The sequence below is a fragment of the Capra hircus genome, chromosome 15 (genome assembly GCF_001704415.2).
Source record: "Capra hircus breed San Clemente chromosome 15, ASM170441v1, whole genome shotgun sequence".
Taxonomy (NCBI): Eukaryota; Metazoa; Chordata; class Mammalia; order Artiodactyla; family Bovidae; genus Capra; species Capra hircus.
The window spans coordinates 57,141,911-57,213,999 of record NC_030822.1 but is presented as its reverse complement, the minus strand read 5'-3'; the positions used below and the strand labels follow the sequence as shown (position 1 = coordinate 57,213,999).

The window sequence follows — 72,089 nt, the reverse complement described above, 5'->3', positions numbered from 1 at the left end:
CCTCTAGACTTCGGGAGGCACAGGAAGCTTAAAACATCCTAGGAATGTCGAGGCTTCTGAGGAGTCAAAATCATTAGAATAGAACTGGTTAAAGGTTTCATTTGTTGAGCCAATACTTGCTGCCAGATTTTCATATCTTTTATTTTTAGGTATAGTTTGTACATAGAAAAACAGGTAGTAGAGCTGGTATTAGCAATATTAGATCTTTGAGTTAAGTACTTTCTTTGTTATAACCCACTGCACCTTTGTTCTATACGAATGTAACTTTTTTGTACTTTGAGGGATTGCAGAGTAAAGAAAAACCACTTCTAGGGAAAAGGAGTTTTCTGGACAATTATCCAGGAAGAGAGCCATAAAAATGTTAACAAGCCTCTTGGCCAGAAGATAATGTAAACCACCTGAGACCTTTTGTATACGGGAGGGTAGGCAAAAAGAAAGCCTTGTCTCAATGAGGGTCAGGACTGCTGCCCCTACATAACTCTATTTCTTTATGTACAACTTGGGGTATATAAGCTGATTTTGAAAAATAGTTTTTGGAGTCTTGCACCGATGCTGGGCTTCCCCATGTCGTTCTTTTCTTTTTCCGGCTGAATTCCCATCTGGAGCAGGGAGGCTCATCATGTCTATTTATTTGTCCCAGCTTCTAAGATCCGTAAGAGAGAGAGCCCAAGGTGGGGCACTCTCAGATATTCAAACAGATGCCGGTGGCCTAACGTAGATGGTGCAATTTCCTTGTCTGGAACTTTATTGGTCTTCCACATAATCCAAGTTATTCAGCCCTCTCTCTCTACTTAATTTTCCTACTATACTATTGTTTCTTAATCTAATCTTATATTAATAAACAAATAAGTTTTTCTCACACCAACGCTGTCCCCGCTTCGAATTCCCTGGATCCACTGGGGCTGGACCCCGGCAAACCTTAGAACTAGTATGCTCAATAAAAGACTCAGACACAAGAGACCACATATTTCATGATTCTATCTGCAATATGAAATTTGAAATGTTCAAAAAAGGCAAGGCTGTAGAGACAGAAACTAGACCCATAGTTGCTCGGGGTTGGGATGAAGATGAGGCAAAAGTAGGGAGTACATTGGCGTGAAGGATCATCTTGGGGTGATGTGTGAAAGGCGCTCAGTCATGTCCGACACTTTGTGACTCCCATGGACTATAGTCCGTGGAATTCTCCAGGTGAGAATACCGGAGTGGGTAGCCTTTCCCTTCTCCAGAGGATTTTCCCAATCCAGGGATCAAACCCAAGTGTCCCGCATTGCAGGCAGATTCTTTACCAGTTGAGCCACCAGGTAAGCCCAAGAATACTGGAGTGGGTAGCCTATCCCTTCTCCAGCAGATCTTCCCAACCCAGGAATTGAACCGGGGTCTCCTGCATTGCAGGCAGATTCTTTACCAGCTGAGCCACCAGGAAAGCCCGTCTTGGGCTGATGAACATGTTCTAAAACTGATTTATGATGATGGTTGTACACAGCTATGAAATGCAAAATAGGTTGACATAGAGGCAGGGAAGCAGCTAGGAGGAAACAATTAGAGGATCCCAAGGGAGAGACAAAGTAAAGCGAAGAAGAACTAAAGAGCCTCTTGATGAAGGTGAAAGAGGAGAGTGAAAAAGTTGGCTTAAAACTCAACATTCAGAAAACTAAGATCATGGCATCCAGTCCCATCACTTCCTGGCAAATAGATGGAGAAACAATGGAAACAGTGACAGACTTTATTTTTGGGAGGCTCCAAAATCACAGAAGATGGTGACTGCAGCCATGAAATTAAAAGATGCTTTCTCCTTGGAAGAAAAGCTATGACCAACCTACACAGTATATTAAAAAGAAGAGACATTACTTAGCCAACAAAGGTCCATCTAGTCAAGCTATGGTTTTTCCAGTAGTCATGTATGGATGTGAGATTTGGACTAAAAGGAAAGTTGAGCATCGAAGAACTGATGCTTTTGAACTATGGTGTTGGAGACGATTCTTGAGAGTCCCTTGGACTGCAAGGAGATCAAACCAGTCAATCCTAAAGGAGATCAGTCCTGAATTTTCACTGGAAGGACAGATGCTGAACCTGAAGCTCCAATACTTTGGTCACCTGATGCAAAGAACTGACTCATTGGAGAAGACCTTGATGCTGGGAAAAATTGAAGGCAGGAGGAGAAGGGGATGACTAAGGATGAGATGGTTGGATGGCATCACTGACTCGATGGATGTGAGTTTGAGCAAGCTCCGGGAGTTGGTGATGGACAGGGAAGCCTGGCATGCTGTAGTCCTTGGGGTCACAAAGAGTTGAACATGACTGAGTGACTGAACTGACTGAAGGGAGAGGTGAATCCAGGTGCACACAACACCTTTTGTCTCTGGCTAATATTTACCAAGTCATGTCTGTGTTCTCATACACTCCTACAGGTTATAACACTGTCTCAGTTATAGCAATTGAGGTGGGGCAGTGAGTGGGCATGTGCATTTGGAAAGAGGATTCAACTGTACACTCGAAATGAGTGAACTATATTATGTGTAATGTTTTTATGTCTCAGTAAAATACTATTTTTAAAAGTCAACAAAGACATCTGTTTCTACAGAAAATATTGCAAGCTGCAAAAAACACACTCTTCTCCTCACAATGGGAAAAGGTCATATAATCTACAAAAGTGTAATTTCCTTGAGTACATCAGAGAACTCAAGTAGCAAAACAACCAAATGATCCAACTTCCAAGGAGGGGCAATCTCCTTCAAGAAGAGATGAGATACACAAACCATTTCATATTCGGTTTCATACAGGAAAAAGAGAAGAGAGCATTAGTAAAAGGAAAGAAGAAACCAGCAAAAAAGTCAATGAAATGTTACAGGTCAAGTGTGAGTTTGGGCTTCCCAGGTGGCTCAGTGCTAAAGAATCCGCCTGCCAAAGCAGGAGATACAGGAGAGGTGGGTTCGACCCCTGAGTTGAGAAGATCGCCTGGACGAGGAATTGGCAACCTGCTCCAGTACTCTTGCCTGGAAAACTCCATGGACAGAGGAGACTGGGCAGGATAGTCCATAGGGTTGCCAAGAGTCAGTGACTAAGCAACTGACCACACACAAGTGGGGGCTTATGTACTGGTTTGAAATAGATGAGCATTCCAGAAAACAGTGGGGACAGTCACCTATAAACTATTCCTTGTGGCTCATCATTAGTGCTCACGAGGATGACTAGGGGCAAGACAGGAGATTGAGAGAGTACCCTTACTTGGTGCAGGCATGAAGGAAGGGATTGGCCATCACTAAGGGATTGGCATTAAGCCCTCCAGACTTTCCTAGGTGCTTCAGCAAAAATTTCAATCACTTGAGGAGAAGCTGCAAACAGGTTAGAAATGCAAACTGTTCTGCCTTGAGAGTAGAAAATGTAACGTTCACATTCCCAGAACACAAGCAAAGATCTGATCGTGCAAAGACGGGAGATAGGAGAATAAGACCCCTACATCTAGGGAAGATAAAGGAAACCATCACAGACTCAGGATTTATACTGACAGTAGGCAGAAGCCTGCTACCACCCGGAACAGGGAAGGAACCCCTGTGAGACCAATCATGGTTGCAAGGCAGAGAGTGGTTGCTACTGGAACTCTGAGAAAGGCTCTCTCAAAGACCCGGGCACAGAGGACCTGCCTAAGACAGAGGCCAGAGCAGGAAAACAGAGACTCTTTCCTGTGCTTAGTCCACCCCAGGCTTAGTCCCCAGGAGCAAGGGCACAGCAGCATCTACAGCCAGTGGAGGAGGAGCACGGTCACCTTGGTCTCAGAGATTGCTGATAGCAGAGAGGGTGGAAGGGACACTGAGGAAACACCCTCCTGCATCTCAGCCTAAGCATAGGGCAACAAAGAATCTGAAGCCTGTGGTACACTGCAGATTAATTACAACAGTAAGGAAAAGTTATTAGGGTGTTGTCAGGCAGCAATGGCACTCCATCTTTCTGTCGGCTGGAATGGAACTTGGAACTGGGTTGGGCCTCAGAATGTTTGTTACTCAGCTGAAAAGGCTGTTGACTCTTCCCAGCGCCTATACCAATATTTCGAATTGTCCTTTTGATTACCTTCTGGAGTGTTTTATACTCTGGGGCCATGCACCCTCATAAGATTGAGGATGGGTGAGGGATAGTCAGTGAGAGAAAGGTGAGGGTCAAGGGGAATGCTGAGAAATCACTTGAGTTACCAGGCAGACCCATTTTCAGTTCAGTTCAGCTCCAGTCACTCGGTTGTGTCTGACTCTTTGTGACCCCATGAATTGCAGCAGGCCAGGCTTCCCTGTGTTTCACCAAATCCTGGAGGTTGCTCAAATTCAGTGTCCACCAAGTCGGTGATGCCATGCAGCCATCTCATCCTCTGTCGTCCCCGTCTCCTGCTGCCTTCAATCTTTCCCAGCATCAGGGTTTTTTCAAATGAGTCAGTTCTTTGCATCAGGTGGCCAAAGTATTGGAGTTTCAGCTTCAGCATCAGTCCTTCTAATGAACATTTAGGACTGATTTCCTTTAGGATCGACTGGTTTGATCTTGCAGTCCAAAGGACTCTCAAGAGTCTTCTCCAACACCACAGTTCAAAAGCATCAATTCTTCGGTGCTCAGCTTTCTTTATAGTCCAACTCTCACGTCCATACAAGACTACTGGAAAAACCAAAACTTTGACTAGATGGACCTTTATTGGCAAAGTAATGTCTCTGCTTTTTAATATACTGTCTAGTTTGGTCATAGCTTTTATTCCAAGGAGACCTATTTTGGGAAAGAATATTTATGGCATTTGAGGATCTAGAATAGCAAATGATCCCTTTAAAGCATTCTGTTTCTTTCTACATCTTGGAAAGGCTTCAAGGTACCAGGATGTTTTGTACCCAAGCTTGAAGCTATTTTCATGGTTTACAGTATTTGTAAAGTCTTCTCAAGCACCACAATTTGAAGGCATCAATTCTTCCTACATGACTGCTAGAAAAGCCATAGATTTGACTATATGGACCTTTGTAGGCAAAGTAATATTTCTGCTTTTTAATATGCTGTCTAGGTTTGTTAGCTATTATTATTATAATTCTCATCAGGTGGGTAATAAAGTCCTTGATGTTAGAATGAAAAGGAAGACTGGAAGCAGAGGATATTGTAGAGACTGAATTTACTTGTTTCCTCATTAAATGTAGTGGATGAGAGAGAGGGCAATGTCAAGAATGGTGCTCCATTTTGAAACTCTCAAGGCTGGCAGTATGGTCGTGCCTGTGGTACACTGTAAACCATGAGCCTCGTCTGTAAAAGGTGGACCATTCAGCTCCAGCCTCTTCCATTTAGGACTGCAAGCCTAGCAGTGTCAATTCACCAATTTCTCAGCTGAAGCCAGAAATCCAGATGATTATGTGAAATCCTCTGAATTTTTATATTCTTAAAAATCTAGAGCAAATAAAGCATCACCATAAGGTACAAATTTGCAACTTCTGTGCAGGATCTCAGAGGTTCCTCTGTTGTAGAACTCATCAAGCCTGTCCCATGAGTGCCCTGCATATTTTTAGGTTCTCATTAAGTGCTGGTGAAATGAATGCATTTTTGATAAAATTCTAGAAAGCGTGTATACCAATACTTCCTGGTTTTATAAATTTTGAATTTATAAAACAGTTGAGAGAACTGGGTGCTAAAATACAACACTGCTGCTCAAGACTTAACATTTAAAGGTTAGAGATGCAAAAGGAATCTTAAGCAAACATTATAAACATGTTAGGTAGGGCTGACTCCAGGCAGGGTTGTGCAAAGAAATGGTTTTCTCTTCAGTCAGCATATGCTACTTTTACATCCCTGTAAGCTCAACAATCTTTTTACACAGGCAATAAACCATCTAATTTTCCTCTTGATTCTTCATCTGATGTCACATTTTTTTTTTTTCTGACCTAGAAAGTATCTTTAAACATGTTTTACCCTTTGCTGCTCATGACACCATATTGCATTCTCTTATCTGGTTCCCTTTCCAGCTGTCTCTAGAAAGCTTATGATTCTAGCTTTCTTAAAGTTCACATCTATGTGTACTAGAGAGGAAATCCCCATGAAGTCTTGAAAGATGAGTCCTAGTTATCCGGAGACAAAGGCAGAGCCGGAACGAGGGCACACCAGGCAGGGGGAAAGCACGGACAAAGCAAAAAGATGGGAAGGTTAATTACGTTCGGGCATGGTGGTGGGACAAGGGGACTAAGGTGCATGTGAAGAGGCAGAAGATGAGGCTTGAAAGAAGAGGTGACTCTTCAGCCCCACTGGCTTTGAGGGTACAGTCACTCTCCTTAGTTTGGCATTCAAGACTTTTTTACCCTGGAGAATTTGTGGACTGAAATATTTCCCTCTCACACAGATGAAGGCACATCCAAAGCCCCTCATGAGCTTTGAATAAAATAGATCTGGGTTTATATACATGCTTCGCAATATACAAGCTACTTGATCCTTAGAAAGTTGTTTAAAATCTCTGGACCCAAAGTTCCTCACCTCTAAAAGGAAAATTAAGTATGTTTATCTCCAAGAGATGTTTTGAGGACCTAATTACATGAAAAGTGTTTATAACATACCTAATACAGGATGTATTTGAAACCTAAAGAGCCTTCAGTAAGTGGTAACCAGGAATAGTAATAGGGTTGTGTCCCAAAATACTGACTTACTTTCAGTTCTCTGAATGTACTACATTCATCCTCATCTACATGTTTTTGAAGATACTGTGATCTCTACCTGGAGTTTCCCAAAAGCCTTCTCTGACTTTTCTCTCTCTATCTCTGATCGTTTTTGATGGGTTTCTGTTTCCAGCACAGATGTTTCTTAATCCAAGAGTCCCCTTGGGGGATCTATAAATGGAAATCAGAGGCATCTGTGAATTTAAATGGGAATCAGTTACATCTTTATTTTCACTAACATCTCACTGAAAGTCCGCATTTAAAGAATTTTGTATGGAGATAATAAAGCTCAATAGTATGAGTAATATCTGATATTGAAGCCATTAAAAGTCACAAATATTTCATATCATGTCCCAGTTGTTGCAGATTTCACAAAACAGCCATTTACTCACACTACTACTTTTAAATTATTATAAACTGTTGTTAATAGTGGTAACTTTGAAGGGCATAAATTTCTGTATCATATTTTAAAATGCTCTGAACACTAAAATTCAGTGTAATTAATTTCTTTTTAATCCTGTATATTTTAATTCATGCACTTAACATTATTTTGATAAAAGGTTCATAGATTATAAAAGCTTTCTATGGCATTAAAATAAATAAGCTTAAGAACACCTGTCCTTATACTTTCTATAGTATATTTTCCTACTAATTTAGATAAATATGGGCCTCCCTGGTGGCTCAAATGGTGAAGAATCTGCCTGCAATGCAGGAGACTAGCTTTAATCCCTGGGTTGGGAAGATCCCCTGGAGAAGAGAATGGCAATGCACTCTAGTATTCTTGCCTGGAAAATTCCATGGATTAAGAAGTCTGGCAGGCCACAGTCCATAGGGTCACAAACAGTTGGACACGACTGAGTGACTCACACTTAGATAAATATACTATTTTCAGTTAAAATACCATCTCAAATTTGCATTCTGGGCAAAACTTCTTAGTCTCTTTTAATATCATCTTTCTCAATCAAAAGGGAATATAGCACGATTACTTTTAGTTGTAGAAAGTTAATGTCCAATCACACACTGAACATGAGCTTTCATTAAATTAAGGTTTTCTTCTCTGGTCCAAGGATCTTTGTCTTCCTAAAGCCATTTTTTCCTTTGAAATAAATCCCAGAAGACTTACAACACCAGCTTACAGTGGAGTTGGCCACCAGGAACATCATCACTCCCACAACGATAGGAAATTCCAGATCATCTACAGAAAGGTGACTTTTGCATAACTCTCAGAAACCAGGGCCACAGGCCAGTTATCTCAACTTAAAAATCTAAGAAAAGCAAAGTAGTCCAAGAACAGAAGGGACACAAACAGTGATTCACATTTGGTGATTAGGTGGTGGGGAGAAGGATGGGTAAGAATTAAAAATTATTTTTAAACAAATTGTTGAAAGCTGAGTATGAGCTAGTGTAAGGGTAGAGAACTTCTGGGGCTGAAGACACATGAGAGTTTGTCCCTACCTGCCAGCTCTTCTCTGTGGGCCTCCACCAAGCACTAATGAGAAAGGTGAGAGTCAGGGCAGGAGGCTGGATGAAGTCTCTCTTGGTGGTGCAGGCCTGGAGGAGAAGGCAGCCCCTTGATAGGAAAGGCACCAAGTCTCCCCTGCATCCTCCTTTCCTACGACAAAAGCCTGTGCCCTTAGGGGAGGACAGTGAACCCTTCCCAGAGCATGTGTGAAGACTGACTCTGGCTGGGGAAGCGGAGAAGAAAGAAAACTGTAGACTCCTGTGGGGAGTGTGGAGAGGAGGACACAGGCCATTAGGGATTTCCTAATGCTGTGATCTTCCCAGGTGGCACTAGTGGTAAAGAACCTGCCTGCCAATGCAAGAGACATAAGAGACATGGGTTCGATCGTTGGGTTGGGAAGATCTCATGGAGAAGGGAATGGCAACCCGCTCCAGTATTCTTGCCTGGAGAGTCCCATGGACAGAGGAACCTGGCGGGCTAGAGTCCATAGGGTCACACAGAGTTGGACACAACTGAAGTGCCTTAGCACACATGCAAGGGATGCTGTGGGGAGGGGCCAGGATCACTGAGAATGGTGCCCTCCAACTCCTGGACCAATTCAGGAGCACAGGGCCTGCCTAAGATAGAGGCTGAGCCAGATCAACAGAAAGTGCCATTTCTTCTCCCCACCAGGGTGGGCAGGGCCAACTGAGAGGCAACAACAGTGGGCCACAGGAGAAGGGGCCAGGTGAAGAGTGTGGCTTGTGGTGCAAAGGGAAGGGCAAAGCTAAGAATGAAATAGGGACATCAAGAAAAGTCCTCTGTCTAAGCAACACCCAATTCATCCCACCATGAACTGGGAGATTGGGATTGACATATATACACTGTACTGTATATAAAATAGATAAATAATGAGAACCTACTGTATAGCTCAGGGGGTCTTCCCTGGTGGCTCAACAGTAAAGAATCAGCCAGCAATGCAGGAGCCATGGGTTGAACAGGTTCCTTCCCTGAGTCAAGAAGATACCTTAGAAGAGAAAATAGCAACCCCTTCCAGTATTCTTGCTCAGCTAATCTCATGAACAGAAGACCCTGGTGGGGCACAGTCCATGGAGTCTCAAAGAGCTGGACACAACTGAGTGACTGAGCATGCGCATATAGCTCAAGGAACACTAATCAGTGCTCTGTGGTGACCTAAACGGGAAGGAAATCCAAAATGAGTGGATATATGCATATGTACAGCTGATTTGCTTTGCTGTACAGCAGAAGATAACACAACATTGCAAAGCAATCATGTTCCAATAAAAATTAATTAAAGTCATAATGTTTAATTGAGTAAAAAAAATAAAATAAATGATATCCACCACCCTAACTTTCCAGGGAAATTTGAAGCTGATGGTGAACTCAAGGTCACCACAGCAACAAAAAGCCAAAACTCAGCTCAACTACTGACTAAACCTAACCCAATCCTGGCCTCCAACACACCCTAAGGGCCTAGAAGAGCTGTATCATTTCTATGCACAAATACTACTTGTCTCAGTCTATACTCTTCTAAATGTTGTTTATGACAATGAATAAAATATGAGGGAAATACAGAAAAAGTGAGAACAAATAATCCATGGTAAAGAGCAAAGCAATCCACAGAATCAGATGCAGAGATAACCCAGATATTGAAATTAAATGACAGGGGTAGTTACAGAGATGAAGTATGTCTTTGACGGCTGTGATGGTTAATTTTGTGTTAATTTGACTAAGCAAAGGAAACCAGTCCTGAATATTCATTGGAAGGACTGATGATGAAGCTGGAGCTCCAATACTTTGTCCATCTGATGCAAAGAACTGACTCATTTGAAGGGACCCTGATGCTAGGAAAGATTGAAAGTGGGAGGAGAAGGGGACGACAGAGGATGAGATGGTTGGATGGCATCACCAACTCAATGGACATGAGTTTGAGTAGGCTCCGGGAGTTGGTGATGGACAGGGAGGCCTGGCATGCTGTAATCCACGGGGTCACAAAGAGTCAGACATGACTGAGTGACTGAACTGAACTGAAAGGATGCCCAGATAACTGGTAAAACATTATTTCTGGATGTATTTTGTGAGGATTTTTCCAGAAGACATTACTGATTCAAGGCAGGCTGAGTAAAGAAGATTGCCCTCATCCCTAACCAATGTTGGTAGGCATCTAATCCACCGAGGGTGGGAAGAGAATAAAAAAATGAAGGGACGGTGAATTTAGTCTTTCTAATTTGGACAGGATACCTATATTTTCCTACCCCTGGACATCAGTGCTTCTTGTTCTCCAGCCTTTGGACTTGGACCAAAACTTTTATATATATATATATATATATATACACACACACACACACACATATATATACATACACACACACATATATATCTCCCAAAACTCAATGACAAGAAAATAAACAACTCAATTAAAAATTGGCAAAAGTTTAAACATTTCACCAAAAACATACACAGAAAATAAATGAACATATAAAAAGATGCTCAGCATCACCAAATATTAGGAAGTGAAAATTAAAATTTGGGTTGACCAAAAAGTTCACTCAGGTTTTTCTATACCCTCTTATGGGAAACCAAACAAACTTTTTGGCCAATCCCAGTATAATGGTATATGACTATACATCTATTAGAATGTCTAAAAAACACCCTGAGAGTACCAAGTGCTGACAAGAATGTGGAGCAGCTGAAACTTTCATACATTGCTAATAGGGTATGCAAAAATGGTGAAGACACTGTGAAAAGCAGTTTGGAAATGTCTTATAATGTTAAAATAGACCTCTCATATTACTCAGAATGACCACTGGCCAAGAGAAATGAAAACTGATGCCCACACAAAAACCTGTACGTGAATGTATATAGAAGGTTTATTTCAGTTCAGTCCGGTCACTCAGTCATGTCCAACTCTTTGCGACCCCATGAATTGTAGCACGCAAGGCCTCCCTGTCCATCACCAACTCCCGGAGTTCACTCAGACTCACATCCATCGAGTCAGTGATGCCATCCAGCCATCTCATCATCGTTCGTCCCCTTCTCCTCCTGCCCCCAATCCCTCCCAGCATCAGAGTCTTTTCCAGTGAGTCAACTCTTCACATGAGGTGGCCAAAGTACTGGAGTTTCAGCTTTAGCATCAGTCCTTCCAAAGATCTCCCAGGGTTGATCTCCTTCAGAATGGACTGGTTGGATCTCCTTGCAGTCCAAGGGACTCTCAAGAGTCTTCTCCAACACCACAGTTCAAAAGCATCAATTCTTCGGCGCTCAGCCTTCTTCACAGTCCAACTCTCACATCCATACATGACCACAGGAAAAACCATAGTCTTGACTAGACAGACCTTAGTTGGCAAAGTAACGTCTCTGCTTTTGAATATACTATCTAGTTTGGTCATAACTTTTCTTCCAAGGAGTAAGCGTCTTTTAAATTCATGGCTGCAATCACCATCTGCAATGACTTTGGAGCCCAAAAAAATAAAGTCTGACACTGTTTCCACTGTTTCCCCATCTATTTGCCATGAAGTGATGGGACCAGATGCCATGATCTTTGTTTTCTGAATGTTGAGCTTTAAGCCAACTTTTTCACTCTCCTCTTTCACTTTCATTAAGAGACTTTTTAGTTCCTCTTCACTTTCTGCCATAAGGGTGGTATCATCTGCATATCTGAGGTTATTGATATTTCTCCTGGCAATCTTGACTCCAGCTTGTGTTTCTTCCAGTCCAACGTTTCTCATGATGTACTCTGCATAGAAGTTAAATAAGCACGGTGACAATATACAGCCTTGACGTACTCCTTTTCCTATTTGAAACCAGTCTGTTGTTCCATGTCCAGTTCTAACTGTTGCTTCCTGACCTGAATACAGATTTCTCAAGAGGCAGGTCAGGTGGTCTGGTATTCCCATCTCTTGAAGAATTTTCCACAGTTTATTGTGATCCACACAGTCAAAGGCTTTGGCATAGTCAATAAAGCAGAAATAGATGTTTTTCTGGACCTCTCTTGCTTTTTCCATGATCCAGCAAATGTTGGCAACTTGATCTCTGGTTCCTCTGCCTTTTCTAAAACCAGCTTGAACATCAGGAAGTTTATGGTTCACATATTTTGAAGCCTGGCTTGGAGAATTTTGAGCATTACTTTGCTAGCGTGTGAGATGAGTGCAATTGTGTGGTAGTTTGAGCATTCTTTGGCATTGCCTTTCTTTGGAATTGGAATGAAAACGGACCTTTTCCAGTCCTGTGGCCACTGCTGAGTTTTCCAGATTTGCTGGCAGATTGAGTGCAGCACTTTCACAGCATACTACTCAACGGTAAAAAGGAACAAACTTCTGAGAGATACACAGTGTATGAATCTAAAATGTACTATGCTAGGAAAAAGAATCTAGACTAAAAAGGCTTATAGGATATTCTGGAAAAATGATAGGAATAGAAAATAGATTAGGGGTGTGCAATGCAGGAGACCGGAGTTCGATCCTTAAGCCAGGAATATCCCCTGCAGAAGGAAATGGCAACCCACTCCAGTATTCTTGCCTGGAAAATCCTATGGATAGAGGAGCCTGGTGGGCTATAGTCCATGGGGTTGCAAGAGTCAGACACTACTTAGTGACTAAACCACCACCACCACCACCACCAGGGATTGGAGCAAGGATTGGCCACAAAGGGACATGAGATAATGTTTTGGGTAATGGAATCGTTCCACATCTTGATTGTGGTCATGGCCATATTACTGTCAAAACTCACAGAACTGCATACTAAAATTGGTGAGTTTTACCGTGTATAAATTATATCTCAATAAATTGAATTGAAAAAATCTGGATGGGAGTGTCATTTTCCACATTTGATCCTGTCAGACTGTTCTGCATACCATGAAGAAAGGGGCTCCTTGAAGGTACATATTCTTTAAAGGGACAGGCATATAATTTTGTACACACTTAGATACATGATACCATATACTATTATATCTTATTTGTTAGCTTTTATTTTCCAATGAAAACATAGAGTTTCATTATAAATATGTAATGTCATTCTCGTTTTCTTCATGATAATGCTATTATCTTGGTAAAACACAGCATATCTATTTAAGATTAGATCAAAAAGGTTTTCTTATCAGTTATACGACAACTAATTTGAAATGTTGATTTTTTTTCCCCTCCAACAAGCTCTCCAGTTAGAATGCTGTCAGTGTATCACATCTTGATGATTTGTTAACAAAAAATGTATGGCCTGAACTTGTTCAAAGTTTGAATATTTTATGGGCATAGTATGTGATTTTGGTCCCTTTGGTAGTCATAATTTACTGGGGATTATGGTAGTGTTTGGGTTTCCAGGTGGCTCAGTGATGAAGAATCCACTTGCCAGTGCAGGAGATGTGGGTTTGATCCCTGGGTCAGGAAGATCCCCTGGAGGAGGAAATAGTAACCCACTCCAGTATTCTTGCCTGGAGAATCCCTTGGACAGTGGAGCCTGGCAGACTATAGTCCATGGGGTCACAAAGAGTCAGACACGACTGAGCATGCACCCATGGTAGAACTTAATATGCTAATTCTAAAAATATAAGGGTTTGTAAAGTCTGAAGATCTCAAAGCATGCAAAGAGACTTGTAGCTTTTAAAATACTTCAGCATCTTCTCTGAAGCCCACGTTGTTAACATTGAGAGTTACTGGGCTGGCCACGGACAGCAAGAACCCATTGCTGAGTCAGTGTAGGTGGGAAATAGTTTGGCATGTTAGAAAGAATTTATAATTTGGAGTTAGAAAGGCTGAGTGTGTAGGTGGCACAGTCAAGCTCAGGATCTAGGGATTCAGAGAAGGGCTGACGATCAAAATTTGAAGCTCCTCCTTGGACTTTCCCTTCCTACGCCAACTCATTCTAAGTAAAGCTACTATTTTTGAACATGGACACTGCATTAGGACCTTTTCTTGCACTGAAACATTAATAATCTTCATGACAAACCTGTATGCCGTTATTATCATTCTCATTTTACAGGAAAAGAGACTGCACTTGTAGCAAAGTCAGGAATATCTTTTTGATTCCAACGTCCCTACCCTACTTGATGTTCCGCGCTATCCTGTATCTTACAAGGAACTGCCCAGCATTCAGCCTTTCTGGCCCTACCGCACATTTTCCGGATTTGTGAAGTCTCTTTCCACATCTCCGAACAATCAAGCCTCTCTTTCCACTGTTACTATCTCCTTTCTTTGTGATTTATGGCACCTTCTAGACATCGGAGAGGACTACTCCCAACCCAGGCCTTGTCTCACAGGCTCCTATTCTTTGCTTTTTTTGAAAGGAACACACCTTTTCTCTCCTGTAGAAGGTTCATACTTTTTTTTTTTTTTTTTTTTACTTAGATCACCTTTCTCATTTTAAGCATCACCATTTTCAGTTCTATAACATTTCTTGCTAGCCTGGAGCCAATGTCAAGGTCTTCTTCACAGTGAAAACCTCATAGCATCATAATTATCCTTAATCAAAGGATGGGGAAAAATCTTCCCCCTAAAAAAATCCAATTTGATTATTATTAAGATTTAAAGGGTACATCCCCAAATCAGTTCTGATTTGTTTTAAAATGTTTTCTCTGAACTCTCAAACAGAAGACAGGTTTTGTTTTGTTTCTTTCCAGAAATGGCAACATAGTATAACTGAAATCCACTGTGTGAATGCTTGTGTGCTCAGCTGTGTTGATGAACTGGTAATTAAGAGACTTGTTCTATCCAAAATCCATTGTTGAAACAGCTATATGGCCTTGAGTAAATCATATACTTGATTTGAACTTTGGCTTCTTCGTCTGAAATATCAGGTATAGTTTTGCCAAACAGTTTCTAAATAGGTTTTAGAGACCCAAGCCTCACTCTAGATTGCCAAAGCATGCATGTGATAAACTTTTATGAGCTAGTAGACAGCTTGTCTTGGAATGTTCTCTTCATGTAATTGTGTTTTCTTTGTATTTATAGCCTCTGTTTGAACAGAATTCTTGTTCCATCATGATGGACAAAATGACCAAAGGAAAAACAAACACCTCATTTAGAATAGACACACCTCTACAGAAAACATGCATAAAACTCATGCCTACACACATCCAGTTTTACTTGCGGAGGTATCCTCTTTAAAGATGGAGTCTTGAATAAACACGTTGCCAGCACAAAGCCAGATAAAGAACCAGGCCACTTTCCCCAACATAGGCCCCTTTGTTTTAAGGATCTTGGTTGATTATAAAAACTGACCATTTGGGCCTTTTTGTTATTTTTGTCTTCTCACATTTTAAATTCCCACTTTTAAGTTTTAAATTTAATAATAAAGAGGGAGCCTGCAAGACACTAGGCCCCCACCCTTGACCTCAATAAAAGCAGAACTCCAGGACCACACTCTCTGCCTATGACCCCTAACTGCAGGTGTACTGTGAAATTTCCAGGTCCTGTAAGTCATAAACCTTTATTTTTCTAAAGTTTCCTGATGGTTATTGCTGAAGGGTGACTTGCGCTCACAGTAAGAACCACAAGGGCTTGTCTACAACACTGGTTATTGATGGGCAGAGAGAGGCACAGAAAACACCCTATATGTACATGCTTCAGACATACAAATGCAGCACGGAAAGCGGCAACTAAAAATTGTCACTCACCATCTGCCTCTGCAAGGATAAATTCAGTAGCCACTGCAAGTGCTGACCTTCAATACATCCTAAAAGGAGTTTAGGGCACAGATCAGGAATGTGGCACTCTATGCTCTGGGAGAAACTGGCAGAAGAGGCTTTAAGAAAGTTAGATATTTTTCAGCAAAAGATTTTATTTTATTTTATCTTCTTATAACTAGAAAAGTACTAAAATCATTAACAGACACATCTGCTTCTCTTGACTAGCAGGAACCTTCTATGGAGTTGTGTGCTTGACTGCTTGTACCCCTTCACCAAAATCATATGTATATTGACACTCCCCTACCTCTTTGGAGCAGTTCCTCACAGTTATCTGGTAGTCTGTCTCCCAGGCTATAGTCCTCATATTTTTTCCCCAAATAAAACTTGACTCACAACTCTCATACTGTGCATTTTTTTTCAACTGACAAACATTGAAGAACCTAAGCTCTCCACTTCTAAACTTATGTACCTACTTTCCTTAGTTCATTTGAGTTGTTATAACAAATTACCATAGACTGGGAAGGCTTTAAACATACATTTTTAAATGTATTTATTAAAAATACATAAACGTATTTTTTCAGTTCTGGAGGGCTGGGAGTCTGCTATCAGGGTGCCAGCATGGTTGGGTTCTGGTGAGAGCCCTCAGTTGGGCTATAGACTGACTTCTCGCTGAGTCCTCATGTGGCAGAAAGAAGGCCAGAGAGCTCTCTGGAGTCCCTTTCATGAGGGCAGTCATTCCATCATAAGGATTCTACTTTCATGACCTTATCAGCTCGCAAAGGCCCCATCTACTAATACCCTCACATTGTGGGTTAGAATTGCAACATGTAAATTTGAAAGGAGGGAACACACACATTCAGTCCATAAAAATGGTCATTCTTTCATTTATTCAACAAAATTTTATTAACCATCTGCTACATGCTGGGTGCTGTTCCACTATGTTAGGAGAGTCATATGGGCCAGTGAGTTATCTTAGTATCCACAGGTATTTTTATGAAGATCAAGATTCTGATCAACAGAGAGCAATTGAGCTGGTTATTTTCTTCTAGAACTTGAAGGAATATGTCTGGACTTTCTAATTCTTTTTTCCCCCTCAGTTTACAAGTCAGAAAACTGAGAAACAGGGTAGCAGAGTGAAGATAAAAGGAGGAAGTGCTTCTTTATTAACCTAATTATAATCAGCAACTAGGCAAGTCTCTCTTAAAACACTGATTTGAAGGGACACTCTGAAGCAACAGACTTCTAAGTGTTTATTCAGTGGGAGGCCATTCATCCGTCAATTAAAAGAAAACACGCTATACCCTATACGTCAGTCACCATATTAGGCAGAAGCTAGATTTAAAGTATGTCTACGAATTATTTGATACTGTTTCCTCTAAAAAGGCAAGCCTTTAAAAAAAATACTAAGTCACTTCAGTCACGTCCGACTCTGTGTGACCCCATACACGGCAGCCCACCAGGCTCCCCTGTCCCTGGGATTCTCCAGGCAAGAACACTGGAGTGGGTTGCCATTTCCTTCTCCCCAGTCTGTTTTAAAATGACATTCTGGCAATTTCCTGGTGGTCCAGTGGTTAGGACTCTAGGCTTTCATTCCCAAAGGCTCAGGTTCAATCCCTTGTCGGGGAATTATGATCCTGTAAGCTCTCCTTGGAAAATAGTGTAGAGAGCAGGCAAATTCTCCATGGTCTCGGGTCTTCCTGAATTCATCCTTTAATGCTCTATGGTTCCTCCATTTCTCTTCTGCTAAAGCTAATTGAAGAGTTCCAAGGCCATCAGCCTATTGTTTTTTGTTTTTTAATTGTTATTACTGCTACTCTTTTGCCAAGTGAAGGCTTTTGGTGGGGGAGGGAAGCAATGAATGGACTCATTGTCTGCTTCTGGTCTTACATAGTAGTGTATAGAATAGATAACTAATGAGAACCTACTGTATAGACCAGGGAACTCTACTCAGTGCTCTGTGGTGACCTAAATGGGAAAGAAATCCAGAAAACAGGGAATATATATATATATATATATATATATGGCTGATTCACTCTGCTGTATAGCAGAAACCAACACAATATTGTAAAGCAATTATCCTCCAATAAAAATAATACAATCTTTAAAAAAGGAACTACTCTTATTGCCCTCTTCTCTAACTTTCAACATTCCATAAGGGAATTCCCCGTTTAGTCTCTTGAGCCCTACTTCACTGGGACCCTCTGTGAAGCTTATGGGGTTTGATAATCCCACCTCTTTCCTAGGCTCCCCCAGTCCTAGGGTGATGACTGCTTTCTGCAGTTACTGTGGGGCCCTAAATGGGAAACCTTAAAAAAGATGGGTTAGCTTTGCCATCGGAGACTAAAATGGTGCCTGGAGCAAGAGATAGGGGCGTGGTCTATGTTACAGTTATTGATTGGCTCTCTTGATTTCCGTGCACGTGGACAGCGCGTGATCACCATAGACTCCTGTTACAATGAAGGCGCATGACCATTTGACCTTTAACGTGATTGCTGCAACTATGGCATATTATGATTTGACCTTTAACGTGATTGGTGCAACTATGGAAAGTCCCCTGCAAAACCCCCTTGCTTGCCTATATAAACCAAGAATTTGTGGTAATAAAGCTGAACTGCTTAGATGTAACCCTGTCGTGTCTGATTGTCTGTCGCTGGTGGAGGGGCTGGGTTGGTGGACAGCAGTCTCACCTCTCCTTGGGACCCCTCGGCCTTCCTGAGGGAAGTTCCACTGCCTCTCTCTCTCTGTGGAGCGCCCCTGCAGTTACTGTCTCGTGTACCTCACTGTTCCTCCCCTTGGGTTTTTTTTTAAGCCACCAATATTTGTTTAACTTTTTCTCTAATTTAACTTCTCTCTGTTGAAATACCTAGTGTTTGGTTTCTGTTTTCTTGAATGGTCCCGGATTGATACAGGTAGGGAATAACCAGGTGAAAGAGTGAAGTGTATCCCAGACAGAAGAAAGAGAAAGAACAAGGCTATGAAGGCAGGAGTGTGCACAAGGTAATTTAGAACCTGGGCAGACAAGTGCGGAAAGGAACAACATAGGAAGATAATGGGAGAGAATAGGGGTTGTGACTTGTTTTTATCTTTTCTTTACAAAATATCAGTAATTAGTTTGTCAATCTTTTAATGGACACTACAGGTATAAAATGAGACTACTGGGACATGACTGATGGATTAGTGGAACTTGGAACCTTGGAAAATCCTTCCCCCCCAAAACCAACTGGACAAAATTATTAAAAACAACTATTTCTGAACTCAGAAGTTAACCAAATGCATACAACAAATAGAGAAGCATTTATTTGAGAAAAACAACTGGATCTTGATAAGAAGAGTGGAATCTCTGACATTTTAATTCAGAGATGCTCATTCCACTCCCAACACCATGGAGCAGTAGCCATGAGATATGGCAGCTGGACAGGGCTAAGCTGATTTCGAGATTCACAGAAAAGCTCTACCATCAGGGATGATTTTGAAAACAGAACAATCCAGAGACAACTTCTGAAACTGGTTTGAGGGGCAATGCGTGGACCTTCTTCCCAGTGAAACAACTGTAACTGGTGAAAATTATAAAACACAGATTTAATGTCTCTGGAAGTTATCCTAAGGGAATACAGTAAAGGAATAAACATTTAAAAAAGAAAATATGCTGAATCTTGGTTAGAACAGCAAGAGTTTATTGCATTTGAAACATGAAATGCTGCTTTTCTCCACACCCACCCCCCATACCTGCCCCCTCGCCAGATGAGAATGATGGATACTCTGTTCTGGTGGGCACAACCAAGAACACAGGGCTTCCCTCCCCAGCTTCTAGTAGAGGGTGTCTTCCCCAGAAGGGTCAAACACCAGCATTTCTCACCCTCTCCAGCTCCATGTTACAGAAGTTCTATTCCAGGCAGAATGACTGAGAAATTGAAGACGCCCTTCCTCCTCCTAGCCTCTACTTGTAGGGCATGAATTTGTATTCCAGGTGTGGTAGACTAATAATCCTGGGCCCAAATATCATTCCCATCCAACTTCCTTGTTGGGAGAGACAAGCTGAGAAAATCTGTGTGCAAAGCTAGCATGTCACTCTGGGGAAAGTAGGCCACTGCCCCTGTCCTCAGATCTGGAGCAATTGCAGAGGTTTCAGAAAGGCAGAACATAGAACAGAGTGCTCCAAAGTTCTCCCTGAGAGAACTGAGTTTATTTGGGAAGTTCAAAGCTAAAGACACTCTCAAAAACAGTGGATACTGGTGGTAGGCAAATAGGAAGAGGCTGGTAGTTACATGAGAGCAACAAGTTAAACCACAGACTGACTAGTTTTCCAGAGAGAACCCATAGAAAGAGGAAACTAAGAGCCCTCTGGAGTTGGAACAAACTGCAATGACTAGTCTCAAAGACTGCCCATGCAAAGGGGCCTACATTTAATTGATTGGTCAAAACTAATGAAGTAATCAGTCAGCAGTTACTTGAGCTGTTAGGCTGCTGTGTCAGTAGATGCAGACAGCTTAACAGATCAGGATAAGAGAGAGTCAAAGAGCCAAGAAATTTTCATAAAATCACTGTCAATTCAGGGTGATTGTGTGCATGCCCAGGGTTACACCTTCTGAGGAGTAAAAGCTGCATTCGCCAGGAGAAACAGTCTTTACTAAAACAGTCAAGTCAACAACTAAACAAACAAGCAAACAGCATAAACATCCAGCTCCACAGGGGGAGATCAGTGTATAGAGTTACTACAGTATATTACCTCAAACGTTCAGTTTTCAACAGAAACAACAGCAACAAAGAGACGTGCAAAGAAACAGGAAAGTATGACCCTAAAACAGGAAAAAAGAAAAAGGGCAAGCAACAGAAACTGCCCTAGATAGGGCCAAGTTATCAGATTTAGTCGGGGTATGACTTGATGTTCAAAGAACTAAAGGAAATTCTGCCAAAAGACATTAAAGAAAGATATTATGACAATATCTCATCAAAGAGATCATCAATAAAGAAAAATTATTTTTTAAATACCAAAAAACAAATTTTAGAGTTGAAAAGTGCACTGCTGCTGCTGCTAAGTCACGTTAGTCGTGTCTAACTCTGTGTGACCCCACAGATGACACCCTACCAGGCTCCTCTGTCCCTGGGATTCTCCAGGCAAGAATACTGGAGTGGGTTGCCGTTTCCTTCTCCAGTGCATGAAAGTGAAAAGTGAAAGTGAAGTCGCTCAGTTGTGTCCGACTCTTAGCAACCCCACGGACTATAGGCTATCAGGCTCCTCCATCCGTAGGATTTCCCAGGCAAGAGTACTGGAGTGGGGAGCCATTTCCTTCTCCAGAAAAGTACACTAGTTGACTTGAGATGAAAAGCTCAATAGTATATTTGATTTGGAAAATTATATTTGTAGATAAATTGATAGAGATTATAGAGGACTAGAGAGAAAGATCATGAGAAAAATAGATATGTTCTCATAGATATGTGGCACAATTTTAAGTACATGAACATACACATCATAGGCAAACCACAGGAGAGGGGAAAGAAAATAGGAAAACTATTAGAAGAAATAACTTGAAACTTTCTCAAATTTAATGAAAAACACTAATCTGCACATCCAAGAAGCTCAGCCAACTCCAACTAGGATAGTATAAAGCAAACCACTTCCAGACTATTAGAAAAATAAGTCCAGCAAAGCTACAGAGTATAAGACCAATATACCAAAACCAATAATATTTCTATAAATTACCAATGAAAAATCTGAAAATGAAATTAATAAAAAATTATGAAACTGTTTACCTCAGATTGGGACTTGAACCCATGTGTTGGGACTTGAACCCAGCCAAAACCCAGTTTGGGACTTGAACCCACATGGCTGGGGCTTGAACCCAGTCAAAATCCTGCTTGGGACTCTAACCCACATGGCTGGCACTCAAATCTAGCCAAAACCCATGGTCTTCCAACTGAGACCACAGACTTGGTTTTAGGACCTAATGAAACTCAGGTTCTTAATGTCTCATCACAGAAAGAATTAAGTGAGAGACAAAATTATATGTAAGAAGTATATTTATTAAGACAGAAACATACTCCACAGACAGAGGTGGGCCATCACAAAGGGCAAGTGCAACAGCCTTTAAATGTGGCATGGTTAGTTTTTATGGGCTGGGTAATTTCATAGGTTAATGACCATGTGGATCACAATGAACTGTAGAAAATTCTTAAAGAGATGGGAATACCAGAACACCTTACCTGCCTCCTGCAAAACTGTATGCAGGTCAAGAAGCAGCAATAGTTAGAACTGGACATGGAACAACAGACTGGTTCAAAATTGGGAAAGAAGTATGTCAAGGCTATATAAGGTCATGCTGCTTATTTAACTTATATTCAGAGTACATCATGTGAAATGCTGGGCTGGATGAAGCACAAGCTGGAATCAAGTTTGCCAGGAGAAATAACAATAGATGGAAACCACCCTCATGGCAGAAAGTGAAGAGGACCTAAAGAGCCTCTTGATGAAAGTGAAAAAGGAGAGTGAAAATGTTGGCTTAAAACTCAGAATTCCAAAAACTAAGATCATGCCATCTGGTCCCATCACTTCCTGGCAAATAGATGGAGAAATAATGGAAACAGTGAGAGACTTTATTTTCTTGGGTTACAAAAATATGGTGACTGTAGCCGTGAAATTAAAAGATGCCTGCTCCTTGGAAGAAAAACTATGACCAACCTAGACAGCATATTAAAGAAGAGAGACATTATTTTGCTGACAAAGGTCTGTCTAGTCAAAGCTATGGTTTTTCCAATAGTCACGTATGAATGTGAGAATTGGACCATAGATAAAGCTGAGCACCAAAGAATTGATGCTTTTGAACTGTGGTGTTGGAAGAAACTCTTGAGAGTCCCTTGGACTGCAAGGAGATCAAACCAGTCAATCCTAAAGGAAATCAATTCTGAATGTTTATTGGAAGGCCTGATGTTGAAGCTGAAGCTTCAACACATTTGCCACCTGATGCAAAGAGCCAACTGATTAGAAAAGACCCTGGTGCTGGGAAAGATTGAAGGCAGGAGTACAAAGGGATGACAGAGGATGATATGGTTGCATAGTGTCACTGACTCAAAGGACATGAGTTTGAGCAAACTCCAGGAGATGGTGAAGATCAGGGAAGCCTGGCGTGCTGTGGTTCATGGGGTTGCAGAGTTGGTCATGACTGAGCGACTAAACAACAACAACGAGTAGGAGGATTATTCCAACTATTTTGTGAATGGGTGGAGATTTCCAGGAATTGGGCCATCGCCCCCTTTTTGGTCTTTTGATGGTGCCTTGGAACTGTCATGGTGCCTCTGGGTGTGTCATTTAGCTTGCTGATTGAGGATCAAGGTCTAATCAAAGTTGACTTGTTTGCCATTTTGGACCCACTTGATTCTAATCAGTTTACATTGTGTCCTCTGTTCAGTTCAGTTCAGTCGCTCAGTCATGTCTGACTCTTTGCGACCCCATGGATGGCAAAAAGATATGACACGTGTTGCTCTTTTGTGTCCTCAGGCTATGTCATTTTTTTTTTCAAAAGTTGTGCCCTGCCCCCTTCCCTCCTTCAATTCTAGTTAAAGTAACATAAAAAATGTGAATGAATTTAATAAAATAGATGAAATTCTTATAGATAGACCGTGTTCATGGATCTGAGGACATAATATTGTTAGAATGACAGTTCTTTCCAAACTGATCTACAGATTCAGCACAATTGCTATCAAACATGTAGCTAGCTTTTTTTTTGCAGAAGTTAACAAACTGATCCTGAAATTCATATGGAAATGCAAGGGACCCAGAATAGCCAAAATGACCTTGAAAAAGAGCAATTTCAGATAATCCACACTTCCCAATTTGAATCCTTCTACAAAGTAACAGTGATCCAGCCTGTGTAGTAAGGGCATAGGAGTAAACTCAGATAATGGAATGGATTCAAAGTTCAGAAATAAACCCTAACAAGTGTAATCAATTTCTTTTTGGCCAGAGTGCCAAGACAATTCAGTGGGGAAAGAAAAGTTTGCAGTTTATTTGACAAATGGTGCTAGACCACTGCATATTCATACTTGAAAATAAAGTTGAAACACTTCCTCATACCTTATATGAAGACAAACTCAAAATGGATTATAGTCCCATTGTTACAGCAAATCTACAAAACTCTTGAAGAGAAAATATATAACAGAAAAGAATCTGAAAAGAAATATTTATATAAGAATCACTTTGTTGTACATATGAAATTAGCACAATATTGTAAATCAATTATAGTTCAATAATAAAAAAAATATATAAGACCTATGCTAAGAAAAAAACAGCCAGGCATAAAATACCATATATTGAATAATTAATATTTATATGAAATATCCAGAAAAGGCCAAGTGACTGAAAGCAGATTAGTGGTTGCCTGAAGACAAGGAGTCTTTGGGGGTGATAAAGATCGTCTAAAATTGATTTTTGTAATGGTTTGATAATTAGGTACATTTATTAAAAGTCAGTGAACTAAGCACTTAAAGTGGGTAATTTTATTGAATGGATATTATAGCTTGATAAAGCTGTTAAAACAAAAAATTTAGTTACGTGGGATATATGTCCAAATAGCAAAAGGCATCATGTACTAAAAACAAATTAAGGGAAAATCAATCACTGTGTTTTGGGTTGGAGGGTACTAAACATGAAACATAGATTGGAAACCATTCTTGGTTTTGTCTGTACCTGAACAACCCCACAACCCACTAAATACAGCCACTTGTGGCTTTTCTAAGGTTAAAGTTTAAGCCAGTCCACCATGAGATTGGTGTAGAGAAAGAGTTCACACAGACACTGGTGGTAGGAACCAAGGGAGCAGAATCTACTTTTCAGCACTGCTTTGTTATTTTCTCCTAGTGTGATATGAATATTATATGTAGAAAGTTGAGTGTGGCAGTGGTATTTGAAATGGGGAGATTCTTAAAATATCACCTTGGCGGTCTCCTATACAGTCCCTTTAACAACAATGTTTTTTTGTTTAGTTACACATATTTTTATTTGTCTGCAGATCCTCATTGAATTATGTGCAGGTGGAGCAGCAGATGCTGTGATGTTTGGTAAATGACTCTTTGTTGTTGTTTTAAAAATTTTAATTTTATTATAGTTGGTTTGCAATGTTGGGTGTTTCAAATGTACAGCAAAGTGAATCAGTTGTATGTATCCACATATCCATTCCTTATTAGATTCTTTTCCCATATAGGCCATTACCAAGTATTAGGTAGAGTTCCCTGCGCTTTACAGTATGTCCTTGTTAGTTATCCATCTTGTATACCAGTTCAGTTCAGTTCAGTTGCTCAGTCGTGTCCGACTCTTTGCGACCCCATGAATCGCAGTACGCCAGGCCTCCCTGTCCATCCCCAATTCCCGGAGTTCACTCAAACTCACGTCCATCGGGTCGGTGATGCCATCCAGCCATCTCATTCTCTGTCGTCCCCTTCTCCTCCTGCCCCTAATCCCTCCCAGCATCAGAGTCTTTTCCAATGAGTCAACTCTTCACATGAGGTGGCCAAAGTACTGGAGTTTCAGCTTTAGTATCAGTCCTTCCAAAGAAATCCCAGGGTTGGTCTCCTTCAGAATGGACTGGTTGGATCTCCTTGCAGTCCAAGGGACTCTCAAGAGTCTTCTCCAACACCACAGTTCAAAAGCATCAATTCTTTGGTGCTCAGCTTTCTTCACAGTCCAACACTCACATCCATACATGACCACTGGAAAAACCATAGTCTTGACTAGACGGACCTTAGTTGGCAAAGTAATGTCTCTGCTTTTGAATATGCTATCTAGGTTGGTCATAACTTTCCTTCCAAGGAATAAGCGTCTTTTAATTTCATGGCTGCAATCACCATCTGCAGTGATTTTAGAGCCCCCCAAAATAAAGTCAACACTGTTTCTCCATCTATTTCCCATGAAGTGATGGGACCAGATGCCATGATCTTAGTTTTCTGAATGTTGTAGATAGTAGTGTGTATATTCATCCTAAGCTCCTGATTTATCTCTCCCCCACCTCTTTCCCCTTAGGAACCATAAGCTTGTTTTTTACATCTGTAAGTCTGGTTCTGTTTTGTAAATAAGTTCATTTGTATCATTTTAAAAATTATATTCCACATATGAGTGATATAATTTGATATTTGTCTTTTTCTGCTTTACTTCTCTTAGTTAGATAATATCTAGGTCTATCCATGTGACTGTGAATTCATTATTTATGGCTGAGTAATATTCCACTATGGGGCTTCCCTGGTGGCTCAGTGGTAAAGAATCTTCCTGTAGATGCCGCTTCAAAATTATAGCACTATTTACAATAGCCAAGATATGCAAGCAGCCTTTAACAGCAATTCAAATAAAAACGCCTAGAAATTTATAGGGCTTCCCTGATGGCTCAGCAGGTAAAGAGTCCACCTGCAATGCAGGAGACACAGGAGACATGGGTTCGATTCTTGAATCAGGAAGATCCCCTGGAGGAGGTCATGGCAACCTACTCCAGTATTCTTGCCTGGAGAATCCCATGGACAAAAGAATTTGGTGGTCTGCAGTCCAGAGGATTGCAGAGTTGGATACAACTGAGTGACTACACACACACACACATACAGAAACCTGTTAGTGATACAAAAGGGCACTTCAGCCAGTAGATCTCTATGACCTGTGATGGCCTTAGGTGACTACTGGGTACTAAGTATTTCAGTGTAAGTGGCAAGGAGCCAGTAGAAAGCAAGGGTTGCCATCAACAGAGCTGCTCAAACAATTAAATCTCCATTTTCTTCTGTAGAATTCCCCCTCATTTTTGAGGATCATTCCCTTCTGCTAATACCCATCACACCCTCCTTTATTTGACATCTATCAATCTTTCCCTTACATTGTAATTGAGTTTAGTATTGAGTTCATGACCTTCTTTCCACCCTAAATTTTGCTTTCATTCCACGTGTTTTCAATAGTCATCTGGATGACACATCTGACGTCTAAACCCTCATACTTTCTTGCCTTTTCAATCCAGTGATCTTCTTCCCCTTTTCACCACTTTAGAGAATCAGACCCATGGGCATACATTACAGCTTGTCATTAGCTGTAATTTCTCTGCCACCTCACCACTCCTCTTAGTGAGTACATCCTCCTTTTCTTCCTGTAGCCTCCTGGATTTTTCACTCTTGCTAATCTAATAAGTTATTAGACTGCTTAGACCCAAGATCAAAGGCGAATTTTCCTGTCGATGGCCAGATAGCAAAAATTTTAGCCTTTTGGGTCACATGCTGTCTATCACAATTACTCAAATCTGCTGTTTCAGGGGAAAAGCCGTCCTAGACAATATGTAAGCAAATAGGAATGGCTGTCTTCCAGGGAACACTTTACTTACAAAAACAGGCCACAGATCAGATATGATCCATGACCACAGTTTATACTCCTCCCTTGAGTCAGACTCAGACCTAGACATGGGCTTATGCAAGAAAATGCAAGTTATTTAATTTTTCTGAGCCTTGTTTCTCCACCTATGTATTGGGGATGATGCTTTCTAACTCTCCCAAGTTTATAAGAATGAAATGAAGGAACTTTCCTGGTGGTGCAGTGGCTAAGACTCCATACTCCCAGTTCAGGGGATCTGGGTTTGATCTCTGATCAGGGAACTAGATCCCACATGCCTCAACTGAGAGTTCACATGCCACAACTAAAGATCCCACATACCACAACTAAAAAAGATCTCATGTACTGCAACAAAGATGAAAGATCTGGTGTGCTTCAGTGAAAACTCTGTACAGCCAAGGAAAAAAATAAATATTTTAAAAAGTATTAAATGAGAAGGTGTATCAGCGTCATGTAATTGATGGCACACAGTTGAGTTGAGGAATTAGAAAAAAGCAAATGGAAAACATTGCCCCACCCTCAAATTCACTGTTACTTATAAGAAAGCTGGAATTGGAGAAGGTGGCTTATATAAGTGGCCTTTCCTATACTGAACCCCAGAATCAGAGAAGCTTACCTACATCGTCTAGGCAACACCACACCAAGCCAGGCCTTCTCGAACAGGAAGAAGTTGAGGAGACTGGGTACCTTTCTATTAAAAATCATTAAGGTCTGTCCAAATGGATGGAAATGTCACGAATGGGTTCTTAATGTTCTGCTGAGGGCAAATGTTCACCCCCTTCTCCCACTGTTGCCAGGCTGGATATTTATGTTTATGAGGTTAAGGCCGCCCCTCCCACAAGGGTGCTGGCAACACGCTGACACATTGTCATAGTTTCCTGAGTGTTTGCCAGGTGAGTTTTTCTGCATTTAGCTCAAATTTCTCTGTGAATGTATTCCAAAAGCAGACTAGAAGGGACTTTAAGCTTCTGGGGCTTCTGGATGTGACTAAAAAAGACCCCACTAAGGGGCTAAGATTCCTTGGCCATCTTTTCTTTTTATGCTAATGTTGCATTTCCCTTGGGGTATGCTAAAGTTTAAATTGACAAAATTGTCTAAGTTATTTTCCAATTAAACATTTTTAATCCCCCCTCACCCACCAAATCATTGAGTAAAATTAACACTATAGGAAAAGCGTACTTTTGAAGTATATAAGTACCCTCTTCCCCTCGAATGTGGCTTCATACTATCCCTGCCATTGGGCAAAGTAACTTTAATTTGAGAAGCAAAAGCCACAGCTTTGTTATTTCAACCAAAAATGGTTCTCCTTCATTACACTTATTTCCTTTCAAATTGGTCTCCGTGATGTGGAGACACACCCTGATCCCACCACACCCATTCCTGTGGACTGCGGGCTTACACAAGTCAAGGGCTGGGAGCTCTAGCCTTAGCTCAGAGGCTAGCCTCAGCTAGCTTGGCCTCAGCTAGCTTGGCCTCAGCTCTAACTTCAGCTCAGTTGCTGACGCGGTGACCTCAGGCCAGTTTTGTAGCTCCTCTCTGTGTCTCAGGGTGGTAGTAACTGTCCCAACTAGCTCAGCAACTCTTATATAAACAAAATGAGTTAATTACATATTTTAGAGGTACAAAGCATTTGTCCGTTTACTATACTATTATCTAAGGGACTGTGGTAATTATGCTGTGGCTCAGAGCATACATTTATCATCAAAAATTAAGGAAGCCAAGTGTTTTCACTTATTTCTACACGAGAGAAGCCTGTTAGGGTTTACTTTAGGAATCTTGGACCCACTATTATCATTGTCACAATTTGAGTAGCACAAGGCAATAAACAGAAATATGCCTTAGAAGGGGCAGGGAAGGATTGGCAGGATCTAGATCTCTTTTCTTTCAATATATGCCTTTAGAAATTATCTACTCAATCTCTGTGCCAATCTCCTACATGCTGTGACCACAGTCCTGCTATCCATACAGTTATATGTATAGATTAATACAGATGCAAACACACAAATGTTATGTGTACATTATAGCATGTGTGTGAAATAAACATATGTCTATCTATATATGGGCTTCCCTGGTGGTTCAATGGTAAAGAATCCACCTGCAAGTACAGGAGACCTGGGTTCAACCCCTGGCTTGGGAAGATCTCCTGCAGAAGGAAATGGCAATCCACTCCAGTATTCTTGCCCAGGAAATCCCATGGACAGAGGAGCCTGGTGGGCTATAGTCATAGGGTTGCAGAGTCAGACACGACTTAGTGCCTAAGGAACAACAACTATATACACATCTCTACCTAGATATACATCTCTACAGTTATCTTCATGCAAGTGTGCATGCATACTCAGTCGCTCAGACGTGTCTGACTCTTTGCCAATAGAATTTTAGCATGGAGTCCATTCTGTGGACTCTGCCCATAGGATTTTCTCTTTTGGATGCTCTCCTATCCTGTTACAGACACAGGGTGCGGTGGGATTTAGACCTATGCCTCCTTCTCTTATGGCCTGAGATTTAATTTAGATCATCATTGTTGGAATGCTCAATCGATGTAGTTGCTTAGAGCAAGGGGAGGAGTTTACAAAGAATACAACCTGAATATTGAGAAGAACCAGCCAAATCAAATCTTAGTCATTCAGCAACTGTGGTCAAAGGCTGTTTGCCTTATTTCCAGTTTTTCAGATACTTCTGCTATTGTGGAAGTAACTAATTCCACGTGACAGGGAAATGAGGGCATAAGCAAGGGAAATTCACTACGTAAGTATGTAAATATGTAGAAAGTTTAAGACTACAATAAAAGGTGACCATGGGCTGGGATTAGATGTGTCTGTTTTCTAAAATGAATTTCCTCCTCCTCCTGGCTTCTTTCTCTGGCTCTGTGAAGTGAGCAGGGGCAGGGCTGTGATCCTACAAGGCATGCTTGAGCCACCAATGGCATTTCAGCTTGTGATCAATGAAGCTTATAGGCAAACTCCAGTCCCGAAATAAATGCAAAGACTGCTTTATCCGAAGAGTCTGGACAGCTGTAATTCCTGTGAGAGAATATGAGAATATGATGGAGAAGACATTCATTCATAGGTACTGTTCAACTCTTATTTGTAGGTTTAATGGCAGAAACAGGAGGGAGAACCATAGACCCGTCAGTGATTTTCAAATGGTGCAACCCCATAGGGGATAAAAATGAGTTTTTATTGAGGCATGAAAAAATACTTTAAAATGGAAATAGTCACATAGAATTAAATATAATAACTAGAAAATACCATAGTATACTGCATGTAGTAAGAATAAGGATTGTTTATGAAACTTGTGTTGTGTATGTGTAGGCATGTGTGTGTGCCCTGAAATGAGATTTGATATGATCTTACTGTGTGTCTCAGGCAAAAGAAGTTTGGGAAATGCTGCCATAATTTAGCTCTTTGCCACATACTTTTGGTATTCTGTGTTTGCCAAACAAACTAAAATTCTGGCCACTCAACAGTAACCTTCTCTAAAGAATATACTCTTGCCCTTTATGGCAATGTTTCTCAACTACTTCAACATGAGGCAGTTAAAAACCTGAGCTGGAAATAAGCTGCCTAAGAAAGCAAAGGGGAGATTTAGAAGGAAGCTTCCGAGAGAGGATATCAGATAATGCATATATGCATGTGTGTGCGTGTGTGTGTGTGTGTGTGTGTGTGTGTGTCTGAGAGAGATTTAGAGACCAGAATTCATTAGAGGGCACCAGAAAAAAAACCCTGCTTTTTAGGGTAAACAGCTATAAAACCTTGCTACACCTGCTGAGCCGTTAATGCGACAGCCCTGATATGACTCAAATGAAAAAGGTCATCTGAGAGTTAGGAACCAGGAGTTCTTTCCTGCTTCACCCAGTTCAGTTCTTTTCTTTGGGGAGGACAACTGTTTCTGATTTCTAATAGAACCTATGATGGAACATCCTGGAAATCCAGATGAGAGCAGCTTTCTAGACATAACCTGTTCTGGAAAAGTACTGAGGAGGAAGCTATATGCAGAGCAATGTCATGTTTATTTGATTCAACATGCGATTATTTTTCCTGTCCTCTCTTATAGGCTCTTCACTTTGTTTCCAAACACCATAGCTCATAAATTACTGCTGATGTGGATGTTTATATTAGCTTCCTGGGTCATTTACTTCTCTCTCAAAGACCACACAAAGGTAGGTACTGTTTCCTTTTTCAGAATTTCAGAAAAGGTCACAATGACCTGGAATGTTCACTGTGATTAATGCAAGAATTAAATGTGAAAAGCATGTAATCTTAGCAATAGATGTGGCTGAGAGGATCCTTTGTTCATCAGTAATTCCTTTGACAATATGCATTCTATTATTATTATTTTTTGAGCGACAGGTAGATTGCAGCCTCTATGTGGTGTTTGGCACTACTAACCATCCTGCCTAAGCATTTTCGCCAACCTTGGCCTCTGAGCCTCCAATCCAATTAAATCTCCGTGTCAGCCCTTCCCTTTTTCAGTTTTATTTTTTTAAGTTCTTTACATCAGTTCAGTTCAGTCACTCAGTTGTGTCCGACGTTTCCGACCCTATGAATCACAGCACATCAGCCCTCCATGTCCATCACCAACACCCAGAGTTCATTGAAACTCATGTGCATTGAGTCAGTGATGCCATCCAGCCATCTCATCCTCTGTCATCCCCTTCTCCTCCTGCCCCCAGTCCCTTACAGCATCAGGGTCTATTCTAATTAGTCAACTCTTTGAATCAGGTGGCGAAAGTACTGGAGTTTCAGCCTCAGTGTCAGTCCTTGCAATGAACACCCAGGACTGGTCTCCTTTAGGATGGACTGGTTAGATCTCCTTACAGTCCAAGGGACTCTCAGGAGTCTTCTCCAACACCACAGTTCAAAAGCATCAATTCTTCGGCGCTCAGCCTTCTTCACAGTCCAACTCTCACATCCAAACATGACCACTGGAAAAACCATAGCCTTGCCTAGATGGACCTTTGTTGGCAAAGTAATGTCTCTGCTTTTGAATATACTATCTAGGTTGGTCATAACTTTCCTTCCAAGGAGTAAGTGTCTTTTAATTTCATGGCTGCAATCACTATCTGCAGTGATTTTGGAGCCCCCCAAAATAAAGTCTGACATTGTTTCCACTGTTTCCCCATCTATTTCCCATGAAGAGAAGGGACCAGATGCCATGATCTTTGTTTTCTGAATGTTGAGCTTTAAGCCGTTTTTTTCACTCTCCTCTTTCACTTTCGTCAAGAGGCTTTTTAGTTCTTCTTCACTTTCTACCACAAGGGTGGTGTCATCTGCATATCTGAGGTTACTGATATTTCTCCCGGCAATCTTGATTCCAGCTTGTGCTTCTTCCAGCCCAGTGTTTCTCATGATGTACTCTGCATATAATGTAATATGCAGGGTGACAATATACAGCCTTGACATACTCCTTTTCCTATTTGAAACCAGTCTGTCGTTCCATGTCCAGTTCTAACTGTTGCTTCCTGACCTGCATATAGGTTTCTCAAGAGGCAGGTCAGGTGGTCTGGTATTCCCATCTCTTTCAGAATTTTCCACAGTTTATTGTGATCCACACAGTCAAAGGCTTTGGCATAGTCAATAAAGCAGAAATAGATGTTTTTCTGGAACTCTCTTGCTTTTTTCATGATCCAGTGGATGTTCGCAATATGAACTCTGGTTCCTCTGCCTTTTCTAAATCTAGCTTGAACATCTGGAAATTCACAGTTCACGTATTGCTGAGGCCTGGCTTGGAGAATTTTGAGCATTACTAGCGTGTGAGATGAGTGCAATTGTGTGGTAGTTTGAGCATTCTTTGGCATTGCCTTTCTTTGGGATTGGAATGAAAACTGATCTTTTCCAGTCCGGTGGCCACTGCTAAGTTTTCCAAATTTGTTGGCATATTAAGTGCAGCACTTTCACAACATCATCTTTCAGGATTTGAAACAGCTCAACTGGAATTCCATCACCTCCACTAGCTTTGTTTGTAGTGATGCTTTCTAAGGCCCACTTGACTTCACATTCCAGGATGTCTGGCTCCAGGTGAGTGATCACACCATTGTGATTATCTTGGTCTTGAAGATCGTTTTTTGTACAGTTCTTCTTTGTATTCTTGCCACCTCTTCTTAATATCTTCTGCTTCTGTTAGGTCCATACCATTTCTGTCCTTTATCGAGCCCATCTTTGCATAAAATGTTCCCTTGGTATCTCTAATTATCTTGAAGAGATCTCTAGTCTTTCCCATTCTGTTGTTTTCCTCTATTTCTTTGCATTGATCGCTGAGGAAGGATTTCTTATCTCTTCTTGCTATTCTTTGGAACTCTGCATTCAGATGCTTTTATCTTTCCTTTTCTCTTTTGCTTTTCACTTCTCTACTTTTCACAGCTACTTGTAAGGCCTCCTCAGGCAGCCATTTTGGTTTTTTACATTTCTTTTCCATAGGGATGGTCTTGATCCCTGTCTCCTGTACAATGTCACAAACCTCCATCCATAGTTCTTCAGGTACTCTATCAGATCTAGTCCCTTAAATCTATTTCTCACTCCACTGCATAATCATAACGGGTTTGATTTAGGTCATACCTGAATGGTCTATTCGTTTTCCCTATTTTCTTCAATTTAAGTCTGAATTTGGTAATAAGGAGTTCATGATCTTAGCCACAGTCAGCTCCCAGTCTTGTTTTTGCTGACTGTGTAGAGCTTCTCCATCTTTGGATGCAAAGAATATAATCAATCTGATTTTGGTGTTGACCATCTGGTGATGTCCATGTGTAGAGTCTTCTCCTGTGTTGTTGGAAGAGGGTGTTTGCTATGACCAGTGTGTTCTCTTGGCAGAACTCTGTTAGCCTTTGCCCTGCTTCATTCTGTACTCCAAGGCCAAATTTGCCTATTACTCCAGGTGTTTCTTGATTTCCTACTTTTGCATTCCAGTCCCCTATAATGAAAAGGACATCTTTTTTGGGTGTTAGTTCTGAAAGGTCTTGTAGGTCTTCATAGAACCGTTCCACTTCAGCTTCTTCAGCCTTACTGGTTGGGGCATAGGCTTGGATCACCATGGTATTGAATGGTGTGCCTTGGAAATGAACAGAGATCATTCTGTCATTTTTGAGATTGCATCCAAGTACTGCATTTCAGACTCTTGTTGACCATGATGGCTACTCCATTTCTTCTGAGGGATTCCTGCCCGTAGTAGTAGGTATAATGGTCATCTGAGTTAAATTCATCCATTCCAGTCCATTTTTGTCACTGATTCCTAGAATGTCAACGTTCACTCTTGCCATCTCCTGTTTGACCACTTCCAATTTGCCTTGATTCATGGGCCTAACATTCCAGGTTCCCATGCGATATTGCTCTTTACAGCATTGGAGCTTGCTTCTATCATCCGTCATATCCACAACTGGGTATTGTTTTTGCTTTGGCTCCATCCCTTCATTCTTTCTAGAGTTATTTTCTCCACTGATCTCCTGTAGCAATTGGGCACCTACCGACCTGGGGAGTTCCTCTTTCAGTATCCTATCATTTTGCCTTTTCATACTGTTCATGGGGTTCTCAAGGCAAGAATACTGAAGTGGTTTGCCATTCCCTTCTCCAGTGGACCACATTCTGTCAGACCTCTCCACCATGACCCCTCTGTCTTGAGTGGCCCCACACGGCATGGCTTAGTTTCATTGAGTTAGACAAGGCTGTGGTCCATGTGGTCAGATTGGCTAGTTTTCTGTGATTATGGTTTCAAGTGTGTCTGCCCTCTGATGCCCTCTTGCAACAACTACTGTCTTACTTGGATTTTTCTTACCTTGGACGTAGAGTATCTCTTTACAGTTGCTCCTTACCTTGGACGAGGTCGCCCCTCCTGACTTTGAATGTGGAATAGCTCCTCTCAGCCCTCATGCACCGGCACAGCCTGGCACTCTTGGTCGCCGCCCCTGACCTTGGGTGTGAGGTAGTTCCTCTCGGCGGCACTTCTGCACGGTCTGTCGCAATTCTTTACATAGTTCAGTTCATATTTCTTGATTTTCTTTTTCCTCAGTCTTTTTTAAAAACTGATTTTGCTTTACATTTTCCTCTTTTCAACCATTCAGTACAAATCTGATCTTTCAAAAATTCTGTTTTCATCATCTTCTTGTCCTGATCAAAAACTTTCAGAGGGCAGTGCTGAAGAGATCAACTCCTTAACCATTCATGCTTCTTCTAAATTTGAGCCCAGATTCTTTTCAAGGTATCTATTCCACCTTTGTCTAATACAGACTCTCACCTCCAAATAAGAAGGACCACAAATCTAGGACATTTGGACAATGATGGAAACTGGTAAACTGTGGAGTTCTCAAACCACAGCTCTTGAAACTTCCTCTCTGTGAACTCTCTCTGTAAATATGTGTTTTCTAGATTTCTTCCATCAATCTTCTTCTTGTTCATGCTTGTACCCTTTAATTCATATGGTCAGGTGCCATCCACAAATATTTGTGTCTCCAAGTGAGGCCTGGACAATCTGCACTGAAAAGCCCATGTTTGTGCATGTGTGTGTAAAATGCAGATCCCTGAGCCCTACTCCAAAGCTGCTAAAAACAAATCTCTGGACTTGAGCCTAAAATGAAGTTTTGAAAAATCTGATCAGAAAAGATACAAGTACACCAATGTTCATAACAGCACTATTTACAACAGCCAAGACATGGAAGCAACCTAAGTGTCCATCAACAGAGGAATGGATAAAGAAGATGTGGAATACATACTCAGTGGGATATTACTCAGCCATAGAAAAGAATGAAATAATGCCATTTGCAGCAACATGGATGGACCTAGGGTTTATCATACTAAGTTCACTTCAGCAAGTCAGAGAAAGACAAATGTTGTATATCACTTATTTGTGGAATATAATAAATGATACGAGTGAAGTTATTTTCAGAACAGAAGTAGACTCACAGACATAGAAAACAATCTCATGGTTACTAAAGGGAAAGTAGGGATGGGGGAGGGGTAAATTAGGAGTTTAGGATTAACAGATACACACTACTGTATATAAAATAGAGTGACCTTGGTGATCCAGTGGTTCAGACTCTGATTCCACAGCAGGGGAACTGATTTCTGCTTGGGGAGCTAAAGATACCACATGCTGTGCAGCACAGCACCCCCCCCCCCCCCGCCTCAAAAAAACAGAAAAACAACAGGACCTACTGTATAGAACAGGGAACTTTACTCAATATTTTGTAATAACCTATAATGAAAAAGAATCTGAAAAAGAATATATATACACATATATGTAAATAACTGAATCACTTTACTTTATACCAGAAAACGAATACAACATTGCAAATCAACTGTACCCCAATAAAATGAACAAAATGATAACGTTTCAACAAGCCCCCCAGATGATTCTCACACTCACTGAAGTTTTTAGAATCACTGCCTTCGTATTTTCAGACCTGAGATCATTTCTGTGCCTCACTCTTGAATTCATTCCTCGGTTATCTCCACCTCAGTTTCACTAGTGTTACCATCACAGAGAAAAGCAAGCAGAGGTTATCTTCTTCTTCACCTCCCTCCTTGGCAAAACAGAATCATATGGAAACAAATTCTCTGCGTTTCTCCTATGTCTCCTATGTTGCCTCAGCCCATTAGTCAACTAAACCAATTCTCTCTCCACAAGCAATCAGTCACTAATCTCCTAAACTCTACCTCCTGTTTCTCTCATATCTATCCTTCTATCTCCATCCCCAGAGTCTTGATTTAGTCAAGTCCTTTGTCATTTCTCATCTATGGTGTTGAAATAGTCCTCTCATTAATTTCCCTGCCTCTGGTCTCAGCCTGATCCAATCATTCATTCAACAAACCTTTGTTGGGTATAGATTGTGTGTCAGGGCTGAACTGGGTATTAGGGATACAGAAATATAGGACATAATCTTTGTGTTCAAGATCCTGAGATTGTATTTCTAAAAGAAAAATGCCATGCTCCCAACTTCAGGGGAAACATGGTGGGGTTCAGACTTCCTGGCTCAGTGTCTTAGTCAGGCTGTTTTATGAAAGGATTTAGAAAACCTGGGCCAAGGTATTCTTGCACTGGTTGATTCCTCTGCTCATTCTTCCTCCAAGTTTTCACAAAGCTAATGCTCTGCCTTTAGGTCTTTGCTCAAATGTCATCTTTATTTAGCACTAGAAACGGCCCCTACCCCATCACTTAGCATTTCCCTTACTCTGACTTTAAAAAATAATGATAATACTTTTGACTTTCTAAAATACTATATAATTTACTTATTTACTCTGTTCATTGATTATTGTCTCTCTTGGCCTGCTGTAAGGTGACCTCCATAAGAGAAGGATTTTTATCATTATTTATTTGTTGGTATATCCCAAGTGCCCAGAACAGTGGTTGGCACATAGTAGGTGCTTAACAAATAAATTTCTTTAAATTACAAAATAAGGACTGCTCAGTGGTCTTGGTGAGGTATAATGGTGACCTGAAATAAGGTATAACAATGAGGATGGAAAAAAGTCAAGAAATTTGAGTTAGAATTGACAGGAATAAATTGACTGTGGAAGCAGGGGTGAGGATGTGGAATTAAGCAGGAATTATTCCAGATATGTACAACTGCCTGGCTGGTGATGCCATTCATTGAAGTATAGAATAGAGTAAGAGAAATAGTTTTGGAAGAAAAAAGACAAGTTTAGATATGAACAGTCTATGTTGGAGGTGCTTTTAGGTCATCTAAATGGAGATGTTGCTTCAGTAGACTTGAATATACAAATCTGAAGCTAAGAAAGGTGTGGTTTAGAAAAATGGATTTAAGAATCGTCAGAATATAAATGGAAGCTTAGCCTATTGACGTGGGTGACAATTCCTTGGGTGAGCTACAGAGTGAAAGAGAAAGGACCTACTATACAGCACAAGGAACTCTATTCAATACTCTGTAATGGCCTATATGGGAAACGAATCTAAGAAAGAGTTCAGTTCAGTTCAGTTGCTCAGTCATGCCCGACTCTTTGTGACCCCATGAACCGCAGCACTCCGGCCTCCCTGTCCATCACCAACTCCCGGAGTTTACCCAAACTCATGTCCATGATACCATCCAACCATTTCATCCTCTGTCGTCCCCTTCTCCTCCTGCCCTCAATCTTTCCCAGCATCAGGGTCTTTTCAAATGAGTCAGCTCTGGATATATGTATATGTATAACTGATTCAGTTTGCTGTACACCTGAAACTAACACAATGTAAATCTACTATACCCCAATAAAAATTTAAGAAAAGAAAAAAAAATGTTGCTAAAGCTATTGCCCTAAGGAACAAAAAAAGCACTGGTCTGTGAAGTGAGTGGGAAGAGAGAAAGAGACTGATAAGAACTCCTGAGAAGTTTAACTGGGTAGGTTTAGGGAATAAGCAAAAGTTTTCGTATAGCAGTTCTTTGTATAATATGGGAGATACGTGAATACATTTAAATTCTTATGTAAAGAAGTTAACAGAAGTAAATAGGAAGTAGACGAAAAAAATGTGGGTCCAATTAAATAGGGAAGGGTAACAGAAAGTTGAATTGCTATATGACTACTTTAAAAAAAGTTATTTGGATTAAAATTTTTTAAATTAATTAATGTATTTATTTTTGGCTGCACTGGGTTTTTGTTACTGTGTGGGCTTTTCTCTAGCTGAGGTGAGTGGGGGCTGCACTCCAGTTGCAGTACATGGGCTTCTCATTGTGGTGGCTTCTCTTCTTGCTGAGCATGGGCTCTGGGACGTGTGGATTTCAGGAGCTGTGGTGTGAGGGCTCAGTAGCTGCAGGTCCCTGGGCTCTAGGGCACAGGCTTAGTTGTGGCGCACAGGCTAAGTTGCCCTGCGGCATGTGGGATCTTCCTGGAACAGGGATCAAACCCGTGTCTTCTGCATTGGTGGGTGGATTCTTTACTAATGAACCACCAGGGAAGCCTTGGATCTTTTCTTTAAACAAGAATTTTTAAAAATTTATTTATTTATTTATTTGGCTGTACCAGGTCTTCGTTGTGGCATGCAGGATCTTGGATTTAGTTCCCTGACCAGGGATGGAATCCACGCCCCTGCATTGGGAGAAAGGAGTCTTAGCCACTGGACCACCAGGAAGTCCCTGATGACATTTTTAGATTTTTAAAGTTAAGGAAAAAAAAATTCAGTTATTGGAAGAGTTGCCTCCTGGATGTTGAGGAGTGCTTGGAGGTTATCAGGATTTTTAATGATGAAGACTATAAGCCAATTTCTTCAAAATTTTCAGTCAATGAGTTGAATAGAAGCTACCAATTATTAGAACATGATGGATGACAGGAGGATTATGTAGTGACATTAGTGAAATTTGGTTAGATATGTCTTCTGAAAGATCTTAGAGTCTTCCAAAAAATACAGTATGTATTAGGGCCTATATATGGGAAATATAAATGCATTTAAATTAAGTATTTATATTTAACATGCATTTGTATTTACTCTGTATTTATCTATAATATATACTTGAAAAAATATATATCCCTAATATTTATATTTGAAATAAGTATCTTTGAAACAGGTTGTTAAAGGAATGAGGCAACTGGGTAGGAGAAATTGAGCACTGAATCCTGATCCCTGCCCTACTACTACTATCTTAAAGAGACATTCCCCTTTCTATGACTCATTTTAAGGGTCAGGCACAAAATTGTTTTCCCTAGCTCATATTTATGGCTCATATATTATGTGATTTCACTACATAATATTCTTCAAACAATGGAAGAAGGGAGAACAGAGGATAATGGATTAAGAAGGGGTGGGAATGGGAGGAACAAAGTGTAACTGTAAAGGGCTATATGAAGGCGGCAGATGGTGATGGAAATATTCTGTATCTTGATTATCTGAGTGTTAGTCTCTCAGTCATGTCCTACTCTTTGTGGCCCATGACTGTAGCCTGCCAGGCTCCTCTGTCCATCAATTCTCCAGGCAAGAATACTGGAGTTGTTAGCCATTCCCTTCTCCAGGGGATTTCCTGACCTGGGATCCAACCTAGGTCTCCTGTATTGCAGGCAGATTCTTTAATATCTGAGCCACCAGGGGATCCCCATCTTGATTGTATTCAGTGTCAATATGCTGGTTGTGATATTTTACTACAGTTTTACAAGGTGCTATTGTTGAAACTGGGTAAAGGATACATGATGTCTCTCTGTTATTCTTATTTTTTTAATTTATTTTATTCTATTGTATTTTTATTTACTTTATTCCATTGTTATTATTATATATGTGTGAATTTACAGTTGTCTAAAAATAGTTTTTGTTCCCTCACTGCTATACTACTGTTCAAATTAAACATCTCATTACAAACCAAATCTTGCCCGAACTGTATATCCTCATGTGGTACTTAGATTTCCTTTATCAGTTGTTGCTGTTGTTTAGTAGCTAAGATGTGCCCAGTTCTTTGTGAGTCCATGGATGGTAGCCCCCCAAGGCTCCTTTGTCCATGGGATTTCCCAGGCAAAAATGCTGGAGTGCCATTTTCCTACTCCAGGAGATCTGCCAGACTCGGGGATCGAACCCACGTCTCCTGCCTGTCAGGCAGATTCTTTACTACTGAGCCACCCGGGCCTTGTTCAAATGTTCTTGCCTCATTCAGGTGCTACAGGAGTTATAGGGAAACATGTTAAGTTTCTCATGCAGGCTAAGAAACCTTCTTCTTGCCCCATTTGTCTGGCTGAAGGGCCAAAAGTAGGGGTTCCATAGAGTGGGCAGAGAAGACAAAGCTCAAAAGGATTATCCCCCAAAGTGGAGGTTAGCCCGTGTCAGTCTTACCCTAAATAGCATGCTAAAGGTTTGGGGGAATTGAACTACAGGCTGGACCATTGCCCAGGTCCCAGGGTGGCTGCTGGATGTTAGAAGCATGGGACAGATTCAAACAGTACAGGCTTAGAGAACTGAACAGACCTTGAAACTAGGGCTTGTGAAAGGTGGGTTGGAACTTATGGCTTTAACCTAACCAGGTTTGATTGCCTGGTTAGAAAAAAAAATCAACATTATCTTTAAGGTTTAAACAAGACCCGAATCTCATAGCACAATAGTTAAAATATCCAGTATATGAGCCAAAGCAATTTAGCATATGAGGAACCAGGAAAACTATAACTTTCAGGAGAATAAGCAAAGTTACTAACTCAGACACATAGCTGTTGAAGTTATCAAAAACTTTAAGACAGTAGTTATAATTGTATTAGTTTTCTACTGCTGTTGTGACATATTATCACCAACTTGGTGGCTTACACGATACAAATGTATTTTATGTTATGTTTCTTGAGGTCAAAATTCCAGAATGAGGTTCAACTGGGCTAAAATCAAGGTGTTGGCAGTATGTACACCTTTCTGGACACTCTGTGGGAGAGTACATGCCCTTGCCTTTTCTAGCTTCTAGAATTTGTCTGCTTTTCTTGGCTCCTTCATCAGTGAAAGCCAGCAACTTTGGGCCAAGTTCTTCTTAGCCAGCTGTCTGGTCCTCCCTCCTTTGCCTTCCTCCTTTATTTTTTTTCCCTGTTTTACGTTTGAGGATGCTTGTTACATTTGGCCCACCTAGATAATTCAATATAATTCAGTATTCCCTATTTTAAGGTCAGTTGATTAGCAACTTTAATTGTATTTTTGATTTTAATCTTGAGATGCAATCATCCTGGGTTAGGGTGGACCCTAAAGTCCATGACAAGTGTCTTTTTAAAAGAGAAGAAGGTAGAGGATGCACAAGGGTAAGGTGAAGTGAATCTGATGGCAGAGATGGCAGTGATGCTTCTGCAAGCCAAGAATGCCAAGGACAGCTAGCATCCACCAGAAGCTAGGAGAGAGGCATGGAGTATACTCTCCTTCAGAACCCCCAGAAGGAATCATATCTGTTGACATCTTGATTTTAGAATTCTGGCCTCCATAACTGTGAGAGAATAAATTTATGTTGTTTTAAGCCACCAAATTAGTGACAATTTGTAATGGCAGCCCTAGGAATCTAAAACAGCAAAAATACAGAAGAACTAAAGAATACAATTAATTGAATAGAACATATCTAAAGTCATAAAACAAACCTTAATAGACTTTAAAGTGACTGAAATTACACAAAGTTTGTTCTTTGACCATAATGAAATTATACTGGAGATCAGTAACAGAACAATAAGTGGTAAATCTCTCAGCATTTGGAAATTAAGTGACACAATTCTGTATAATCCATCAATCAAAGAATAAGCTTCAAGGGACATGAGAGAACATTTTGAACTAAACAAAAATGGCAATATAACATTAATATTTGTTGTGTTTCTAGTACAGCTAAGGCAGTACTTAGAGTGAAATTTATAAATGAAAAAGAGCAATGCAGGACTCAACAACTATACTTTTGAATTTGTTCTTTTTTTCTTTCATGTATAACTTATTTATAAATTAAGTGGTTATTTTAAAAAAGAAGAAAGGTGCCAAATCAATAATCTAATTTCCACCTTAAAGAACAAGAAAAAGAAAGCAGAAATAAGGAAATAATAAATATTACAGTAGAAATCATTAAAATTGGAAACAAATACAATGGAGAAAATCAATAGAACAAAAGTTGGTTCTTTAAAATGGTTAATAGAATTGATCAAACTTTAGCCAACTGATATTGAAAAAAGAAAGAGTAGGCATAACTAACCAATACCAGAACTGGCAAAAGAGACATTATTAAGGAAATTACAGACATTAAAGATAATAATGGAAAACCACAAGCTACTCTATGAATATAAATTTGACAGCTTAGTTAAATGGATGAATACCTTAAAGACCATAAACTACCAAAAGTCACTCAAGAATAAATAGATGTTCTGAATAGTTAAAACTCTTCTGGAAAAGAAATATCTAGGCCCAGATAGTCATTTTACATGGTAAAATTCTATCACATACTTAAAAAATAAATAACACTAATTTTACACAGTCTCTTTTTCCAAAAGATAGAAGACAAAGGAAAACTACAAAATTATGTTATTAGGCCAACATTACACTGATGCCCAAACCAAAGAATATAAGGAAATAAAATAACAGACCAATATACTTTATGAACATAGGTGCAAATATCCTCAACCAAATATTAACAAATAAAATCTAGCAATATACAAAAAGGATAATATACCATAATCAGCTGGATTTTATCCCAGGAATACAATTGCTGGTTTAATGTTTTTAAAAATCAATTAAAATATTCAACTATATCAACAGGTTAAAGAAGAAAAAAATATTTGATCATGTCAATTTATACAGAAAAAATTTGACAAAATTCACGTCATTTATGACAAAACTTTTAGCAAGCTAGAAATGAAAGAGAACCTCTTTATCCCATTAAAGTACATCTGTAGCAAATATAGAGCTAACATAATTCCTAATGGTGAAAGGGATTCTTGATCCCTGAGATCGTAAAGAAGGCAAGGATGTCCATTTTCACCACTTCTGTTTAACATCATATTGGAAGGGCTAACCATTGTAGCAAGAGAAGGAAAAGGAAGAAAAGCACATGTACATTGGAAATGAGGAGGTAAAACTGAACCTATTTGCCCTATTTGTCCCAGGTGACTTGATTGTCCACATAGAAAATCCTGAAGAACTGACAAAAATGCTCCCAGAACTATTATGTAATTTTATCAAGGTCATAGGCTATAAGGGTAACACAAAATTCAGGTTTTTTCTATATACCATAATTTTAGCAGTGAAAAATCAGATATAAAAACCCACATAATGCTATTTCAGTTCAGTTCAGTTCAGTCGCTCAGTCGTGTCCGACTCTTTGCAACCCCATGAACTGCAGCATGCCAGGCCTCCCTGTCCATCACCAACTCCTGGAGTCCACCCAAACCCATGTCCATTGAGTTGGGATGCCATCCAAGCATCTCATCCTCTGTCGTCCCCTTCTCCTCCTGCCTTCAATCTTTCCCAGCATCAGGATCTATTCAAATGAGTCAGCTCTTTGCATCAGGTGGCCAAAGTATTAGAGTTTCAGCTTCAGCATCAGTCCCTCCAATGAATATTCAGGACTGATATCCTTTAGGATGGACTGGTTGGATCTCCTTGCACTCCAAGGGACTCTCAAGAGTCTTCTCCAACACCACAGTTTAAAAGCATCAATCCACATAATGCCATTTACAAGAGATTAAAAAATGAAATCCTGAGATAAAATTCTAACAAAATAGGGCAGAATCTATAGTCTGAAAACTTTAAAATGCTGAAAAAGATTATATACATAAAAATGTTCATACAGTGTTGAACACGTACAGTGTTGAACACATACAGTGTTCATGGATTGGAAGACTCAATATAACTGTCATCAAACTATAGATTTAACACGATTTGAAACAAAATCTTCACAGGAATTTTTGTTGATCTAGATAATAAGATAATTCTAAAACTTATATGGAAAAGCAAAGGAAGTAGCACAGACAAAGCAAGTTTTAAAAAGAAGAATAGAGTTGGAGGCCACACTAAAATAATTCAAGACTCATTATAAAGATACAGTGGTTGACACAGTACAGAATTAGTGAAGGAATAGACACAAAGGTGAGTAAAACAGAATAGAAAGTCCAGGAATGTAGCCATACAAATAAGGTGACTTGACTTTTGAGGAATGTAGAAAGGAAGTTCAATGGAAAAATGATAGTTTTATAATGTGGTTAGAATCATCAGCCATCTGTATGGTAATAAAATGAATATCAACCTAAACCCCACAAATTATACAAAAATTAACTCAAGTGGATCATAGATCTAAATATAAACCCATAACAGTTTTAAGGAAGCAAATTATCTTAACCTCCTGTGGTTAGTCAGATTTCTTAGATATAATGCTAAAATCATGATCCATAAAATTAAAAAAATAATAATATGGGACTTCATCAAAGTTAAAACATTTTTCTTTGTGAAAGACACTGTTGAGAGAATGAAATGACAAGGAACAGAATGGGAGAAAATATTTGCAAATTATACATTCAACACAACACTTGTGTCTATAAAATACAGTGAACACTTAAATAACATGAGTTTGAACAGCACAGGTCCACTTATGTGTGGATTGTTTTCAACAATAAACATGCCAGTTCTACAGGATCGGCCGCTGACTGAATCCATGGATGTGGAATCAAGTGTATGGAAGAGTTGCATTTACTGTTTGGAAATGACTATGAGTTATCCTTCTAGCATAACTGACACATAGTATAAGTATAGCTGACTATAAGTTATACTCGGATTTTTGACTGTGTGGAGGGTTGGTCCCTCAACCTCCACATTGTCCATGGGACAATTGTATTAAAAAACCTCTAAAAAAATTCAACAGTAAGAAAGCAAATAATTCAACTAAAAATTAGGCCCTCAAACTTGAACAGATCCTTCACCAAAAGGATATAGTGGATGGCAACTAAACAAAATAAAAATATATAATCCATGTGATTTGCCACTACAGAAATCCAAATTAAAACTCTGATGAGCTGACCCTATGTAGCTACTAGAATGGCAAAAAAAAAAAAAAAAAAAAAAAAAAAAAAAAAGAAAACCCTGCAATTTCAATTGCTGGTAAAGACATGGCACTTTCATTGCTGGTGAGAATGTCAAAAAATATATATGTTCCAGAAAATAATTTCGTTGTTTCTGGTAAAGTTAAAGAGGCATTTACCATACACCTTTATAATTCCTACTCTTAAGTATTTTTCTGTGGGGCAGGTCTCTCAATTGTAGAACTCTCAACTGGGCCAGTAATTCTTTGTTGTTGGGGGCTGTCCTGTGCATTGTCAGATAATACACCTTGACCTCTACCCACTAGATGTTAGCCGCAGCTTTTCAGCCTCCCCACCCCCCAACACTGCTTCAGTTGTGACAGTGTCCCTCAGAGACATTCAGAAAAGCACCATGGAAAAGATGCTCAACATCACTAATTATCTGAGAAATGCAAATCAGAACTACAATGAGTTATTACCCCACACTGATCAGAAAGGCCATCACCAATAAAACCGTGAATAAACACACTTTGACCCTGAGTAATCAATAGAAAGTCCACTCTGGAAGTCCCAAGAAGAGTTAGTTCCAATTCTTCAAAATCTTCCACAACACCTTTATCATTTATTAGCCTAGACTCTTTTATTTAGTTGTTATGGGATCTTTATATCCTAAGAACTATTGGATATTTGTTTTTGTAAAGAAATCAGGAAGCATGATTGAATAGTTGAAATTAATGAAGACTGTTGTCAGAAAGAAGGAAACCAAGATGGCTGATTCTCCTTATTAGTTTGTTCCCCTGAGCTCCTCCGGAGAGGGCAATGGCACCCCACTCCAGTACTCTTGCCTGGAAAATCCCATGGATGGAGGAGCCTGGTAGGCTGCAGTCCATGGGGTCGCGAAGAGTCGGACACGACTTTTCACTTTGACGCACTGGAGAAGGAAATGGCAACCCACTCCAGTATTCTTGCCTAGAGAATCCCTGGGATGGGGGAGCCTGGTGGGCTGCCGTCCTGGGATCGCAGAGTCGAACACGACTGAAGCGACTTAGCAGCTGAGCTCCTCCAAGTCCTTTAAATGTTTGGGTTAGATTTTTGTTCTTTTTTCTTTTCTTTTTTGACACTAATTGCCTTCTTGACTCACAGGATTGTTCTTGATGAAAGGTTAATGGTTCTGGACTTATGGCCACAGTTTAGAGATATGTAGTAAAGACAGTCCTTTTCTGCAAAGATAAAAATCTCAGTGCAAGAAAGAGCTCTCCCTAAAAAGCCTTTTTCTCTCCTCTCTATCTGGTAATCCTCCTCTTATCTTTTGAGAACTATATGTCATCAGCTCTGTGAAGCCATTCATTCTTCAAGGGGGAAAAATTTTATTGGGGTATAACTCATATAACATACTACTCACTCATTTAAAATATATAATTCAATGATTTGGGGTTACAATTGGTTTTAAAATTATTAATTGTAAAAACTGTGATCAAATATAACATGAAACTTTAACAATTTAACATCTTAACAATTTTAATGTGTATAACACGATGGCATTAATAACATTTATAACATTGTGCAACAATTTAACATCTTAACAATTTTAATGTGTATAACACAATGGCATTAGTAACATTTATAATATTGTGCAACCATCACCACTATCTATTTCTAAAACATTTTTATTGCTCCAAATAGAAACTCTGTGACCATTAAACCCCAATTCCCATTTCCCCCCCAGGAAGCCTTTTTTATTTTTGCTCTTTATTTGTTTATTTATTTATTTTTTACTTTACAATACTGTATTGGTTTTGCCATACATTGACATGAATCCACCACGAGTGTACATGAGTTCCCAATCCTGAACCCTCTTCCCACCACCCTCCCATTATCATCTCTCTGGGTCATCCCAGTGCACCAGCCCCAAGCATCCTGTATCCTGTATCGAACCTAGACTGGCAATTCATTTCTTACATGATAGTATACATGTTTCAATGCCATTCTCCCAAATCATCCCACCCTCTCCCTCTCCCACAGAGTCCAAAAGCCTGTTCTATACATCTGTGTCTCTTTTGCTGTCTCGCATACAGGGTTATCATTACCATCTTTCTAAATTCCATATATATGTGTTAGTATACTGTATTGGTGTTTTTCTTTCTGGGTTACTTCACTCTGTATAATCAGCTCCAGTTTCATCCACCTCATTAGAACTGATTCAAATGTACTTTTTTTAATGGCTGAGTAATACTCCATTATATATATGTACCACAGCTTTCTTATCCATTCATCTGCTGATGAACATCTAGGTTGCTTCCATGTCCTGACTATTATAAACAGTGCTGCGATGAACATTGGGGTACACGCGTCTCTTTCAGTTCTGGTTTCCTCATTGTGTATGCCCAGCAGTGGGATTTCTGGGTCATAAGGCAGTTCTATTTCCAGTTTTTTTAAGGAATCTCCACATTGTTCTCCATAGTGGCTGTACTAGTTTGCATTCCAACCAACAGTGTAAGAGGGTTCCCTTTTCTCCACACCCTCTCCAGCATTTATTGCTTGTAGACTTTTGGATCGTAGCCATTCTGACTGGTGTGAAATGGTACCTCATCGTGGTCTTGATTTGCATTTTTCTGATAATGAGTGATGTTGAGCATCTTTTCATGTGTTTGTTAGCCATCCGTATGTCTTCTTTGGAGAAATGTCTATTTAGTTCTTTGGCCCATTGTTTGATTGGGTTATTTATTTTTCTGGAATTGGGCTGCATAAGTTACTAGTATATTTTTGAGATTAGTTGTTTGTCAGTTGCTTCATTTGCTATTATTTTCTCCCATTCTGAAGGCTGTCTTTTCACCTTGCTTATAGTTTCCTTTGTTTTGCAGAAGCTTTTAATTTTAATTAGATCCCATTTGTTTATTTGTGCTTTTATTTCCAGTATTCTGGGAGGTGGATCATAGAGGATCCTGCTGTGATTTATGTCAGAGAGTATTTTGCCTATGTTCTCCTCTAGGAGTTTTACAGTTTCTGGTCTTACATTTAGATCTTTAAACCATTTTGAGTTTATTTTTGTGAATGGTGTTAGAAAGTGTTCTAGTTTCATTCTTTTACAAGTGGTTGACCAGTTTTCCCAGCACCACTTGTTAAAGAGATTGTCTTTAATCCACTGTATATTCTTGCCTCCTTTGTTGAAGATAAGGTGTCCATAGGTGTGTGGATTTATCTCTGGGCTTTCTATTTTGTTCCATTGATCTATATTTCTGTCTTTGTGCCAGTACCATACTGTCTTGATGACTGTGGCTTATCCTTTGCATTCCTATACACTAATAATGAGAAAGTAGAAAAAGAAATTAAGGAAACAATTCCATTCAGCATTGCAACGAAAAGAATAAAATATTTAGAAATATATTGACCTAAAGATAATAAAGACCTATATATAGAAAACTATAAAACACTGATGAAAGAAATCAAAGAGGACACTAATAGATGGAGAAATATACCATGTTCATGGATCAGAAGAATCAATATAGTGAAAGTGAGTATACTACCCAAAGCAATCTACAGATTCAATGCAATCCCTATCAAGCTACCAGCGGTATTTTTCACAGAGCTAGAACAAATAATTTCACAATTTGTATGGAAATACAAAAAACCTCGAATAGCCAAAGCAATCTTGAGAAAGAAGAATGGAACTGGAGGAATCAACCTGACTGACTTCAGGCTCTACTACAAAGCCACAGTCATCAAGACAGGAAGCCATTTTTAATAGTCTGGGGCCAAGTTTGCAACAATCTCTTTGAAATGCCCTTGCAGCTCTACTTACATGTCTTTCAAATTATTCTTTTGTAATAATGTTTATATATTCATTCTTTTCACTAGGTCGGTTTTTCTGGATATACAATCATCAGTTCAGTTCAGTTCAGTTAAGTCACTCAGTCGTGACCGACTCTTTGCGACCCCATGAATCACAGCATGCCAGGCTTCCCTGTCTATCACCAACTCCCGGAGTTCACTCAGACTCATGTCCATCAAGTCAGTGATGCCATCCAGCCATCTCATCCTCTGTCATCCCCTTTTCCTCCTGCCCCCAATCCCTCCCAGCATCAGAGTCTTTTCCAATGAGTCAACTCTTCGCATGAGGTGGCCAAAGTACTGGAGCTTCAGCTTTAGCATCATTCCCTCCAAAGAAATCCCAGGGCTGATCTCCTTCAGAATCATATCCTCTCATAATTAGAAATAGTTACTTAAATTAAAATTATTATTATTAAGATCAATAAAGGCAAAGAATATCTATACCATAAGAACCAGTAGACAGAAATGAACACAATATTGTAAAGAAATTATCTTCCAATTGAAAAAAGAGCCAGTGGAGTAGATCTTTCTATCCACTTATTTGAATTCTAGATAGACAAAAGAATTTAAAAATCCAGTCATACAAAATATGAAAAAACTGATTCTAAAGTTTGTGTGGAGAGGCAAAACCCCCAGGGTAGCCAAAGCAAGAGTAAAGAACGGAATCAGAAGACTGACACTACCTGACCTTAAGACTTCCTATAAAGCTTACTATACTTACTATAAATAGTACAGTGATCAAGACAGAATGATATTAGTGAAAGAATGATGAACAAATCAGTGGAAAAGAGTAGAGACTCCAGAAACAGACCTATGTAAATAAAGTCAACTAACAGTTGACAATGGAGTAAAGACAGTCTTTTCAATAAATGGTACTGGAACATGTTATAAAAAAAAAAAAAAAACCTAGACAACTTTTCTAAACATGAATCACTGACCTAAATGTAAAATGTAAAACTATAAAATGTCCAGAGATAACAGGAGAAAATGATACTGACTTTGGGTATGGAGGTGATGTTTCAGATATCATACCAAAGGCACAATCTATAAAGGAAATAATTCATAAACTGAACTTCTTTAAAAGTAAACTTTTGCCCTATGAAAGGCAAGAGAATGAGAAGACAAGCTGCAGAGAAAATATTTGCATAAGACACATCTGATAAATAAATGTTATCCAAAATATACAAAGAATCCTTTTTTCCCCTCTAGGATTATTTGGGACATTTACATGCGAAAAAAACTAGAAACCACTTGAAACATATATAATACACACACAGAGTAACTGAAGCATCATCTTTAGAATTTGAAATATGAACCTTAGGAAGAGCTGTAGCTGTAGATAGCACATCAGTTTCCAAACTGAAAGATCCTCTTATTTATCTCAAAATTGCCACAGGAAATGCTAGTTGTGCAATATTAAACATCTTTTCCTAAGGGAACACTCTACCATTGCTTAAACATGAAATTTATCTTCACTACACACATATCCTTTGCCAAACCCATTTGAAAAGCCATTTATTTGGAACATTTATTTGATCAATTTAGTTTGTAGCCAAAATATCTCCTAGTCCTGTAATCAAAATTTGGAGCATATTTTCAAGCAGAACCAGATTCTATACCCTAAAAGATAAATGTGAACTAAAGTTTAGTAAGACAACTCACAGTAACCACATCAAGTTGAAATGTTCACTGCTAAAGTAGGTCAAAATTGTTTATAAAAAGCACAAAATACATATATATTAAAAAAAGACCTTATGGTAAAAAATAAACCAACTAAGCTTTTTAATTTATTCCCTTCTTGTCAACCAAAGAATTTCTCCAGCGTGTAGTACAATTTAGTGATTAGGACTACAGGTTCTAGAGTCTGCTTTCCTGCATTTGAATCATACGTCCCATCACTTACTAGCTCTGCATCTCCGGCCAAGTTATTTAACTTTCTCAGGGCCTCAGTTTCACTTTCTGTAGAAAAGGGGAAGCAGTTCTACTAGCTTCAAAGGATTGTCATGAGGCTAAATTAGAAAATCCAATTAAAACAATTAGAACAGCATCAACACACAGAAAACATTTGCTTATTATTATTATTAATGTTATTTAATACTGTTGTAATTTCTCACTGTTTTCTAATTTTCCATCTAAGTCTTCCAACTTAAAAATTCAGGGGAGATCAGGTGCATCTTGCTTATGTTTCCACATGTCTCCGTGGTTAACATAAGGTTGGTGCATGGCATGGACTCAATACGTATTTTATGGAAGAAGGAAGGGGAGGGAAGGAAAAAAGAGAAATGAAGTAGGGAGAAAGGGAAGGAGGGAAAAGGAGGAGGGGAGGAGAGGAGAGACGAGAGGTGGGAGAAGAGAGGAAAGGAGAGAAAATAAGGAGTAAAAGAAGTGAGAATGTTTAGTCAGGAGTAGAAAACCAATAATAATACGGCATGGTTTCATGATTTAGAGTAAAACTCTCTTAATAATTTCACAGGTAACTTGATTGTTCTTTATCTAAATCTATTTATTTAATACTTTTGATGTATATATATAATCACAGTTGTTTGAATGCATTATAGATCTGTTTTCACCTGTGACTCATTTATGTTAATGTGTGGCACAGGCCAACGCAATATTGTAGAGCAATTGTCCTCCAAAAAATAAAAACATGTATCCAAATATTTTAAAGCATTTAACCCATTTGGTTTATACATATACACTGAAAGGTATGAGGGAAAACACAGAATGAAGCACAAATTCATGTACACAGGCTAATTTGAAGTTTAGCTTTTAGACTTATTTACCTTGAGACCCATCTTCAGCTTTCAGGTTGGTTGGGGTGGTGAGGCCCAAGGCAGCTTCTGGAATTTCTGAGTGTGTCTAGTCAGTACAAGATAGTTCCAATAGTCTTGAGGTATATGTACAGTCTACTGAGGCTGTCAGATGTCTCACTGCTGGGTCCTCCAAGCTGGCTCAGTGACCACATTACTCGGTCTGCCTTTGAGCACTTAGTCAACAGTCAATTTCATGACTGCTCTGACCGCATCTGTTTCATCAGCCCTGAAGTCACTCAGTTCATCAAAGACATTGGCAACCCAGGTATTAAAAAATTTTTCTTCCATGGGTAGATATTGACCAAGCCATTAGGTGTTAAATTTGTTAATTTGAAAGTGCCATTTGTTACATGGCAGCTTGGATAGGAGGGCTGTTTGGGGGAGAATGGATACATGTTTATGTATGGCTGAGTTCCTTCGCTGTTCACCGAAACTATCACAACATTAATTGACTAGACCCCAGTACAAAATAAAAAAACATCTTTTTTTAAAAAGTGCTATAATTGAGACTCCCTTGGTGGTCCAGTGGCTAAGACTACAGCTCCCAATGCAGGGGACATGAGTTCAATCCCTGGCCAGGAAACTAGATCCTGTGTGCTGCAACTAAGATCCAAGGTAGCCAAATAAATAAATAAACAAAATAAATATTTTAAAATGCTAAAATCTTAATAAGAAGCAATAAAGTTGTTATCCAATTTAAGATTAAAAACTGGGGGGAGTGATTATTTACCAGATAGTAAAATTATGATCATATATGGTAATAAAAAAGAATGAAAATAAGGCAATAAAATGTAAAATAAATTCAAAACAGGTAATAATCCTGCTAATTTAACTAAATCTAATTAGAATGATTATGGGTAGTCTAAGTGATCTAGTTTGGCTGACTAGGTTTTTCCTTAACAAAATAGTTGATCTTTTTCTTTGACTTAGTACCTGATAGACTTAGTACCAAGGTACTTGTTTATAATTTGAAATGATATATTTTTCATGATTTTCCAATAGTGCTAATTCCTATAGAACAAATACTTTTTCAAAATTTTGCTCTCTGCTGAGCAGGTATTTTTATTCACTAAATAAAAATTTTATTTTGTTTAAAAAATAGAATTGAATATTTAGAAAATGGAAGTGTGGAGAACAGTCTAAGATTAGAAGCAATAGAAGTATATCACAAAGGAATTTTTCAGTGCTTTTACAGTAAACATTAAATACTTCTAAAAATGTCAAGAAGTGACATTTGCAGATAAAAACTTTCTTCTGCAAAACTGAGAGACTAAATGTTAAAATGTTTGTTATATAAAGAACTGATGTACCAAGAAATTAAAAAACATTGAAATCAATGAAATCAAAATAAAAAATTGAACAAAGGAAATAAACTATATGGAAGAGAACACTTTATGTTTTATACAATATTTGAGAGAAAATAAAGTTGAAACACACTAGTATTAAAATAAATTTAATTTAAAACAATAGTAAGTTTCCATTTTCACCTGTCAACTTTGCAAATAGTTTTAATGACAACGTTTTATAATTTCACCAACAATATTTAAATTGATGGGTTTTGTAAGGGAAACTTAATTAACTGAGATATCCAACTCCTTTCTCTTGGTGAGCAGACAGCTATCCAAACTCCTCAGTCAGAAGATAGATTTTGTATGACTCTTTTATTCAGTCTACAATCCAATTATTAGAATATGAAATGCATGCATGCATGCTAAGCTGCTTCATTCGTATCTGACTTTTTGCAACCCCATGGGCTATAGCCCACCAGACTCCTTTGTCCATGGGATTCTCCAGTATTCTTGCCAGGAGAATGGAGTTGCCATGCCCCTCATTTAGGAGTTCTTCCCAACCCAGGGATTAAACCCACATCTCTTATGCCTCCTGCATGGGCAGGCAGGTTCTTTACCACTAGCGCCACCTGGGAGGCAGAATATGATACATGTGATGTTATATATTGTTTTGGCATAATTAATATCTTGTTCCAGAAAAATCTTTGACTATAGTTGCAGTGCTGCTTAGTCACTCAATCGTGTCTGATTCTTTGCAACCCCATGGACTGTAGCCTGACAGGCTCCTCAGTGGAATTTTCCAAGCGAGAATACTGGAGCAGGTTGCCATTTCTTACTCCAGGGGGGTTTTCTGACCCCACAATCGAACCCGCGTCTCTTGCATATCCTGCATTGCATCTTTATGACAGAGGAAATAAGACATCTGAGCTTCAAGCCTTTTTGTATAAATATGAAACAGCGGTTGACTTAAAAAGCAAAACAACGTAAAACAAAACACAAACAAGCCAATTAAGAAACAAACAGGAGTTGTTTTCAACCCTGGCTTTACCCATGTTGTTTTAAGCTACAGCTAAATATACTTCCTTGAGGCCTGAGAGATTCCTGGGACCTGAACAGACTTTAAACTGGTGGTGATTTCTTCCAATTACCTCATTGTCCTGCAGAAACCATGCATTCATTGTCAGCTAAACAAACTTCTGATCTGATTAAATATGTCTTTCAGTACTCTTGTAATGGAGCATTGTACTTAACTCATACTTTGCTGCAATGTGGCATGCCAGCTAGTCTGACATATTGCTGTAGCAATGAAAACTCTTATCTTGAGGATATATATTTGACAGTTAAGAATAGAAATGTTTATATTGTTTGGTTGACAGATAATTCAATAATATATGATCTGATATGCCCATCCCTAGGAATCCTTCAAAGAAGTATCCTATGTTTGAAAAGTTGGAAACTATCCAAATGTAATATCAAATGGAAGTGAATAGCTATAATCCAATTGTCTAGTGTCACTGGCCACAGAATTTATTTTGCATCCTCTTGACAGAGTATCATGCAACCATTAAAACTGATCATGAAAATTATCTAACAATATTAAAATGTTTATAACCCATGGTCAGTTCAGTTCAGTTTCAGTTCAGTCGCTCAATCGTGTCTGACTCTTTGCAACCCCATGAATCGCAGCACGCCAGGCCTCCCTGTCCATCACCATCTCCTGGAGTTCACTCAGACTCACATCCATCAAGTCCGTGTTGCCATCCAGCCATCTCATCCTCGGTGGTCCCCTTCTTCTCCTGCCCCCAATCCCTCCCAGCATCAGAGTCTTTTCCAATGAGTCAACTCTTCACATGAGGAGGCCAAAGTACTGGAGCTTCAGCTTTAGCATCATTCCTTCCAAAGAACTCCCAGGGCTGATCTCCTTCAGAATGGACTGGTTGGATCTCCTTGCAGTCCAAGGGACTCTCAAGAGTCTTCTCCAACATCACAGTTCAAAAGCATCAATTCTTCGGCACTCAGCCTTCTTCACAGTCCAACTCTCACATCCATATATGATCATAGGAAAAACCATAGCCTTGACTAGATGGACCTTAGTCGGCAAAGTAATGTCTCTGCTTTTGAATATACTATCTAGGTTGGTCATAACTTTTCTTCCAAGGAGTAAGCGTCTTTTAATTTCACGGCTGCAGTCACCATTTGCAGTGATTTTGGAGCCCCCCCAAATAAAGTCTGACACTGTTTCTACTGTTTCCACATCTATTTCCCATGAAGTGATGGGACCAGATGCCATGATCTTCATTTTCTGAATGTTGAGCTTTAAGCCAACTTTTTCGCTCTCCTCTTTCACTTTCATCAAGAGGCTCTTTAGCTCCTCTTCATTTTCTGCCATGAGGGTGGTGTCATCTGCATATCTGAGGTTATTGATATTTCTCCTGGCAATCTTGATTCCAGCTTGTGCTTCTTCCAGTCCAGCATTTCTAATGATGTACTCTGCATAGAAGTTAAATAAGCAGGGTGACGTACAGCCTTGACGTACTCCTTTTCCTATTTGGAACCAGTCTGTTGTTCCATGTCCAGTTCTAACTGTTGCTTCCTGACCTGCATACAGATTTCTCAAGAGGCAGGTCAGGTGGTCTGGTATTCCCATCTGTCTCAGAATTTTCCATAGTTTCTTGCGATCCACACAGTCAAAGGCTTTGGCATAGTCAATAAAGCAGAAATAGGTGTTTTTCTGGAACTCTCTTGCTTTTTCCATGATCCAGTGATGTTAGCAATTTGATCTCTGGTTCCTCTGCCTTTTCTAAAACCAGCTTGAACATCAGGGAATTCACAGTTCACATATTGCTGAAGCCTGGCTTGGATAATTTTGAGCATTACTTTACTAGCATGTGAGATGAGTGCAATTGTGCAGTAGTTTGAGCATTCTTTGGCATTTCCTTTCTTTGGAATTGGAATGAAAACGGACCTTTTCCAGTCCTGTGGCCACTGCTGAGTTTTCCAAAATTGCTGGCATATTGAGTGTAGCACTTTCACAGCATCATCTTTCAGGATTTGAAACAGTTCCACTGGAATTCCATCACCTCCAATAACTTTGTTCGTAGTGATGCTTTCTAAGGCCCCCTTGACTTCACAGTCCAAGATGTCTGGCTCTAGATTAGTGATCACATCATCATGATTATCTGGGTCGTGAAGATCTTTTTTGTACAGTTCTTCCATGTATTCTTGCCACCTCTTCTTAATATCTTCTGCTTCTATTAGGTCCATACCATTTCTGTCCTTTATCGAGCCCATCTTTGCATGAAATGTTCCCTTGGGATCTCTAATTTTCTTGAAGAGATCTCTAGTCTTTTCCATTCTGTTGTTTTCCTCTATTTCTTTGCACTGATCGCTGAAGAAGGCTTTCTTACCTCTTCTTGTTATTCTTCGGAACTCTGCATTCAGATGCTTATATCTTTCCTCTTCTTCTTTGCTTTTCGCCTCTCTTCTTTTCACAGCTATTTGTAAGGCCTCCCCAGACAGCCATGTTGCTTTTTTGCATTTCTTTTCCATGGGGATGGTCTTGATCCCTGTCTCCTGTACAATGTCACAAACCTCATTCCATAGTTCATCAGGCACTCTATCTATCAGATATAGGCCCTTAAATCTATTTCTCACTTCCACTGTGTAATCATAAGGGATTTGATTTAGATCATACCTGAATGGTCTTATCTGCAAATATGTGTTAGTACTCTATATTTAGTATGATAACTACTAAATGAATTATATGCATGGAAGGAAAAGGAAAGGTGGACATAATAACTCAAAATCACCATAAAGAGCAAAGCTTAGGTAAGATCATATTTTTAAAAACATGGTGTTTTCCATATTGCCTATAATCTGGCTATATGATTTTCATAAAGAAAAGTAGGCCAAGTGAAGAATTGGTGAAGGGAAACACTTAAACAGCCAGTCATTTGGTAGTGTAAAATTATTTCATATATTCAATTTTTAAGCCAATGACTTCTAACAGAAATCATCAGCTGGTAGGTAAGGAAGTCACATTTCATGGAAATTAGTCCTGCGATTCCAAAACTGAAAACTAGTTAGAATACATTTTTTATCTGTGTGATTATATCAATTGAAATGTATATAACTGCTGCTACTGCTGCTGCTGCTAAGTCACTTCAGTCATGTCCGACTCTGTGTGACCCCATAGACAGCAGCCCAACAGGCTTCCCCGTCCCTGGGATTCTCCAGGGAAGAACACTGGAGTGGGTTGCCATTTCCTTCTCCAATGCATGAAAGTGAAAAGTCAAAGTGAAGTCGCTCAGTCGTGTCCGATTCCCAGCAACTCCATGGACTGCAGCCCACCAGGCTCCTCCGTCCATGGGGTTTTCCAGGCAAGAGTACTGGAGTGGGGTGCCATTGCCTTAACTAACCCATAATAGTTTATTTTGAAAAGTAAGCCATATTATTTGCTGGTAATATATCCTTTTTCCCTCAATACTTTAGTTCTTGTTCAGCTTGAGAAATTCTTTTTCTCTGAATCATTGGAACACATTCAGAAATTCCACCTACCCAGAAGCCCCACCAAATCCAGAAATTTCACCAACTGAGACTGAGCTGAGGATAGAGAGCATCATGGAGAAACTAGACCAGCTGATCCCACCCAGACCCTTCACCAACGTGAGCTCCACCACCAGCGCCACACACAGCAGAGCCACCCTCCTCAGCCCTCGAGACACATACTGCAGGGGGGACCAGCTGGAAGTCCTGTTGGAGATGAGAGACCACCTTGGACGCAGGAAGGAATATGGTGGAGATTTCCTCAGGGCCAGGATATTTTCCCCAGCCCTGAAAGCAGGTGCTTCTGGAAAGGTGACAGACTTCAACAATGGCACCTACCTTGTGAGCTTCACCCTGTTCTGGGAGGGCCAGGTGTCCCTGTCTGTCCTGCTCATCCACCCCAGTGAAGGGGTGTCGGCTCTCTGGAGGGCCAGGAACCAAGGCTACGACAGGGTGAACTTCACAGGCCAGTTTGCTAATGGCACCTCCCCAGTCTTCTCTAAATGTGGCCTGACCCTTCACACCACTGCTGAACTGTGCGAGTACCTGGACTATCGCGACCAGGAAGCCTTCTACTGCTTGAAGCCTCCCCGTGTTCCCTGTGAGGCGCTGACCCACGTGACCACCAGGAATGCAGACATTTCCTATATTAGACAGAAAGAACGGGCCCTTTTCCACAGGTAAATAGGCCTTCAAATACTATTATTGATACAAAGAGGGAGACTTAGGTTCAGACCAACTCTGCTTAATAACTTTTCATTATCAAGCTCCCTTAAGTCAATAATGTTGACTAGGTTATAATCAGAGTCAGTTGGCATGGTAATATATTAGCAGAGCCCCATACAGGTCACCTTCTCAACTGTGCTTTTAGTCATCCTGACTATTTGTAAAACGAGTATTACCCATGAAACAATTTCTATAGGTCTATAGTTCTCCTTTAGACCTATAGTTCTATAGGTCTAAAGTGTCTTGTCACACTTTTAGATTCAGTAATTTTCTGGAGACCAGCATTTTCTATAATGTATTCCGTGGGATGCCAGTCCTACAGAGTGTTAATAGATGCTATGCAAAACCAAAAATAGAACAACAGTGACAAAAAAACAAACAAACAAACAAACAAACAAACCAACAAAAAACCCACAGGGAGTGAATGTTATCATTATTTGGTCCACCTCACCCTTTACATCAAATGAATCACGAAATCCCATGAATTGTACCTTCCAAATAGTCCCTGAACCCAGCCATTTCATTCCATTGCTGTTCCCTCTGTCCTTGTATAAACTATCATCCTGCCCCCAGATTATTGCAATGATCTCCAGAGATGTTTCCTTGCTCACAGGCTGCTTTCCTTCCTATCCATACTGCATTCAGACCAGTGTTTTACTTTTCCTTGCCTAAAATCCTTAATATGATCCCATTCCTGTAAGGATGAAATCTTAACTCTTTAGTATGTTTACAAGGGCTTGTCTCTCTCTGAAGCCCCTTATCTCACCTTTCAGCTACCTTGCTCTCTGTCACTCAAATTGAGCTCCTTTAATTATACAAATGGAGAAGCAGTGGCACCCTACTCCAGTACTCCTGCCTGGAAAATCCCATGGATGGAGGAGCCTGGTGGGCTGCTCTCTCTCACCTCTGGCATTTCACAAGCCTGCATCTAAACATCATTTTTACTTTGTTTGGGTAAACTGCTAGTCCCATATTCTTCCATTGTATTCTATTCTCCCCCAATCAAAATACTCATTACACTATTAAATTTCAGATAAACATTTTATATCCTCTGCCAAGCTGTAAGCTCTGTGACCCAATAACTGTGACCATTGGGTTGGCTAAAATGTTCATTTGGGTTTTTCTGTAACATCGTATGGAAAAACCCAAACGAACCTTTTGGCCAATCAAAATTTTTTCAACATTCATTCATTCAATTTGTAAATAGTTCTCACTTTCTATACTCCAGACATAGCTCTAGGTGTTGAGAATTTAACATTCTGAGCTGGGGTAGAAAGACAACAAAGAGATTTGTAACATAAAGTCATCAGAATAAGATCTGAATGTGATAGTGAATGTTATTTTAAAAGCATGGTCAGGTAAGTATCTTGAGCAGCAACCTGAGAACGGGTTACTTGAACAGCAACCTGAATGAAGTGAGGAAGTGAGCCACGTGTGTTTAAGGGGAACACTATTTCAAGAAGGGGACTAGAACCTGAAGCAACAGCGTGCTGGAATCTTCCAGGAACATGAAGGGGACCATTGAGGCTGGAATGCAGTGAATGAAGGAAAAAGGAGTTCCAGCAAGTAGGTAGAGCCTTGGAATATCTATTAACTTTAGTATCTATTCCTTCAAGCCAGATAGAACACAAAACACTTCCCAAAATTATTTGACTACGGACCACCTATTTAATGGATTATTTTAAGGGGTTGTGGTTCTATAGTAAATGCTGCTGCAGAATGGCCTTGGTTTTCTAAAACATGTTCAGAAAAGCAAGTTGGATAGCATAATATCCTGGAAATTCAAGTTCAAATCCAATTCAAACATTATGATGACACAAGGGGAGGGGCAGGATACAACAGACCCTACCTGGCTATAAGATTTCCCTTCCACACCTAGGCCGCCTTTACTTCTTTTTGTTTTCCTGGTCAAGATGTGAAAAAAATCCATTGATCTTATAGCTCAGCCAAAAAAGGCTGGAGTTTTTCAAATAAATATTTTGCTAATAACTAAAGGATACATAATCATGGAGACATAAAGGCCTAAATAATCACAAAAGCATAGAGACCTTCCTGTCTTGAAGGTCTCAAAACCACATCTCAACTCTATGCACAAAGATTACCTGTGCTGATTCCATATTTCCCATTCGCTACATCTGCTCCCTCTTGAGAAAATGGTCCTCCTTGCAGTTTGGGATGGAGGAGCTCTCCTTGCACATTCTCCTGTCTGCTCTCAGGAATGCTAAGTTCTGGGCCTGGCAGGTCTGCAGATCTGTATTTTGGGTCTAATCATACTTCTCAAGTGAGCTATGTTCATGACAATAATCTCCCTGACTCCATTTTACTCCCCAAAAGACACATTTACTTCCTCCATACCCTGCTCTATTCAAACCATTTATCCCTTCCTCCCTCACCCCACACCCCTCCCCGCTCCCCTGCCCATCAATGCATGGAAGTAGAGATATGAATCTGCTCACAGGTGTAGCTGAGTTCATGCTGCTGCTGCTGCTGCTGCTGCGTTGCTTCAGTCGTGTCCAACTCTGTGCGACCCCATAGACTATAGCCCACCAGGCTCCTCTGTCCATGAGATTTCCCAGGCAAGAATACTGGAGTGGGCTGCCATTTCCTTCTCCATATCTGGCTTAGTTTATTTGGCAAAATGGTCTCTAGAGTCATCCATATTGTTGCAAATGGCAGGACTTTCTTAAGGCTGAGCAATATTCCACTGTACATATAAAGCATATTTTTCTTTATCTATTTACCCATTGATAGACACTTAGTTGTTCCCATATCATGGCTATTGCCAATAATGCTGCTATGATCACAGAACTACAGATATCTCTTCAAGTTTGCAGAACTCTTATATCAGAAGCTCTGAAGATGAAGCCCAGTGATCTGAGTTATAACAAGCACTCTAGATGATTCTGATGCAAACTCGTATTAGAGAAGTACTCGCCTAGGAAAATATATATCTATGAAGGACTAAATTACTATGCATGCTAAATGTGGTAGAATGTGGTCAAAAATGATTTGGATGGTAAAATCTAAGAGATTTATACTTGATTAATTGCACATACAAGGTGAGTGACTCTCTGGATCTCTGGATTCCTATCATTAACAGAAGAACAGTTTTACAGAATTCTGACCTGTTTCCTTTCTGTATAATATCTAAAATATATCAAAATAAAGAAAAAATGTATACAAGGTGAGTGACACTCTGGATCTCTGGATTCCTATCATTAGCAGGAGAACAGTTTTACAGAATCCTGGCCTGTTTCCTTTCTGTATAATATCTAAATATATATCAAAATAAAGAAAAAATGTATTTACAGAGAGTTGAGAGTGGTTTGATCGTTCTAAGTCCCTCATGATTCGTTCTTTCTTTAATGTCTCGACAGTTATCAGGCTAATTTATTTTCTCGTTTCTTGAAGGTCCAACGTGGGGGTTGAAATAATGAAGAATTTTGCCTCCATCAAGGTCTCAGCATGTGGCAGTAAGTCTATTGTGTTCAAAATTTATCCATTTAATGGACATCCTTACTGTAAGAGATATTTATTAAACATTGACCATTTCAATCTTTCATTTCCTGGGGTAAATAGTATTAATCATCTTGGGCTTTGCAGAAGGGGTTTTATTCTTGGAAATTATTTTCATATAAATTTAAACCAATTTTCATCTTGAGTCAGCTATAAAAGGCTAGGCAACCGTTCATTTCAGCTGCCTTCTCTCAAAATGTACAGGTTATTTGTATTTGTATTTCAACTTGGGATTTGTTCCTGAAAAACCAATAATTGGGTACTGGTGAAAATGTCTCAAATGGACTACAGAGCTTGGAAATTTCTTTGATGGTTTCTAATCTCTCTTTCAGCCAAACCATCTCAGTTAAAGTTCTATAAATGAAAATTCCTGTGGATTTCTTTCAGTTTTATCACATAAACTTCGGTGGTCAATTCAAAGCCATCTCAGTTATCAAAGTGATGTTTCTGCTATACTGAAATTAAAGTGAACTTCAAAGAAGCAAATTACTTCCATTTTAACAGTCAATAGGGTATACATCTATCTACTGCCCTTTTCTCATGTATTCAGAAAATGTTTATTGAGGACCTACTATAGGCAAGGAACTTTGCTAAACCCTGTGGGGATATAAATAAACGAGAAACCCAGATCTAAAGCTCACGGGCTATGGGTGAAAGATAGATTGCTTCCCTCCCACGGCAACCATCATCCATACATAACTTTTACATCAATGAAAGTTCTTTGACTCTTGAGGCCAAATAATTTGTCACACCCCTGTTTGGTTTCCCTCTTGCCTAGATAGTAATTTCTAGTAAAGTCTTATGAGATGGTGTGTTCCTAAACATATATCCCAAATCCGAGCAATGTAGGTAGATAACAAAAAGATGTGGCTTTAAAAAGATTATGTATTTCTTTATTTATTGGCTGCACTGGGTCTGCGTTGCTGCGCGTGGGCTTTCTCTAGCTGTGGTGAACAGGGGCTACTCTTCCTTGCAGTGTGTGGGCTTCTCACTGCGGTGGCTGCTCTTGTTGTAGAGTACAGTCTACAGGCCCAAGAAATCAGTAGCTGTGGCTCTTGGGCTTAGTGCTCCACGGCATGTGGCATCTTCTTGGGCCAGAGACTGAACTATTTTCACCTTCGTTGGCAGATGGATTCTTAACTACTGGACCACCAGAGAAGATTTTTTTTTGTAACTTATTTATTTATTTTAGTTGGAGGATAATTACAATATTGTGATGTGGCTGATTCATGTTGATGTACGCCAAGATTGGTTTTAAAGCAGCAAAAGATAAAAATGGCTCAGTTACACATGGATGGAAAGATTTTGATATGAGTCAGTGAGTTCAGCTTAGGCCACTTTTAAAGTGGAATATTCGGGCTTCTCTGGTGGCTCAGATGATAAAGAATCCACCAGCAATGCAGGAGACCTGGGTTCAGTCTCTGGGTTGGGAAGATCCCCTGGAGGAGGGCATGGCAACCCACATCAGTATCCTTGCCTGGAGAACGTCCATGGACAGAGGAGCCTGACACAGGACAGAGTCGAACATGACTGAGTGACTAAGCACTGCAAAGCGGAATATTCAGAAAAAGCAGATATTGTTCTTCTCTTTTTCTGCACTAATCAGACCACACAGAATATTAAGTTCAGTTCTGGGCACAAGGAAGAAACATGGAAGGAGTTTTCCTGTGAACTAGAAAACATGGTTCTGATATATATAGAATAACAAGCAGTAATCATTTCGTAAATGTGTTCAAACTTTCTCCGTGAAGAGATGTCCAGTCCTGCCTGGCCAGGGTCATGGGAATGATATTCAGCTGGGCTACTGATTCCTGCTTTTAACCACCACGTGTTTCTCCCTCAGTTTTGGCTAGCTGTCTCACAACTGCATGGCCTTAGGAACAACATGAAGCCCTGGGAAACAATGAAAATTCACAAGGGAAAAATCTAACCCCAATCTGTGTATGTGCATGCTCAGTCATCCAGTCATGTCTAACTCTTTGCAACCCTATGGATTGTAGCCCTCAAGGCTTCTCGCTCCATGGGATTTTCCAGGCAAGAATATTGGAGTGGATTGCCATTTTCTACTCAAGAGGATCTTCCCACCCCAGGGGTCAAACCTGCATCTCTAGTATCTCCTGCACTTGCAGGCAGATTCTTTACCACTAAGCTACCTGGGAAACCTCAACCCCATTCTAGGGAATACCATTCATTACTGAGAGTATTCAAAAGTGATGTTTTAAGTCATCGCTTTAACATGATCTTGTTTAGTCAATATTTGGGAAGAAGACAAAGCAATAGAGAAGGGTGGAGGGAAAAGGGGAAAAAGAGGAAGAAAATGAGGAAACTGTCTTTGAAATAATTTGTGATAATAAAAATTGCTAATTGTGGGAATTTTTATCACCAGAGAATAAGAACATAGAAACCAAATGTCGGCTCGGCATGAAGAGTCCTTTCCCCAGTGGTTATACTGTGAAAAGAAAGTGGATTGCAGCATTTTGTAAACAGATAGAATTAAATGAAACGAAAACTATAAATGACTGCTTGAAGAGAAAACTTATTTACCTAATGGGAGATTCAACACTGCGTCAGTGGATTCAATATTTACCAAAAATGGTAAAAAGTATGTGTCTTATTTTTATTTTGAAATTATAGTTGCCTTCAGAGGCTATTTTTATAATAGAAGTCTTCATTTTCCTTTTCTAATGTTAATTATTTTATAAAACGTGTCAAATATTTGGATTTGGGCTTTGAATCAAAAGTTAAATTTTATCTTTTCACTCTCAAATATCAACATTTTCTTTCTCTTTCTCTATGGTGGTAATAATTTCACAATTTTGTTAAGATTTTAATGCATTTGGTAAAGTTCTCTTCTTCCCATAGGCAGCAATGTTTTTATAGTTAGAAGTGATCTTGGTCAGATTATAAATATGTGCATCTAAAAATTATTTCATTATTTTCCTTTTGTTAAAAGAGTTATCGATTTTTTTTCCCCCATCAGCCTTAAAATATTTTGATCTTCATGGAGTTGGGCCCTTTAAAACACATGTGCTTCTGGATGCTGAAAGACATACTTTGATTCAGTGGAAAAAGCATGGTCATCCATTTATTACCCAAAGTCTGTTCTCGGTAAAGGATGATAATTATATCCCACGGGAAATTGACCGGATAGCTGGAGACAAGGACACTGCCATTGTTATCACTCTTGGTCAGCACTTGAGACCCTTCCCCATAAAAATTTTTATCCGTAGGGCCATCAATGTTCAAAAGGCCATAGAACGACTATTCTTGCGAAGCCCAGAAACCAAGGTGATCCTGAAAACTGAAAACACTAGGAGGCTGTTTGATAATGCAGAGATGTTCAGTGATTTTCACGGTTATATTCAGAATCTTATCATGAGGGATATTTTCATGGATCTCAACGTGGGTATTATTGATGCCTGGGACATGACTATTGCTGATAGCACCAATAATATCCATCCACCTGATTATGTGATTGAAAATCAGATTAACATGTTCTTAAACTACATTTGCTAGAGGAAAAATATAGCAATAACAAAAATACCCAGTTGTAGCCATTCTATATAGATGACTTCACTTATACTGCAAGGATAGTTTAATACAATCCAAGGTAGGAGGAAACAAAATTGAAAAGTTACTGCTAAAATAAACATAACATAAAATTTACAACCGAAGCCATTTTATGTGTACAATTCCGTGGCATTAATTACATTCACAATATTGTGCAACCACCATCATGATCCCCAGATATTTTTTATCATCCCAAACAGAAACTTTGTATCCATTGATTAATAATTCCCCAACTGCTCTTACCCCCAGATAACAACCATTCTACTTTCTGTCTCTATGAATTAAACCATTCTAGGTAGTGCATATTGGAGAAGGAAATGGCACCCCACACCAATACTCTTGCCTGGAAAATCCCATGGGCAGAGGAGCCTGGTAGGCTGTAGTCCACGGGGTCGCTAAGAGTCCAACATGATTGAGCGACTTCACTTTCACTTTTCACTTTCATGCACTGGAGAAGGAAATGGCAACCCACTCCGGTGTTCTTGCCTGGAGAATCCCAGGGACGGGGGAGCCTGGTGGGCTGCCGGTTATGGGGTCGCACAGAGTTGGACACGACTGAAGTAACTTAGCAGCAGCAGGTAGCTCATATAAGTGGAATTATATAGTATTTTTCCATTGTACTGGCTTATTTCTTTAAGTATAATGTCTTTTGAGTTTCATACATGTTGTAGCATGTGTCAGAATTTTCTTCCATTTTTGCATATGAAAAATTCCATTGTATTATGTCTATACACATTTTGTCTTTCCAGGCATCTTTGGTGGGGATATTTGGGTTGTTTCCATCTTTTGGATATTGTGAATAATTCTGCTGTGAAGAGGAAATAAAATTTAAAGGATTGTTTCTAGTGCTGAGTGTGATGACAGAACAGCAAAAGGTCATCATTCATAGTTTAATTTTAGGAAATATAAGGCCTGGAAATGAGCAGTCTAAATGATTAAAGTTTAGAGAAGTTTAGAGAAAATGTGAAATATAGAAGAAAACCTAATAGCAGTCTTTGTACTTAAGATAATTATTTGAAATTTGTTAACCAGTTGTTCTCTAGATTTCAGGAAGAGTCAGGAATCAGCCCAAACCTGCAAACATGTTGAGAAAACCAGCTACTATTATTATGTCAATGTACAGACCCTACAATCCTGGTTCTTGCTGATCATAAAAGCATGAGAGGAGGTCTCCTTGAGACGACTTCAAATGACTTTATAAGATTTTCTCTAGATTATCCTCTCAAAATAAAATTATCCTCCCTTTCTATTAATATACTTGAGGTTCAGTCAGTTCAATCACTCAGTTGTGGACTGAGTGGACCCCATGGACTGCAGTAGGCCAGGCCTCCCCATCCATCACCAACTCCTGGAGTTTACTCAAACTCACGTTCATAGAGTCAGTGATGCCACCTGAACATCTCATCCTCTGTCATCCCACCATCTCATCCTCTGTCATCCCCTTCTCCTCCTGCCTTCAATCTTTCCCAGCATCAGGGTCTTTTCCAATGAGGTGTCAGTTCTTTGCATCAGGTGGCCAAAGTATTGGAGTCTCAACTTCAGTCCTTCCAATGAATATTCAGGACTGATTTTCTTTAGGATGGACTGGTTGGATCTCCTTGCAGTCCAAGGGACTCTCAAGAGTCTTCTCCAACACCACAGTTCAAAAGCATCAATTCTTCAGCACTCAGCTTTCTTTATGGTCCAGCACTCACATCCATATATGATTACTGGAAAAATCATAGCTTTGACTAGATGGACCTTTGTCAGCAAAGTAATGTCTCCGCTTTTAATATGCTGTCTAGGTTGGTCACAGCTTTTCTTCCAAGGAGCAGGAGTCTTTTAATTTCATGGCTGCAGTCAACATCTGCAGTGATTTTGGAGCCCAAGAAAATGAAGTCTGTCACTGTTTCCAGTCTTTCTCCAACTATTTGTCGTGTTGGGACCAGATGACATGATCTTAATTTTTTTAATGTTGAATTTTAAGCCAACTTTTTCACTCTCCTCTCTCACTTTAATCAAGAGGCTCTTTAGTTCTACACTTTCTGCTGTAAGGGTGGTGTCATCTGCATATCTGAGGTTATTGATATTTCTCCCAGCAATCTTGATTTCAGCTTGAACTTCATCCAGCCTGGCATTTTTCATGATGTACTCTGCATAGAAGTTAAATAAGCAGATTGACAATATAGAGCCTTGACATACTCCTTTCCTGATTTTGAGCCAGTCTGTTGTTTCATGTCCGATTCTAACTGTTGCTTCTTGACCTGCATACAGATTTCTCAGGAAGCAGGTAAGATGGTCTGGTATTCCTATCTCTTTAAGAATTTTCCACAGTTTGTTGTGATCTACACAGTCAAAGCCTTTGGTGTAATCAACAAAGCAGAAGTAGGTAGTTTTCTGGAACTCTCTTGCTTTTTTGATGATCCAACAGACATCGGCAATTTGATCTCTGGTTCCTCTGCCTTTTCTAAAACCAGCTTGAATGTATGGAAGTTCTTGGTTCACATATTGTTGAAGCCTGGCTTGGAGAATTTTGAGCATTACTTTGCAAGCATGTGAAATGAATGTAATCGTGCAGTAGTTTTAACATTCTTTGGCATTGTCCTTCTTTGGGATTGGAGTGAAAATTGACTTTTCCAGTCCTGTGACCACTGCTGAGTTTTCCAGGCTTGCTGGTATATTGAGTGCAGCACTTTCATAGCATCATCTTTTAGGATTTGAAATAGCTCAACTGAAATTCCATTACCTCTACTAGCTTTGTTCGTAGTGATGCTTTCTAAGGCCCACTTGACTTCACATTCCAGGATGTCTGGCTCTAGGTTGGTGATCACATCATCGTGATTATCTGGGTTGTGAAGATCTTTTTTGTACAGTTCTTCAGTGTATTCTTGCCACCTCTTCTTAATATCTTCCTCTTCTGTTAGGTCTATGCCATTTCTGTCCTTTATCGTGTTGATCTTTGCATGAAACGTTCCCTTTAATCTAATTTTCTTGAAGAGATCTCTAGTCTTTCCCATTCTACTGTTATCCTCTATTTCTTTCATTGACCACTGAGGAAAGCTTTCTTATCTCTCCTTGCTATTCTTTGGAACTCTGCATTCAAATGGGTATATCTTTCCTTTTCTCCTTTGCCGTTAGCATCTCTTCTTTTCTCAGCTATTTGTAAGGCTTTGTCAGACAACCATTTTGCCTTTTTGCATTTCTTTTTCTTGGGGATTGTCTTGATCCCTGTCTCCTGTACAATGTCACGAACCTCCATCCACAGTTCTTCAGGCACTCTGTCTATCAGATCTAGTTCCTTGAGTCTATTTGTCACTGCCACTGTATAATCATAAGGGATTTGATTTAGGTCAGACCTGAATGGCCTACTGGTTTTCCCTACTTTCTTCAATTTAAGTCTGAATTTGGCAATAAGGAGTTCATGATCTGAGCCACAGTCAGCTCCTGGTCTTGTTTTTGCTGACTGTATAGAACTTCTCCATCTTTGACTGCAGATAATATAATCAATCTGATTTTAGTATTGACCATCTGGTGATGTCCATGTGTAGAGTCTTCTCTTGTGTTGTTGGAAGAGGGTGTTTCTATGACCAGTGTGTTCTCTCTTAGGAAAACTCTATTAGACTTTGCCCTGCTTCATTTTGTACTCCAAGGCCAAATTTGCCTGTTACTCCAGATGTCTCTTGACTTCCTACTTTTGCATTTTGTTCCTCTATGATGAAAAGGACATCATTCACAAAAGACTGAGTCAGACCTGTGTTTGAGTCTCCTGTGGAGGTATGGGTCAGCAGTGGCCTGCCACAGGGGCAGGGGCTCTGGGTTCAGCTACCTGGTCACACAGCCTGTGGCATAAGCCCTCTTGGAGGTCGCCATTAACCCCACCACACAGCTGCAGAGCAGATGACCCACAAACTGCAGAACAATTATACCAAAGAAATCATTGCACTGTTAAGAAAGTTCTAGGACCCACAACAGATTTCCCAATCTTAGGATCTGGCAAAGGGACTGAGAACCCCCAGGGTATTTAACTTTGGAGGCCAGTGGGATTTGATTACAGAACTTACACAGGACTGGGGAAACAGACTCTTGCAGGGCACAAACAAAACCTTGTGTGCACTGGGACCAAGGGGAAAGGAGCTGTGACCCCCACAAGAGACTGACCCAGATTTGCCTGTGAGTGTCCAGGAGTCTCCAGCTGAGGCATGGGCCAGCGGTGGCCTGCTGCAGGGTCAGGGGCCCTGAATGCAGCAGTGCATGCTTGGGACCTTCTGGAGGAGGTCGCCATTATCCTCATTACCTCACCATAGTTTGGTCTCAGGTCAAACAGCAGGGAGGGAACACAGCCCTGCCCATCAACAGAAAATTGGATTAAAGAGTTACTGAGCATGGCCCCACCCATCAGAACAAGACCCAGTTTCCCCCACAGTCAGTCTCTCCCATCAGGAAGCTTCCATAAGCCTCTTATCCTTATCCTTCAGAGGGAAGAAAGAATGAAAACCACAATAATAGAAAACTAACCAAACTGATCACATGGACCACAGCCCTGTCTAGCTCAATGAAACCATGAGCCATGCCATGTAGGGCCATCCAAGATGGACGGGTCATGGTGGAGAGTTCTGACAAAACGTGGTCCACTGGAGAAGGGAATGGCAAAACACTTCAGTAGTCTTGCCTTGAGAATCCCATGAAGAGTATGAAAAATCAAAAAGGACACTGAAAGATGAATTCCCCAGGCTGGTGGATGCCCAATAGGCTACTGGAAAAGATTGGAGAAATAACTCCAGAAGGAATGAAGAGATGGAGCCAAAGCAAAAACAACACCCAGGTGTGGATGTGACAGGTGATGGAAGTAAAGTCCGATGTTGTAAAGAGCAATATTGCATAGGAACCCAGAATGTTAGGTCCATGAATGAAGGTAAATTAGAAGTGGTCAAACAGGAGATGGCAAGAGTGAACACTGACAAGGAATCAGTGAACTAAAATGGACTGGAATGGGCGGATTTAATTCAGATGACCATTGTATCTACTCCTGTGGGCAAGAGTCCCTTAGAATAAATGGAGGAGCCCTCATAGTCAACAAAAGAGTACAAACTGCAGTATTTGGGTGCAATCTCAAAAATGACAGAATGATCCCTGTTCATTTCCAAGGCAAACCATTCAATATCACAGTAATCCAAGTCTATGCCCTAACCAGTAATGCTGAAGAAACTGGAATCGAATGGTTCTATGAAGACCACTTGAAGTTACAAGAATGGAAATGTTGTTACTCCAGGGTGGTGTTTTTTTTTTTTTTTTTTTTTTGTACTATGTTTCTTAGGGAGAGGAAGTGAAATTATAGTGCTGTAACATCAGTATGAATGTCAATCCGTACAGCTTAGAATCAGGCTTCTCTAAATAAGAGAAACATATTAGAAGTCTTCCTTTGGTTCTAAATCTTCACATAGAAAGCTTTCAAAATAAATCTATCTGTTCTTCCAATCATTGCACTCTTAAATGCTTATATGAGTTATCATTGTCCTACCAATTATAGTTATCTTAAGTCCCTTTAACCTAATTCTTAGGTGATAGAGTTTGCACTTTTATTATGAGTACCCTTCTCAGATTGCACTGAACTGTGTCTGTGTCATTCTACAACATGTGTGCTACCCCATCTCTCACTTCAACAAAGACAATGCTCTAAATTAAATGTGATTAATTAGCAGTGAATAATAAGGGTCTGTTCACTTGTTCTAAAGCTGCACTGTAAGTATTATAGCTGTTAGTCACATGTCCAGAGAAGGCAATGGCACTCCACTCCAGTACTCTTGCCTGGAAAATCCTATGGAGGGAGGAGCCTGGTAGGCTGTAGTCCATGCAGTCGCTAAGAGTCTGACACTACTGAGCGACCTCACTTTCACTTTTCACTTTCATGCATTGGAGAAGGAAATGGCAACCCACTCCAGTGTTCTTGCCTGGAGAATCCCAGGGATGGGGGAGCCTGGTGGGCTGCCGTCTATGGGGTCGCACAGAGTCGGACACGACTGAAGTGACTTAGCAGTAGCAGTAGCAGTCACATGTCACTGTTTAACTTAAAATTAAATTAAATTAAAAATCATTTACTTGGTTGCACTAATCACATTTTGTGTTCAGAGGCCACATGTGGCTAGTGGCACTGTGCTGACAGTACAATACTTACTTCCATTTGAAAAGCCCACAGCTAACATTTTAGTCAGCATAGAAAGACTAAAAACTTAGCTTCTAGAATCAGGAACAAGGCAAAGATTCAACATAGTACTGGATATTCTAGCCAATGCAATTAGATAAGAAAAATTAACAAAAGGCATGGAAATTGAAAAAGAAGAAATAAAATTATTTCCA

At 39.9% G+C, this 72,089-nt stretch overlaps 1 protein-coding gene across 1 annotated transcript; it reads left to right on the top strand.

Annotated features, from left to right (window-relative positions):
• LOC102181880 (NXPE family member 2) lies at nucleotides 30,013–65,724 on the top strand. Its single transcript, XM_005689475.3, has 6 exons — nucleotides 30,013–30,137; nucleotides 31,125–31,230; nucleotides 57,891–58,624; nucleotides 62,082–62,143; nucleotides 64,573–64,788; nucleotides 65,167–65,724. The coding sequence occupies exons 1-6, from the start codon at nucleotides 30,013–30,015 to the stop codon at nucleotides 65,700–65,702; spliced, it is 1,779 nt and encodes a 592-aa protein (XP_005689532.2). The 3' UTR covers nucleotides 65,703–65,724.

Coding starts and splice junctions, on each gene's coding strand:
- LOC102181880 (XM_005689475.3), top strand. CDS start 30,013: ATGAAGCTTATAGGCAAACTCCAGTCCCGAAATAAATGCAAAGACTGC. Junction 30,138..31,124: donor GAGAAGACATTCATTCATAG/GTACTGTTCAAC, acceptor CCTCTCTTATAG/GCTCTTCACTTTGTTTCCAA. Junction 62,144..64,572: donor CAAGGTCTCAGCATGTGGCA/GTAAGTCTATTG, acceptor TTTTATCACCAG/AGAATAAGAACATAGAAACC.